The sequence below is a fragment of the Panthera uncia genome, chromosome A2 (genome assembly GCF_023721935.1).
Source record: "Panthera uncia isolate 11264 chromosome A2, Puncia_PCG_1.0, whole genome shotgun sequence".
Lineage (NCBI taxonomy): Eukaryota > Metazoa > Chordata > Mammalia > Carnivora > Felidae > Panthera > Panthera uncia.
Genome location: NC_064816.1, coordinates 137,800,155 through 137,872,243, shown reverse-complemented (window position 1 = coordinate 137,872,243; position 72,089 = coordinate 137,800,155). Strand labels below are relative to the sequence as shown.

The 72,089-nt window shown below is 37.5% G+C and overlaps 1 protein-coding gene across 1 annotated transcript; it reads left to right on the top strand.

The window, feature by feature from the left end:
- Positions 1-20,106: 20,106 nt before the first annotated feature.
- Positions 20,107-20,537, top strand: LOC125931015 (SRA stem-loop-interacting RNA-binding protein, mitochondrial-like). The gene has a single exon (XM_049643158.1). It carries the CDS (start codon positions 20,110-20,112, stop codon positions 20,470-20,472), a length of 363 nt encoding a protein of 120 aa, XP_049499115.1. The 5' UTR covers positions 20,107-20,109; the 3' UTR covers positions 20,473-20,537.
- The last annotated feature ends 51,552 nt before the right edge of the window (positions 20,538-72,089 follow it).

The following is a 72,089-nucleotide window of genomic DNA, read 5'->3' as shown; positions in this document are numbered from 1 at the left end:
TGCTGGTGATGTTTTCCCTTCCACTTGTACTTTGGAATGCATGGAAGACGCTGTTTCACCTAGTTAACTGTAAATGTGCATTAATTTGGGGGATTTTCTCGTGGTGATTCTGACTGTTATTACAAAGAGTTTTAGGGAGATACACAAACTACGGGGCCCCGTCACCATGTTCTTTGCAGATTTCCTCACTTTTTTCAGCTTTGTGTTCTCCCAACTTCTGTAGTCCCTTTTCTACGTTAAGCCAAAAGCCACCCAAAGCTGCCATTTTGCCCCTTGTTAATTAATCCTTCAACTGAGCATCACAAACTATCTTTCTGAGGTCATAGTCTGTTGTCTAAAAAAATAAACATTTTTATTGATTAAACATTTGTATTGATTACAAATACATTCCTTACAGATGCTTTCTTCTCACTAGCCTAAATCACTGTCTACTAGATGCCCAATAAGAATGACTTTGGATGATTACTGACACTGTGCATGTCCCTTTGGCATTTGTTAGTGTTATAAAAGAGGGCAAAAATTGGTCTGGATACCAGCATCTCAGGAAATTGCTGATACTATATTTCCCAGATGGACAAAATGGGAACTGGGGCATGACTTTCTTTAACCTAGCTCCAAAGTATTTGTTCTGATTAAAGTACACATAAGGAAGAAAAAACCCTCCTTTCCCAGAGCAACATTTCACAGTGGCCTGTTGGTTAAATTCCCATTACAAAACAGCATGAAAACCAAACACATAAAACACGATAGGGCAATAGGAGAACTTTATCTGGGTTAAGGACATAAATTGTTTTCCATAGTAGACTTGGCATTCTCTTCTTTTTCAAAGGGTTGAGTTTGCATGAAAGGATATAAAGTTTTAGCCCATTCCTCCTTGGGATTAGTCATAATTATTTGCAATGACAAGCCAAGCTTAGGCATAGTGTCTGAAACCATGAAGCAAAGGGAAACTAACTGGATGCCTGACCCTCATGAACACCAAGATCTAAACAAGCAAACTTACTGAAATACAAGTAATTTTTAAAAGAATTATCAGCATGTTATCTTTAATGCAAGAACCAAGTTACTAAAGTCATATTTATTCATTTAAAAGTAAATGACACATTTCTATATGCACCAGGAAAAAGTGGTCCATGCTGAATTCAAATCAAGTATTGCAAGCCTCATGTTTATAGATATTTCTTAATTAAAAATATTGCCAGGAACCACTCTTTGATCTAAAACCTGTCAGCCTTCATTGAATTACAATGTAATTTACTTCCTCCATCCCAAAACGACCAGTTTGTGTTGTAACATGATCTTCTAATAATGTGATCTAAAGTACCTGATCTAACAAAATTTGATTTTTATGATGAGCAGATATAAAAATAGTGAGGCAATATTTTTGCATTGAAAAAGACTTAAAATGCCTTTCAGCTGATGAACTTGCTTTAGGTATACCTACATTTCCAATGTCCCTGAATCCAAGCAGTTGATGGTAATGACAATCAAAGTCGCAAAGTACTTACTCACAATGATTTCATTATAAGGATCAAAACCATGGCAAAGTCTGTAATATCATGTGGTTTTGGACTCCATCTGAAACATGCATTTGATAAAGCTGTTTTAAAAGTCAGTATACCCAGAGTCACCTGGGTGGCACAGTTGGTTAAGCATTCTGACTGCTGATATCAGGTCAGGTCATGATCTCACAGTTCATGAATTCAAGCCCTGTATTGGGCTCTTCACTGGCAGAGAGGAGCCTACTTGCGATTCTCTGGCCTTCTCCTACTCTCTCTGCCCCTCTCCTGCTCTCTCTTTCTCAAAAAAAAAATTAACATTAAAAAAATTTTTTAAAAAGTCAATATGCCCAGATCCACATGTAGAATCATATCACTTCCTTCCTCTTCAACCTTCTTAAATGTTGTTATGTAAGGAATTTAACTTCTTAGGGTAACTTCCAAGGTATTCAGTTATTTGGCTTCATCCTGATTTTGAAGGTAAATAATTTTCTGGAAAGTTGGACAGCTGGGGAGTGGAGAAAGGAAACAAAGGATGCCAGATATTGAAATTGCTTTTTCCCTAAAATAGAATATGATCTTGTCAATGTTAAGTAGAGCATAGGGTAAGAAAGCCCAGCTGTCTGTAATTTTTTCTATTGAAAGCATAAAATGATTGAATACATTTTTCCTGAAAACTGATGAGAATCCAAATTATAAATGTACTGGGATACAGCAAAAATTTAATATTTCCAGATCTGAAAAATTCCTACTCTTCTTGTACAGAGTCATTGGCGGCTGATTGTCATCCCCACTGCACCCTGGGGACAAGGGTGGCATTCGGCGAGGGTAGTAAAGCCACTGTACGAGTATTTTGTATTCTTTGCCTAAAATAACAACAACAGCAATGGTCATAAGGAACTTAATCTAAATTTATGGGTTGAGTCTTTTTATGTTCCTACAAATTCCCAATCCCTTCTGAGAAGCTGCACCTACCCTGCTTCATCTCAGGATACGGCGTGTTCTTTGTAACCTATCCTCAGTCACACCATTTCCTTCTTCTGTGTTGGTTCATGCTGCTGCCTTCTCTTTTAACGTCCTTCTTTCTTTACTTCATAATTACATTTCACTTAAACTTCAAGGTTCCCTTAAAATGCTGCTTCTACGAAAAAGCCTTCTCGTGGTGGTATTTTGACTTTGCCTCTGTTCCTGCATTTACGCGATGCTTTCCTCGTACAGAGGTTAAAAGATTATGTGTCTGGGAGCTGACCGCGCTGTCATTTCTCTATCCTCACAGCTGCTGTCATACAGGTGCCTTTCTCTGGGCAGTTGATTAATTATATTTACAATGCTGGGACTTAATGGGCCAGCATATGCGGGGGCATTTTTCATTGCAATGGGATCCTTCTGGACAGGGATATTTCCCAACGATAAGACTGTGGAAATGCATTTCAGGGGATGCAGGATGGTAATCATGAGAAGAGGTTGTTTGTTTGTTTGTTTACCATCTTAAGGTATACAACTCAGTGATTTCTAGAATATTCACAATGTTGTGAAACCACCACGACTAGCTCATTTTAGACACCATCCAACACCCCCAAAAGAAACACTAAACCTCCCAATTCATTTTCACCTCATACCCTGGCAACCACTAATCTACTGTCTATGTCTGTGGATTTGTCTATTCTGGATATTTCATGTAAACTGAATCATGCAATGTATGATTTTTTTGTGTCTGGCTTCTTTCATTTAGATAATGTTATCAAGGCTCACCCATGCTGTAGTATGCATCAGTACTTTCTTTCCTTTTTATGGCTGAAAAATATTCCGTGGTACAGATGTACCACATTTTGGTGCAACAGCTGATGGACATCTAAATTGTTTTCACTTTTGGGCTACTGTGAATAGTGCTGCTATTAACAAGTTTCTGTGTGGCATATGTTTTCAGTTATCTTTGGTATATATCTAGGAGTAATACTGCTGGGTCATATGGTAATTTGCATTTAACTTAGTGAGGAACCCCCACGTTGTTTTCCACATTGCTGCCCATTTTGCATTTCCATCAGCGATGACTGAGAATTTTACTTTCTCCACATTCTCACCAACATTACCAACACTTGTTATTTTTTTCCCTTTCTCCTTCTCCTCCCCCTTCTTCTTTTCCTTCTTCTTCTTCTTCTTCTTCTTCTTCATAGCATCAATTCATGTGCTTATCAGCCATTACATATCTTTTTTGGAGAAATGTCTGTTTAAATCCTTTTTCCAATTTAAATCAGGTTATTTGTCTTTTTATTGTTATGCTGTAAGAATACTCTATATACTTGGGATTCTTGGCCCTTCCCAGATATATGATTTGAAAACATTTTCTCCTATCCATGGGTTGTTTTTTAATATCCTTGTGGTTGGGTTGCCTGGGTGGTTCAGTCGGTTAAGTGCTGGACTTCAGTTCAGGTGATGATCTCATGGTTCGTGGGTTTGAGCTCCATGTCGGGATCTGGGCTGACAGCTCAGAGCCTGGAGCCTGCTTCAGATTCTGTGTCTCCCTCTCTTTCTGCCCCTCCCCCACTCGTACTCTGTCTCTCTCTCTCAAAAGTAAACATTAAAAAAATATATATATTCTTGTGGTTTTGGTATCATGTTTAAGAAACCATTGCCTAATCCAAAGTCCCCCAAATTTATGTGTATGTTTCCTTCTAAGAGTTTTATAGATTTAGAGCTTGTATTTAGCCTTTCATCCACTTTGAGTTCACTTTTGCATATGATGTGAGGTAAGGGTACAGATTCATTATTTTGAGCATGGATATCTAATTGTCCCAGTGCCATTTGTTATAAAACCTCTTTCCCCATTAAATGGGGATAATTTGTATAAATTTTCTAATATCTAAATGGTCTGAAATCAATTAGGCCATGAATGTGCTTAGTGCCCTTATAAACAAGACCTAAGAGAGCTCTCTCCCTCTTTTCACCCTATGAGGACATAGTGAGAAGATGGCTATCTATGAACCAGGAAGCAGTCTCTCACCAGACACCTAATCTGTCATCACCTTGATCTTGGACTTTCCAGCCTTCAGAACTATGAGAAAGAAACTTCTGTTGTTTGTAAGCCAACCAGGCTATGGTATTCTCTTATAGCAGCCTGAATTGACTAAGACAACTACCTTCAGGCTACTATGATTTTAATGAGAAATCAGCTGTTAATTTTATTGGGGATCCCTGTATATGATGAGTTCCTTCTCTCTTCATATTTTCAAGACTTTATTCTTTGTCATTGGTTTATAGCAATTTGATTACGATGCGTGTGGATCTCTTTGAGTTCATTTTACTTGGAATTTGTTGAGCTTCTTAGATGTGTACGTTAATGTTTTTCATTAATTTGGGGAAGCTTTTGACCATAATTTCTTCAAATATGTCTACCTCTTTTTCTTTATTAATATTTGATACAGATTGACCTCAATTGCCCCTACTCTATATGCTTGACAGTGACTTTAATTGGATAAAGCCAAACACTCATACTCCAATCACAGAGAGTGGTTCGTATATAAACAGCCCAGTTTGGTAAAATAGACTAAGGAAGATGTTTTCTGGAAATGTGGCTTATGTGAGCTTCATATCTTTCTATACGAACTACTGGAAGAGATGTTTCTCTTCTGGATAGTATGCTTCCATGTTGCAGTGTTACCATGAGTAGCTTGATTAGAGTGCCCCTGGGGAGGGAATTGCTAAAAGGAAGATAGAAATATGCAATTGGAGCCCTGAACCTATTTGTTTTTTTAAGCCTCATTAAATTGAAATTCAGAAGGTTTGTATGTGGGTATGTGTCTGTCTGTGTGGTAGTTTGGAAGAAAATAGGCGAAAAAGTAAGGTTTTAGCCCAAAAGATGAATACTTGTGAAACTTTACTAAAAGTTTGTTTCTAAGCATTATGGAGACATCTATGATTTTCTGTGTGAGGAACAAATTCTTTTTTTATGACAAATGTCAAATTATATACTTCTGCAGTTAGAGATAAAGGAGACCTAAATTTCGGAGAGCTAACATCCTGAAAGTTTTAATATGCAATATAGTCTCTGTATAATCACAATGGAAGGTGTAATCGATTGAAGATTGTCAAAGTTAATTGTAAATATGAATGGTCCAGGATGCCACACTTCATGTCAAACTGAATCTGACTCTTTTTAAAAGGTAAGTTTGGCTTTTAGTTGGCTTGAAGTCTTCCCTAAAGCAGGACTTTCCAGTTGAGATCTTTTCATTGTGAACAGGAAGAGAGTGATGTGCTTGACACAGCCAGATGAAACACATCACATTGCACCTGACAGCCAAGAAATCTAAACTGACAAGAGCCTTTTAAAAGAGTCATATAAAAAGTGGACTTGGAACTAGGAGTGCAACCAATGGACACTGGTGTGGCCTTGGGCACAACAGGGGAAATTTTCCTTTTTAAAACATCTTCTTTCTCATGTGTCTACTTAAGGAACCAGGTTGTTGCTTTTTTTCCCCCTCTTATTTATAGCTTCTTAGAGAGCTTCAGGTATCCAAACTTGAAAGGCAGAGGCAATGAACTAAAAACATGCATAGAGTTATACAACCTATTATTTTGGCTTTACTTTCTATAATTAAAGATGAACCTAATTTTCCTTTGCCTCAATGACAGTAAAGAATGAAAGATACAATGTTATATACCACATATTTTTTAACTATACTTTAAAGATAAAGTTGATGATTTGCCTCCCCCTCTGTTTTTATCTTATTTTTCCTTCCCTTCCCCTATGTTCATCTATTTTATTTCTTAAATTCCACATATGAATGAAATCACATGATATTTATCTTTCTCTTACTGACTCATTTCGCTTAGCATAATTCATTCTAGTTCCACAGAGAAAAAACTGGAGGGGTGTCGGGTGGGTGGATGGACTAAATGAGTGATGAACATTAAGGAGGGCACTTGTTGGGATGAGCACTGGGTGTTACATGTAAGTGATAAATCACTAAATTCTACTCTGGAAATCATTATTATACTACATGTTAACCAACTTGGATTTAAATAAAATTAAAAACAAATGTTTTAAAAAAGATAAAGTTGATTCTCTCCTCTGCCTCAACGAGAACAAAACCAATCTCCCCATCCTTCCACATAATATTGACACTGTTACCTATTCAGCTGGGATGTTAGAAGAGTCACTTATTCCATTACCTAATCACTGAGCAAATTCTGTTGCTTGTGTATGTAAATATATTAAAATAAAGTTATTTATGTCCATCTCTGCCACTTCCTCAGTCCATATAAAGATCACTTCTTAACTAATATGCTAATTAATAGCTATATTCACTAAGTATTTTGAACTATCTGCTTCCCAGGGTATATCAAGAATGTATTTTCCACCCTATTTAAAGTTAGGCAGAGCCATGGGACTTTCTTTGGCCAATAAAATGTGAAATAATATGTGCTGTTTCCAGATGAAAACTTTAAAAGTCAATATTTAATTTTCCCTCTTCCCTTTCTATACCTTCACAATTAAAGAAGCTCAGAGATGGAGCTTTCCCTGTGCTTGTTCCAGAAAAAATGACATGGGCAGTCCCCTTATTGACCCTTAATGGCCATGTGACTCATTCTGGCCAATGAAATATGAGCAGAAATGGCACATCCCTTCTAGGCTGAGACCAGTGAGTCTTCTCTTACTCTCTCTGTTACTTCTTCAAGAATAATAATGAGCCATATATTAAGAAGTTGTTGCTATGATACTGTAGTGATCTCTATCTCCAAGCAGGAGACCTAATCTGCAATAGACTTTGTATGAGTAAGAGATAAACTGTATAATGATAAAACCTTCAACTTATCAGAATGATATAAAAATTCTAAATGTGAGAGGCACCTGGGTCGGTCAGTCAGTTAAGTGTCCAACTCTTGGTTTCAGTTCAGGTCATGATCTCATGATTTATGAATTGGATTCTCTGTCTCCCTCTCTCTCTGCCCCTCTCCCGCTTGCGTGTGCGCTCTCTCTCGCTCTCAAAATAAGTAAATAAATAAACTTTAAAAAAAATTCTAGAGTTGAATACATCTAGTAAAATCAAAATATATAAAGCTAATATTGATAAAACTTTAAAGAGAAGTTGCCAAATTCATGATCATGGTCGTGCCAAGAATCACCTTAAAAGCAACAGCACATATTAGTGAAGAAATTGAATATTTGAACAGAACAATCAGTAAGTTTAATTTAATAGACCTATACAGACCCCTGCATGGAACAATTAGAGAACCCATAGTCTTCTCAAGCATGCAGGAAGCACACATAAAAATTGAGCATGCACTTATTTATAAAGCAAGCCTTATGAAATCCCAGAGATTGGTATCATAGACGCTTGCAGAATATTGAAAATAGAGAAAACATTATTCAGTTGTGAGCTGGCTTAACCTAGAACCTTAAAACCAGGCAAGGATGATGTATGAAAGGTAAGCAGTATAGATCTCCACTTATTTGTAACCTCTTTAGCAAAATATGAAAACAACAAACTTAGGAACTTACACAAAACAAAATCAAGTATCATCACTGAGTGATATATTACAGGAATACAAAGGTGGTTATTTTAAAAAATACTATAAATGACATTCATCATGGTAACAGATAAAAGGCAAATAATCTGTTACCTCAAAAGGTATAGAAAAAGTATTTGATATATTTCAGCACCTATTCTTTTAAAAAATTTTTTTTAACATTTATTTACTTTTGAGAGATAGAGACAGAACACAATTGGGGGAGAGACAGAGAGAGAGACACACACACAGAATCCAAAGCAGGCTCCAAGCTCTGGGCTGTCAGCACAGAGCCTGATGCGGGGCTCCAACCCATGAACCGTGAGATCATGAGCTGAAGTTGGACGCCTAACCAAGGCGCCCCACAGCACCTATTCTTGATAAAAAAAATAATTAGTAATTTAGGAAGAAAAGGAATTTCTTTCCCCTGTTAAATTATCTACATTAAATTATTCTACAGTAGAAATACGTTTACTATTGAAAGTTTTCTCATTCAATCAGGAACAAGCAAAGATACCAACTATCACTGCATCTCCTCACTATTTTACTGGGCACATCAACAAACATAGCAATATAAGTTAAACACACAAACAAAAAAAGATATATGGTCGGTCAAGGAAAAAACAAGACTGTCAAAACTGTCCATTGTCACATATGATAAAATTCTTTTCGTTAAAACAAAATGTTCAGTTACAGAACATAATTAATATGAACAAGTTTGGCAAGTTGGCTGCATATACAATCAAAATAGAAAAATTAATTATATTGATACCTATTAGCAGCAATGACCAACCTTGTACTCTCAACCAAATCTTGGACTTGCTGCTCAGCATTTTGTTGATGAAACCAATCTGTTTTGCAGTCTTATATTAGATGATCTGTTGTTTCCCCAGTTCTGTCATCATGGCATATATAGAAATAATAATACTTGCTTAGCAACCTGGAGCAGGTGCACAAGGCTATTCCTGGCAGGAGGGAACAAGCCCAGAATCATCTGTGGCATACACTTTTTCATACTGACAAACCAACATAAAGCTTACAGAGTGCTTTCATAGGCATTTAATAGGCATTTTATCTAGCAGGTAGAAATAGACAGTCATCTCCAGTGAAGTTTCTATTTAATAGACCTGCGTAAATGCACATGTATACCTGTCATCCGATACACTCTCCTTGCAACACAGCTGACTTAGAGCTGATTGAAAAAAACTATAGTTAATTCCTATGATAATGCCTAACTGACTCAGAAAACCATTATTTGCTCCCCCAAAATCTTTATTTTTGCCATTTTATGAAGACAATGTTTGGACCAGGTACAGGAGTGCTCTCCAAATGACACGGGTTTCAAATGCTCTTTTCATCTTAAGCCCTATGAGAGTGCTAACTTCAATATTTGTCAACATTAGGCAGTTTCAGATAAAGTGGATAGTACTAAGATCTGCCAATTATTTTGGAAGCTTTGCAACAAAACTTATTTTTTAAAAACACAACCGAACAATTTCCTTTTCACACTAGTTTTTGTCTATGAGTTTATAAATTTGAACGTGCCTTAATGTAAAGAAGCACATGATCCATATTTTAATACCACTTTAGCCGTGACTCGAGGCCGACTGGATGGATAAAATATTCATGTGGAAACAATATACACACTCAGGATTGAAACTCCTGAGGTTTGTAAATCAGTTTCCTCCATTCTCCACATTTCTTACCATTCAAAGGATTTCAACCTATGTCAGAACTTTTTGTCATCTATTAGGAACTCAGTGGCTCTGGTTTGCTTGCTTCATTTATCTGCTTATTTTTGGTCTCCACTTATCATTATTTTTTAACAGTTGTCAGCATTAAATGTGATTTGCCACATCAGCCAACTTACACAGCAAATGCAAATCCTTTTGAATTTCACTTGCAATTTCTGGACTTCCCCAGTCATTTCAGCTTTGCTTTATCAGCATCATTTGATTTTCTGCCATTAGGGACAGTTCTCAGAGATTTTTATTGTTTTAAAGGAAATAGAAACTAAAACAGGCATGTTCAATTAGACATGGTTCTTCAGTGTCACACAACTAGGGCACTTCCGTTTCAACAGCACCATTCCAGATCACTACTAAGACTTTCCTACTGGGGATGGATAATACGAAATAATTGCGTTTTTGGTCCGATTATTTTTTGATCTAAATTTTGATCCAGTTTTGGAGCACAACATGAGAAGAGTCTACGTAGGCACACCCTTTAAGTTACCTGCATATTGTTCCATTACAGCATTTAACTTCATGTTTACCTTTTAGTTCACTATTGTTTGATTTTTATTCCTGACATTGACAATTCAGAAGACATTTCTCTATGAATGTCCTGACATTATATCATTATTTAGAAATACAGCTTTTTGTTTGGTCAGTATTTCCATTTTTAGCCATATCTTTAGATTCTTAATAAGATGTAATATTTAAAAAACTCTCTGAGCTTCAAAATCAAATTGTTTTATGCCCTTTGTCATAGATCATGGTTATATGTGTTGAGGCATAATTCCAAAGCTGGCTGAGGTATAAAACCACATACACGTGTGTGTGTGCGTGTGTGTGTGTGTGTGTGTGTACTTCCTTTAATATAAGCAGTAGCAAACACATTTAAAACTTTATTTAAAACCAAGGCAGAATATCCTAGCTAAATGTGAAGGAGTAAAGCTAAGATCATCAAATCTCTTAATTCAAAGGCCTAATAAAACTCACCTAATTAGAAACACAAACAAAAGAAATTAATTGGCAATGTCTTGATCATACACCCCTAAACCATACACTTCAAAAGTGTTAACCCGTGAAAAGCCACAATTGGGTCAAAAGGGTTAGACTACAGACACTCTCCCTTTGCCTACCTCTTGTCTCCCCTGATAGGTACATGTTACGCTTGAAGTTGTTATTAGAGAAGCACAGTCCTTTCTTGGAGAGACTGTCACAGACTTCCTTTACATCACTGGCCGGAAGTGGCAGCATGAAGTCTGGGGAAGGGGGGTGGACAGCAGCCCCGTGCTTGGCTTCGACATATCCTGAGCCTCTGTCTGGGACCAGGTGCATCACCTGAAGAATCAAATTGGGATTCTTTTAGCAAAGTGGGGGAGGTGCATTATCAGGTATGCAACTCTGCATCTATCATACCTCTTTTGTCCTAATTAAAGAAGACAACTACGGTGGTTTATCCCTTCCCTCTTTCTACTAGAGGAAGTCAGAATGGCTGCTGCAGGGAGACGGGAACACCGGGGAAATAACTAAGATTCAATTACAGAAACATAGAGCTTATGGTTCTTCATGGAACTGGGGGAATACCCCAAACAACATATATCTCTGTGGTGAGCTGAAAATTGAACCACCACTTCCCAAAGATATGTACATCCTAATCCTTGGACCCTGATATCTCAAAAAAAAGAAAAGGACCTTAGTAGGTATGATTAAGTTAAGAATGTTGAGATAGGAGATGATAATGTATTATTCAGGTGGGCTCTAAATGCCCTAAGTCCTAAATCTCTGTAAGACTGGAGCAGAGGGAGAATACACACACACACACACACACACACACACACACAGATGAAGAAGGCATTGTAACAACAGAGGCAGAGATGCGGGCATAAGCCAAGGAATACTGAAAGCCCCGAGAAGCTGAGGGAGGCACTGTGAACTTTCCCTCCACGTTCATGAAAGCACTCTGAAATGACTTAACAGGATTTACCCAGACACATGTAAGGTATAATGTGTTATATTAATAAAGAGGAATAAAATCATTATATAAATCATTTCCCATTTTCTATCATAGGAAATTTGCTTTCATTGTACTGAGAACATGCTTCTATATTATGAGATTTATGCTGATAGCAAGAAAAAAAGTTTAAAAAACAATTTTTTTGAATGCTTATTTATTTTTGAGAGAGAGAAAGAGCCAGAGCATGAGCAGGGGAGGGGCAGAGAGACAGGCAGAGACTCCAGGCTCCAGGCTCTGAGCTGTCAGCACAGAGCCGATGTGGGGCTTGAACTCTTGAGCTGTGAGCTGAAGTCAGACACTTAATTGACTGAGCCACCCAGGTTCCCCAAGAAAAAAAGTTTAAAAAAAAAAGGAAGAAAACTCTTAAAAAGACACTCTCTTAATTAAGCAGATGAACTTTTGGCTAATGTGATGGTTAACACAACTGAATAATGCCTTGTTGCCATGTGGGCAACATGGAGTGCCATGTTAGAGAAGGCTGAATTGTAACTACGAGTGGGTCTGCCCTGAGTTGATAAACATCTCCAAGTATCATATAAAGATACTAACTCTAACTGAATCCCATTCAGCAGCTACACTGTGTGATACAACTCTCAAAACTATGTAACAAACAAAACGAAAATTATTTTATAGTTTCTATTCTTTTCCATAAGAAAAAAATCTGTATTCTATGGACTTTTCTCTGCTTCCTCAATACGTATTCTTGTAACACATACATCTGTAAGAAGCTTAGTCTCAATAATTTGTATGTACTTGGAAGTTAGGAAATGGGTGAGAATGCCAGAGGACACTTGACAATAAGTTTTTTAAAAACGTTCAGTACCTATTCGGGGAGCCCTGAATAGCCCATCATATTTATTCAAGTATATGTATGTGACATATGTATTAAAATACAGTTGTTTTCCCCCTTGTCCGTCCCCCACCGGATGCCTGAAACCACAAATAGAACTAAACCCTACATAGGGGCACCTGGGGGGCTTAGCTGGTTAAGCGTCCAACTTCGGCTCAGGTCATGATCTCACGGTCCTTGAGTTCGAGCCCCGTGTCGGGCTCTGTGCTGACAGCTCAGAGCCTGGAGCCTGCTTCTGATTCTGTGTCTCCCTCTCTGTCTGCCCCTTCCCTGCTCTCATTGTGTGTCTGTCTCTCAAAAATAAACACTTAAAAAAGAAGAAGAAACCCTATATATACTTTGTTTTTCCTATACTCATATACCTATGAAAAAGTTTCAAAGTTAGGCACAGTAAGAGATTAACAACAATAACTAATAATAAGATAGAACAATTATAATAAAACTACACTGCAATAAAAGTAATGTGAATGTAGTCTTTCTCTCTCAAAATATCTAAATATCTTATTGTACCGTACACACCCTTCTTCTTGCGATGATGTGAGATGGTAACATGCCTAGGGCAGAGAGGAAGTGAGGTGAATGACGTAGGCACCGTGACTGACGTAGCATTAGGCTGTTAGGTTCGAAGAAGGACCATCTGCTTCTGGATCATGGTTGACCTTGCGTAGCTGAAACGACAGATAAAGGGGGACTACTATGTTGTCAAACTAGTGTATTTTGAAACAAGCAAACATCCTGTGTGCCTTGAATAATATTGTTGCTTTAGCGGACTACTTGCCTTTAAATATATCTGACATTTTTAGTCCTATGCACTCCCCAAAAATAAGGGATTTTATATTTATGGATAAATTTATAGAATCTTAGTTAGATATAAAGATAGAATAAAGTATTCGTATTCGGGGATCTTCAAAGTGAGCACCTATTTTCCCTAAAATTTGGAGGTTATATCACATTGCCAATTATATGTGAGCCAGTGAAGCAGTTTGGGTGTTTTTAATTATTATTCCTTGGGAATCTGTACTTAAAACTGTTCAGAGAAACGATTGCCTGACTGAAAGTCAGAAGACTTCAAGCGTAAAACTGCTGAAATGATCAAGAATTAATGGAATATTCTAAATGGGTTTGTGTGCTGGTCCAACCACAAGGGGACGCTGGAGGGCACTCAGCTCTCAGCAGAGGTGGAAGCAGACAGGGAGCAAGTGCAGGACAGAATTCACTGGGGGAACCGAGAGCAGGAAGGAAGTTATTTATACTCAGAATCAAAATGTTTACAAAGTACGTGAAGAACCTTACTAAATCTAGTGGGAAGGAATCAAAGGAGGAAAAATTAGAGGTGAGAGTGAAGAATCTAGTTTAAAGAGATACTGGTGATTCTGGCAGACTTAAAGCCCTTGAGTTGGAGGGAAGAACCAGATATGGTAGATATGCAAGTGTGATTTTTTTCTTCCAACCTTACTGAGATAATTGACATGCATTAGTGTGTAAGTTTAAGGTGCACAACATATTGATTTGATACACTTACATATTGCAACATGATTACCACTGTAGTGTTACTTATATATCACAATATGATTATCTCTATCACATAATTATCTTTTTTGTGGGGGGGGGGTAGTGAGAACACTTAAAATGTACTGTCAGCAATTTCCAGGTATACAATACAGTACTGTGACCTATGATCACAATGTTGTGCATGAGATCCCCAAAACTTATTTATCTTCTTACTAGAAGTTTGTACACTTTGACTAACATCTCCCTCATTCTTCCCTTGTCCCCCAACTCCTGGCATTCACCCTTCTACTCTGTTTCTATGAGTTTGGCTTTTTTTTAGATTCCACATATAAGTGATTCGTATACAGGAGGCATAGTCCTCTAATAGACTATATCAGAACTTCTCAGGGTGGGAGGAAAAGGAATAAAAGAATCCATATGCATTGATAAATAATACTGAATAAAATTTCATGTGAGAACAAGCTGAGTAAAGTTGATACGGAGAATATATTTGATATGCTCAGAAATAAAGGCACTAAATGAGATGAGTAATAGAGAGAATGTATATATGAAATAATTATGTTGAGCAATGCATCGTTGATATTGGCCTCTTAGCTATCTCTGAGCAAACTTTGCTGATATGTTTTTCAATGAATGTAAAGTGCACTGGGGTCCTCCACGAGATCTATATAAAGTCTCTCACGTTGCAGTGGACTTATTGTTATTAATTGTCCAAACAGGAATAGAGTTCATTTGAACTCCCATTTGCTAAGAATGAGACAGCCTATCTATTTTAAACTATATCATGATTGAGTGGTCATAGCTGAGAGAATGGATTAGGAACTACCTCAACGTGGAAAATAAAAAACTCATTATCTTAATTTTCTGTTAACAGGTCTTTTGAGTCCTTTTAATCACCACTAAGTTGATACAGTGGCAACAAAAGTTAATGGTGAACTAGGTGAGAATTCGGACTTTGTCAAGTGGCTAATAAAGTTATTCTTTCACAGAACTGGGTCCACAGATTTTTGGAGCTTGCGAGGACAGAGATGGTTTTTAATACTAGAGACTTAAAATGGAAGCATCTCCTTAGCTTTCCTGAAGACTGCCTTTTCTTTAGGTGAGCTCTGGTGCTTGAGTCTTTTGACTGGGTAATTTATTGTGTTTTCTGTTATGAGGATCATGCTGTGGCTCATCCAGTCTTTGAGCAAAGTCATTTATTTTGATGCCTCATCATGTCATAACAAAAACTACTGCAAATACTTTTACTTTTTAAACTCCAAGCTTATTCTTCATTTTACATGCAAATGACGTAAATATATTCCAGACTGAAAAGCCCAATTCTGTCTTTTTCTTTCTTCTCTTCTGCCTCATAGGAAATGGAGAAATATTTCATGGAACGAGACTAAAGTTTAAAATATGTGCTCTTTTTGATTAAACATTCTTCCTAGTTTGACTGGAATCTATGCTATTAATCTTAATAATTCAGTAAACTGAGAGATAAAGATGTGTTCTTAGTGTCATCCATACATTCTGTATCTGGTCCTACACGCTAAATGTGGTTTATATAACTCCCTGGGAGTGGCTCACAGAGAGTGATTATTCTTAAAAGATCACTCAGGTAAAGGAGATCAAGAGGGCTTAAGTAAAATCTCGAAGGATTTTCTTTAGAAGATGGACATTAGTGTTTACCTAAGGAAAATCAGAAAGATATATCCTAATATAAGCAATCTCACCGTCTTGTTTGGGCTAAGCTGAAGGTCAACTGTATAAACTTTGTGTATACAAAATATGTATTTCTTTTATGGAAGTCCTATATTGCATTTATGATCCTTGACCTATATCATCAGCACAACAGAAAGGCTTTACTGCAAATTAAAGAAAAAAAAAAGCATTTTGTTTAACCCCTGCCTTATCAATTGTAAAGTTGCTGGGTTGGTGAAGCTGGAGAAAGCAGGAGCATGTGCCCATACGTTGATACATAAAAATGTAGACTCCAAGGCCTAAAAGAGGTCTTTAGGTCATATTAATTTCAATGACCCTAGGTAGAGTGGGAGTTTCAATCTCTGAAGACTATCAGAAAGATGGTGAATACTCTTTCCCTGATCTGGATGGAGCCTACACAGGCTTGTAGAGGGGTCTTCTCAGACTTATCCCATCAGTGCTGGTTCTCAAGGATCTCCATTAACTGTTCCCACTTTTTACCTGTGTACCCTTTGTCTCTCTAGACTGTCAGGCAGGCCACATCAGTGTCATTCCCTGGTACTCTGCTCATTTCTGCCCCTCTAATCTTTAATAATATTCTTCATACTTTGAATGAATTTTCCCTTTTCTATCCCACTAAAGAAATCATAATGGTATTGTATTCACCTAAAAACTGGAGTTAGCGCAGCTAGAAAAATTAACAAAATGGGCCACAAATAAAGCAGAGTTCTGGCAGCACTTACATTCACTTAAGGTCGAGCTCATGACACCATGGTATCTTCCGAACTAAAAACTGTTTTCTTCTGTTATTTTGATTTTTTTAAAAAATATAACCTATATTACCATGTTAGGATGTTTTCTTAGTACTTCATTGGCACATATGCAAAGGTTATTTAACAAAATGTGTTTTAAAACTCATTCAGCTATAAAAAATGGGATCATTACCAGTGATAGCATCTATTAAAATTTCATCTCCGTGACTGAAAGGAGATCATTAAACGTCAACAATGATCTATGATTTTGAAACATACCTGTATTATTTTTCAAATTGTACTCTTAAAGTCCCTCAGTGAAGAAAACAAGAGCAATGCTTAGTTTTTCACATTATTATCATTGCAGTCCTAACATCCTTATGTCATAGAATGTATGCAATTTTAGAATATAGGAAACTATAGAAAATAAAAGTCATCTATATTATTATAAAATGTAAGAAAAAGTGTTACAATTTGGGTGTGTACCTCTCAGGAAAAATGTATAGAAATTAAGTTAAATATGTGTTTCTAGGAATTATTTATATTTTATCAAATTTTATAATATGGTGTTAATATATACAAGCTGCTTCTTCAGCTTAATAATTGATGACTCCCCTTACATAATGATACACATACATTTATAACTTAAATGACTTCCTAGTATTTTGTTGAATGAATATATCATAATTAATTAAATGTGTCCCCCATGTAGGACTATTTAGTTTGGTTTTATTTTAAGTAAGTTGCAAGGGGCATGTTTATAGCTTCATTTTTGTGATATTTACTTCTGTATGATATATTTCCACATGTAGAATTGCCTGATAAATAAGTTTTAGTTTTTTGCTGTATTTTCTCAAAAATATTTCCCACAAAGTGCTTTAATGTATACTCCTAATAGAAGTCTATCAGCATTCATTTCTCACACATTAATACTCCTCTGCCTATTAGGATGTTTTATGATCAGCTTATACATATTGTCATTTCAGCATATAATCAATACAAAATTTGAGATACTTTGAAGTCCTTTTTCTTAATCTTTGAGTCAGTGTGTATTTTTTACATCTACCATGTTTCAATTCAGGCACTGAATTTTAATTGGATACTTGATTCATGTTTAGATTCAATTAAATTTACAATTAAAATATATTCACATACTCAAGTTGTTCGAAACATATTGAGAAGTTTCCCAATAACTGAACTGAGTATCAATTAAAAAAATTTAATTTAAATTAAATCAAATTAGAATTCAGTCACACCAGCCACATTTCAAGTGCTCAAGAGCGACATTTGGTCCATGACTACAGGACTACCCAGCACAGGTCTAAGGTCATTAGTACAATCAACGTGACCCACACGGTCTAGCCTCTCCCGTAAATCCTGTGACCTTGTTTCTACCGTTCCCACCCTCCAGCTTTCCCACTCTTCATGGAACACAGCAGGCATCTCGGGAACTTCGTGGTAGCTATTCTTTCTGCCAAAATGCTCTTTCCTCAAATATCCTACTGAGTTGCTATTACTACTTTACATCTTTGCTGACACATCCCCTCATCAGTGAGAGTTTTCATGACCACGGCTGCTCCCTTCTCACTTCTCTATGATCCTTATCTGGGTTGTTTTTCCCCTAATACTAATTTCCTCTGGTTATTGCCTGTCTCCCCACAGTGGAATTATAAGCACCGTGAATGCCGGGCATATGCTCACTGCATCCTCAGTGCCTGGCACAGAGCAGATGTTCAAATATTTGTTTAATATGATGAAAGATCATTTATAACTCCTAATTATTAATAGGTCTTGTGTGCATGTCTGTGTGTGTGTGTGTGTGTGTGCACATGTGTGTGCTCCTGCACACTACTGCTACTTTTCTCCCTCTCTTCCTTTTCTTTTTCCTTTACTTTTCATTATGATCATGCATCTTAAGAAGCACTTTCCCTTACCATATTTCTTACCATGTCCCCTATTAGCTCTCCTACAAAACCTTAAGGTTTATTGATGGGCAAGTGGGTGAGAAATACTTTCACTTCAAGTATGGGTTATGTCAGCCTCAGACATTCACATAAATATGCTTAGGAATTAAGAGCTCTTGGCAAGAGCTGTTCAGAGCAAGGATTACAAAACAGTATGGCCCACAGGTACGTTCCACCATATAAATGAGGATACGTAATTTATGACAATTAATTATCCCTCATGTCTTCTGTTACACAAAAATCAGTTATTCCCAAAATAGAGTTTATCTCTGATTCTGGAATAGATAGTAATTACAACCTCATGCATATATGTATTTTAGCACTGTTTGCATAATGAATACTTGGCTCTGAAGAGATCATATAAACTTAGAAAATTATATCAATAGTATTAAAATAAGGACAAATCACCAATAGCTCTATCAGTCATTTGTCAATCAAAAAAACTTAGATCATGTTTATAAATATTTAGTATAAACACTAGTAATTTAATATAATGCAAATTTTTAATTATAATAAAATCATAATTACAAAAAAGCTATCACCATTTTCAGAAAGCTCTTTTCTGTTTTGCTGTATCTTTTACAATCTTCTTTCTGATGTGTTTCCATGGATAATGCAGAAATTAATAAACTAGTTTTAATGAATGAAACACATTTTAAAAATGTTTATCATCCTAAGACAAGTTTATGTATGTCAATACCTTTTGTGATATTGCATAATTACTGTCCTAGGGGACAGTCTTCTCATTTGTCCATTTGCTTAATAGAATCTTCAGTGAGTGCCCCAACTTCTCACTAGGGTAATGTCTTCCTATGGCTACCACTGCCTTTGTTATTTCAGGATGAGTTTCTTTAATGCTTTCTAATTAAATCTCTATTTGAAGACTCTCAAGGGAGTCAGGTCGTAAAGCTGCTCATTTGTAGTGAAATGGAGCATATGGAATGTGTGATGTTGGTCTCAGTATCCCTGGAAGCTCACTCTTTGCCATGGTTTGAATTCAAGATCCAGCTAAACTCCATTTTAGCAGAGCTCGCCAATAACCAGATTAAACAAAAAATTAGAATTGCATAGGGATTGGTTCCTTGCATTACGTTTCTTGGCATCACCCAGTTGGTTTCTAACGTGTCCTTCCCACACTTCCCTGCCTGGTAAGCTTCTTTTATAGTAAGATGCAGGGCAATTTACATTTCTTCTGGAAAACTTTTCTCCAATTTTCACCAGCAGTTAAGTTTCTCACTCTGAGACATTACTGCCCTTTGCTCATAGCTCTACGTGTCACACTTCAGACACTTGTTATAACCTACTTATTATCTGTTTCCACCACCTATAGACCTATGAATCCTCCCCCACCACTCTTACTCCCTTCTTCCTTGTCAGTCACCGAGTACTAGCACTCCATCTCTGGTACATGTGGTAGATAGAATAACGTTCCCCTGAAGATGCCTGCACCATAACCTTACGATTTGCATACACACCGTGTAACTCTTCGTGCTTCTCATTCTTCACGTGTAAAGTGGGGGTTATCCAAGCACTTAAGAGAATTTTGGGGAGAACACAGTGAATGACATATATACATCAGCTCCTGCATCAAAAATGCAATGATTCTGGAGGTCCTTAATCTAAAGATGGCGGCTTCAGCGGTGAGGGGCGCTATGGCGCTGCGTACTAGTGCTAGCCGGCCGGTGGCTTTCGTCAGAAAAATTCCCTGGACCGCAGCCTCGAGTGAGCTGAGAGAACACTTTGCACAGTTTGGCCATATACGAAAGTGCATCATACCTTTTGACAAAGAGACTGGGTTTCACAGAGGTATGGGTTGGATTCAGTTTTCTTCAGAAGAAGAACTTCAGAATGCACTACAGCAAGAAAATCATATCATTGATGGAGTAAAGCTCCACATTCAAGCTCAAAGACCAAAAATTTTGCAAGGGGATCAAACATCTGATGAGGAAAAAGATTTTTGAGACTGTTACTACCTATTAAATAAAGTAAACAAAATTGAAAAAAAAAAAAAAAAAAAAAAAAAAAAAAGCAATGATTCTGAATAGTTCTTCACCCGCATTGTCTCATTTGAGAAGTGCAAAACTCCATGAGGTAAGTCTTAACATTATTCCCAATCGCAGATAAGGTCACTGAGGTTTAGAGAAGCTAAGTAATTGTGTGAAGTGAGGATCAGAGCTTAGAATCTCAGCAATCTAGCTCCAGGATGTGTTGGTTTACATTACTTATTTGGATGACATATTATTCTTAATTCAGAAATGATTTTATTTTTAAAATTTGAGATTGATTTTCCAAATCGAAGTGCTAAACCTTTATATATCTAACAAACTGAGATCTCTTAAAGAACGATTGGGGGTTGGAGCACTTGGATGGCTCAGTCAGTGAAGCTTCTGACTTCAGCTCAGGTCATGATCTCTCTGCCGTCAGCACAGAGCCTGCTTTGGATCCTCTGTCTTCCCTCTCTCTCTGTCCCTCCCCTGCTCAGGCTCACTATCTAAAAAATAACTAAACATTAAAAGAAGAAGAAGACGAAGACGAAGACGAAGACGAAGAAGAAGAAGAAGAAGAGGTGATGGGATTTGGAGGAAAGGCAAGGACAATGTAAAGTTCCCAGTGTAACAATGACTGAGCTGTTCACACTTAAGAGTTAGATTCGGAGCAAAAACATTCTCTGAAGTATGGACTCAAAGTGACATATTATAAGGGTGAGTCTGATGTTCACCCTTGGGCCTTGGATTTGTAGCATGAAAGAATCATGCATACTGAGAAGTCATAGCTTATGTAGTAAGTAAATTTTCCAAGAACCAGGTAATGTATTTCTTTTAAAGAAAGGAGTTGACTTTTAAGTAAGAAGTTGGACTCAAATAAAATTATTCCAAGGGGGGGGGGGGAGAGGAGTTGGCCTAAGTACCTTGGGTGTATTATTTCTCAGAATTTGCATTTGTTCTTAATGAACACATTTTACTGTGTTTATAAACTTTCATTTGGACACAAATAAAAATGTTCTAAACTTACAATTTATGCAAAATATTCTAAACTTATAACTCATGAAGGTGAAAGTGAGACTCAGCAGGTATCTCTCTTTCACTGATCTCTTTCTTCTCTCTCATCTCCCAGGGGAAAAACTATTCTGACTTATGATGTTCACACTTTTACTACAAAGGTTGATAATACATTTTTTTCAGATTTTAAAATTTAATATATAAGGTACTACCATAGTCTGAATTGTGCCTCCCTGCACCCCCATTCATATGTTGAAACTCTAATCCCTAGTGTTATGGTATTTACAGGTGGGATCTTTAGGAGGTAATTAAGTTTAGATGAGTTCAAGAGGGTGGGGCTTGATGAGGGAAGGAAAGGCAAGCTGACAGGCCAAAACCTGCCCCCCCACCCCCCCCCACCCCCCGCACCCCAGGTGGGAGATGTGTGATATTCCTCTGGCACTCCTGACTGCCCGAGAACAAAGGAAAGGGGGAAAACAAATGGTTAACTGATAGAGATCGCAATCCTAAAGGACCTAAAAGTCTCCATCACCCCTCCATAGTGATGTGGGAAACACAGGCAGAAGGAAATGTTAGATAGAACTAAATTTCCTTATAACCTGCAGCCCATTGACAAATACTTGAGGCTGGCAGAGTCAAAGGTTTCTCCAGGAACTCCCTGCTGTCTTAATGTTAATGCTTTCCTAGAGGGAAAAACAACCTTAGCTTGACAATAGCTAGGCCTCCAGTATCTTGGGAGTCCTTTTTAGCATATGAAAATCTCACTGGAAACTTCCCCTGGACTTCTCCCCGCCCCCAACTCCATAGTATATAACCAGTCTCTCCTCCGGGTCCTGGGGCAGCTCTTCCTGCCCCTCTGTCCCTGTGCTTCAATAAAATCACCTTTTTGCACCGAAGACATCTTCAAGAATTCTTTCTTGGCCATCAGCTCTGGACCCCACGAACACCACTGTCACCCCCCCAAAAAACCTCTTCGTGGCTCACCATGGGATTAGTGCTCTTAAAAAGAGACCCCTGAGAGTTTGCTTCCACTCTTTCTTTCTCCACCCTGTGAGGATACAATGAGAAGGTGCTGTTGGAAAGTCGGGAGGAAGGTACTCACCAAGAACCGAATTTGCCAGCAGCTCCATCCTGGACTTCCCAGCCTCCAGAATTGTGTGTTGTTTAAGCCACTGTCTGTTGTTTAAGCCACTCAGTCTATGGTGTGTTGTTAGGACACCCCAGGCCGACTAAGACAGGCACCAGAATGTAGTCTTCTGCAAGTTGCCTGAAAGACTGCTTCTTGGAGAGATTAATCCATGATGGTATTCTTTACTCTTGTTCATTCACTTTTCCTTGTGATGCAGTACTGCATTAGAGACTATATTGTAATTCATTTATCTATTTTTACTTTGATGGTCATTTACATGGCTTCTACTATTTTCACATAAAAACCCATGCTGTTTTGAACAATCTTATGCATCTTTTTGTGGACAAATGACAATGTCATTGGTGCACAGTTGGTGGTGGAATTTCTATATTGTAGTGTATGTATGTGTCCATCTTTACTAATTTTTGCCAAATCGTACTATAGAGTTAAAAGTTCTTCGCATCTATGGCAACAGTTGGCGGTGCCACGTTTTAAAAATTGCCCATCTATTAAATGTGAGATGGTTTTTTTTTTTTACCGTGATTTGCATTTAATTTTCACTAACATAGCTGCTAAATATTTCATATGTTTTTAGCCATTTAGACTTCTGCATCCTTGAATTTCCTGCCGGTATATTTGCCTGATTTTCAATTCAATTACTTGTCATTGTCTTAATGATTGAACGAAGGGACTGAATTCTTTACGTTAAAAATATCCCCAGGGGCATCTGGGCGGCTCAGTCAGTTAAGCATGGACTCTTGATCTCAGCTCACATCATTATCTCACAGTCATGAGGCAGAGCCCCAGTAAGTCAGGCTCTGGGCTGGGTGTGGACCCTACTTGAGATTCTCCCTCTCCCTTTCCCTTCCTGCTTGCACAGGCGCATGCACGCAGGTGCTCTCTCTCTCCAAAAAAAAAAAAAAAAATCTCTAGTCAATATTAACTGATTAAATCTCCACAGGAAGAACTTTTGCTAATCAATCAGTGGTATTTAGCCTCCTACTTAAAAACCTGAGTCTCCAGGCTAGTTTTTTTTTTTTTTTTTTTTTTTTTTTTTTTAAAGCTTAATGTTTCTCACATATTAGGGGAAAATGTATTTACCAGTAAGAGAAAAATTGTTATTTTACAACACACGTGAAAAACATCAAAGAGAATTTGGCACCATAACTTTGATAAACTCTAGAGTTTCAGTCCACCAAGCTTTCAGGAAAAATACTGAATCCAGTCACTGTCGAAGTGATACATGAACAGTACTGAGACTACTTTAATGTGTTTGCATATAGACACTACTAAAGCTCATCACCCCTGAAACTTCCCTTTGTATGAACAGAGATTAATATAAGTGAAAAAAAAAACAAGATTACTAGCACCAAAGCAAAATAGAACACAAATGTTTCTAATTAAAGAACCAACAATTCTTATTTTACTAACACACAGCCTGTTTTTCTTTTGTGAGAGCAGTGTATGAACGGTAGCCTGTTCAAGTGTTTAAAACATGAGTGAGGGGCCAACGTTTCCAATTTTGCTTCTGTCATCTGTCTTTTAAAACCAGAGCATCCATCAGTGCAGAGTCTGAAAGGAATAATGCCAATAAAATGAGGGGATCCTCCCTCCCCACCCTTTATTTTTCCCCTGTGGCTGGTTGTAACACAAGTTTCTCTTTGGGCTCTGTGGAATTGCTGACATAAAAATACAGGGAGTTCCTAGCAGCAGGGGCAGGTCAACGAGGCACCTACCTCCCGCTCTTCCCATCTTGTATTGGTGGCCACCCCTTGGCTCATTCACCACTGGGTTCTCCTCCACAAGGGCCCTGGGGTGTTTCTAAGCTACATTTATTATTCATCAAATACTAGGGTTCACAGTCCCTGACTGGAATGAAATCAATCTACATGTATCTTCCTTTTACATTTTGCAAAGAGGTTTGATTTTATCCTTTAAAAACATGTAGGTTTTGTAATAATAATTTACATGATTCAAAATTCACAAGGTACAAGGAAAATGCTGCCTCTCACTTCTGTGTCATCCCTCTTCCTCAGGCAACCAGTATTAATGGTTTTACATGTAACTGTAGCCCTATTTTTATTTCTTATCGTATATATAATCTTTTCATTTTTTTAAATTTATTTTGAGGGAGAAAGTGATAAAGAGAGAGCACACAAGCGTGGGAGGGCCAAAGAGAGAGGGAGAGAGAGAATCTTCAAGCAAGCACCATGCTGTCAGCGCAGAGCCCCACATGGGGCTCGATCACATGAACTGTGAGATCATGACCTGAGCCAAAATCAAGAGTTGGACACTCATCTGACTGAGGCACCCAGAGACCCCGAATCTCTTCATTTTTAGAGACATTAGCGTGATATTCACATGGATATGTATTGCGGTGGGCAGAATAATGGCCCCCAAAGATGTTCATCCCTAATCCTTGGAACCTGTGACTATGTTCTTAACATGGAAAAAGGGACGTTACAGATGTGATTACAGGTATGTACCTAGAGATGGAGCTATTATTTGGATTATCCGGACGGGTACAATATGATCACTTGAACACTTTAAAGCAGAGAACCTTTCCCAGTTGTGGTCAGAGAGAGGCATGCCCACAGAGGAAGATTCAGAGTGGTGTGAGGTTGCTGCTTTTCAAGAGCAAGGAAGGGAACCATGAGCCAAGGAACACAGGTGACCTCTGGAAGTCGGCAAATGCAAGGCAACAGATTCTCTCTTGGGCCTCCAGCAAAGAATACAAGGAAAACAGCCTGAGTTACCCAGGGAGGACCCAGCCCTCTGTATGACCTATAGAAATGTGAGATCATGTATTTGTTTTGTTTTAAGACTCTAGGTTTATATTCATTTGTTATTGTAATGCCTGAAGTTCCAAAACCTCCCACAAAAGACCACCAGAGTCGTAAGTCAAAGCCAAGCGGCAAGGGTCGTTTATTGCAGGTTCGAACCTGGTCCTCTGCGCACTCGTCGCCGGTGACACAAGAGGCCACGATTAGGGTTGGTATAGCGTTTTTATAGACAGAGACAAATAGCACAGGGGAGGTTTTTACTTGTGGCGAGAGGAAGAAAGGGGGAAGGGGGTAGGTGAGGAATGTGCTAAGCAAGCAGGTTTACAGAAGCGAGAAATGCCGGTTAGTTTGTATACAATCACTCATTCCATTACATATCAGACTACATTTAGGAAGTTTTACAGCCCATTCTACAGCGGGTTACAATCAGGAAAGGTCTCACAATGCTCATAGCAAACAGCAAGCAAAACAGGCTTCTCAGCAATTGTATTTTTTATCAAACATCCATAATAAGCAGAAAAGAGAACCTAGCTTTAAACTAAGGCGGGGCTGTCATTTGGATTCAAAGCTGTTCCTTTCAGTTATGGCAGCGGGAACAGAAAGCTACCATAACACATTTACCTTGTGGGTTTTTTTTCCATTTCGAAAAACTAAATTCATTCCATATCAGTACATAAAGAACTCACTCAGCTTAAAGTTTTCCCCCCACAGGTGCATAATATCCCATCATATCATTAAACCACCATCACAGGTACTGAAGGCCAGTCAAGTCTCTTCTGCTATTCCAAATAGGACAGCAGTGGTATATCCTTGTGTAAGTCCCTATTCTTACACATATCAGTTATTAGAGAGAGCAAAACTTAAGAAATGGAATTAACCATTCAATGGGAATGCACATTTTTCTACTTTGATTAATATTTCCAAGTTAGACTCCTTAAAGTTTGTTTCAATTTACATTCTATGTCCTGTTTCTACATACCTTTACTATTACAGTATGTTACTGAATATTTATATTGATCTACTTGATAGCAGATAAACAGAAACCTAGTTTAAATGCACTTATCTCTTGGGGTGAGGTGGGATGAGAATCTTTTCATACGTTTAAAAGTTATTTTTATCTCCTGTTCTATGAAGCTCCCCCTTCTTCTTCCTTCCTCCCTTCTTCCCTCCCTCCCTCCCTTCTTCCCTCCCTCCCTTCCTTTTTCCCTCCCTCCCTCCCCCCCTTCCTTCCTTCTAACCTTTCTTCTTTCTGTTTGCCTGGTTTTTTTTTCCTGCAAGGTTGATGGATGTTTTCTTATTGACATATCAATGCTTTATATCTCCTAAAGAAACAAATTCTTTTTCTTTTGGCTTTGCTTTTGGAAGTTTTATCAATGCAGGCTTTTGTTTGTTTTTTTAATGTATGTCCTCAGGGGTGCCTGGGTGGCTCTGTTGGTTAAGTGTCTGATTCTTGATCTCAACTCAGGTCATGATCTCACTGTTTGGGAGTCTGAGCCCCGTCCTGGGCTACACACTGTCAGTGTGCTTGGGATTTTCTCTCTCTCTCTTTCTGTCTCTCTCTGGCCTTCCACCCATGTTCTCTCTCTCAATAAATAAACTTAATTTTTTTTAAATGTATGTCATCAAATTTATGAATAGGTCATTTAATTTTCTTAGATTTGTGGTTTTATTTCATATTTGTTCAAAAATCTTCAGCAATATAACTGCTTTACACCTCCATGGATTATTTAGTATTTTTATGATTTCAAAATTGACATCTTTCACTTATTTTTTTATGATGCATGTGATGAAAAAACTTTACTTTTACTTTCTTCCAGAAGGCTATCGAGTTGCTCTAACACCACTTATTGAATACTACACGTTGGCTTTTAATATGATTTTTAAAAGTCAATTTCCTTTAAATCAAAGTTTTCAGGTTTAAAAATAGACATATTGCCTACACCTAAAAGATTTTAGCCTCAATTTACATTAATTGCATTAATATTTATTAAGCTCTTATAAAGGACTAATATATGTTCTGTATTTTTATGACTGGATAGATAATTTCACATATCTTGGAAAGAGATACAGTAGACCCCAACTGGGTTGGCTGTTCAGCTAACACCAATTTACAAAGTGCCCATATCTGTCCTACAGCTCTTTCTTTGAGAAATGGTTCCTATTCTCCCTGTTCTAGTTCTGGTCTGATTGTACTGACCATCATGGTATCTTACCACTCTAGACACACATTTAAAAATATAATTTGTCTTGGCCTAGTCACTGAAAGTAATTCATCATCCAGGTAAGCTATTCCTGAGCTCACTCCCAGATGGCCTGAGCTATCATGGCAATGAAAGCCAGGTATGTAAACTCCAGAACCCAAGTTTCTCTTCCCTGTCACTTCTTTCCAGTATATTATTAGAACAAAGTGGGGGGAGAAACTTTCTTCCATAATTCCATTCCTTCCCTTCCCTTTCATTAATTGAGCTTGATGATTCATCCATAAAACCTTGATCAACCATCACAAGGAGACTTTAGCTTTTAGAGCACAAAACCTTAATCATGCAGTTCTAGGAGGTAGAAAGATTTCCTCCCATCCTGGATAAGAGTAGGCATTATTTTGTTACTTCCTGATAATGACACTTCCAGGAATGGGCATAAAAGCTTCTTTCTAAAGTAAAAAAACACAAAATATAAGATGAATTATTAGCATTTCAAAAGCTGGCCACACCCATTTGTTTAAAGGGTTTTTTCTCTCCCTGAAAACTAGGCCAATTTATCAACTTTGCATCTTAGGGACCTAATACAAGTACAGAGAAGATACTTGGTAAATGTTTGTTTAATAAGTAAATAGATGCATAAACAGCCCCTAGTTGGAACTATTTCCTCTGGGAGAAGCTAGCAGAGACGACTCACTGCCTTTTGCTTAAGTAATTTTTCGTACCATTCTTTGCTATTAGCAGTACACCCTGGGAGATTTCAACTCCATGGCTCTTCCTATTGATGATTCACTGCCTTCTTTTTGTTGTGTCCTCCCTCCATTGCTCAGGACAATTGGGCCATGCTGTCCAAGCCATCCTGGGCTACTTTAATTAGAAGCCACAATTGCCAGGAAGAAACATGAGCTTAGCATCTTCTGGTTTCCCAGAACATTATTCAAGAAAATGACTTTTCTCATCTCTCTTAGAACTCTCCGTTTGCCCAGAAATGTTGATTTTCTTCCTGGATAGAGTAATATAACTGGGTCCCAACCCTTTGGCCCCACCTACTGCTCAGTGGTAAAGGCAATAGTTCCTGAACTTATTTATACCCATGAGGCACTGAACAGTGATAAGAACTCTAGCCAGAAGTCCTGCATGTATCCTATGTAAGTGTACGTGGCCTGGAGTACTGCTTTCAGCATTATTTGAGAATGGGGACACTGGAGGGATGAGAGTTGTATTCCTTCTCTAAAGCAGAAGATTTTAGTTATCCACACAGCTTATTCAAAAGTCCTGTTACAAACTCTGGCTGGAACCTGAGCTATGCATTTTGGAAAACCTCTCATACGATTCTGATTGACATGCTAATTCTTACTGTTGAGTGCTTATCACAATGAGTCAAAAAGTTGACTTTAAGGGTTAGCTTTGCCACCCATAAGTTTTCTATCCACAGACAAGTTCCTTAACCATCATGATCCTCACTAATAAGCCAGAGAAAATACTGCCTCTTTCCCAAATGTTTCTGAAGATTAAGTGATAGAATGCATCTATAGTGCATAGCACATGGGAATTCAAGAAATAAAAATATTATTATGTAACTAAGTGATCTGACTCTATTCCCAAGGAGAAGATGAAAGATGTATCTGTTCATTATGGTAGTGAACAGGAATAAACATCTTTTAGAGAAAGGTAGATCTGATGCTACTTTAAAAATGTTTTATTCTGGAAAACCTCATTTGGTCAAAGGATGGTCTTAGAGTGAAATCCAATAAAATACAGGCTAAGTCCATGGAAAGAGCTATCACAGAACCCAATGAAATTCAATTTAACTCTTTACCTAAGCTTATAAATAAGTGCTGAAGTTGCCTTTCTCCATTTAAAGTGCTTTCAGCTAAGACAAACCACTCAAATCCTTTTATTTTCCTTTAGTCGCCCTTAAATGAACACCTTAGTTATTTCTGACATCTCTAATCCTACCTAGAGTCCTCCATACATTCTATAGCTGGTATTTATTTTCTCCAGAGTCTAATAGTTCCTGTCTTTCTATAAGATAAATTCCGAAGCCTCTTCCAGATTTCTTTCTCTTGTTTTAAGTCAGAGAATTTACTTCAAAACTCATCATGTTTCCAAGCAGTAGACCCAAGCCCCTTCATTCATAAAAGGGACATAAAGCTGGAAGAAAACTTGCCTCACTATTTTCTAACTAAAAGATGATAAAGCAACAATTATGGAATCCATACCTGGTGATTAATTGGAAAATCCTGGGCTCCAACATGGAGGGCTGCAACAGAGGAAACATTGTAGGAGTGATAACTTCAGGGGGATTCCGACTTAAAAATATTAATGTCATAAGCCAAGGAACTGAATGTTCTCCATGCCATTCCTGCCGCTCAGAGCAGAATCAAGTTGGTCAGGTATGGCATTCACACACCAGAGCTACAGCTTAGAAAGATAAATTTTTCTTCCACTAACAGATGCCTGCATCAAATCTTTCTTTTCTTTTTGAAGAATCATGACTTAAAAGAAGGGTAATAGTATATCAATTAATTGGTGATGATAAATTAGAAACATCAATAAAGTGGCACATATATAGCTGTTGAAGATTATAATTTAAATATGCTCTTTGAGCACTGGTAGATAGGAGACCGATACTTCTATGAATAGAAAGTTCTAACTTAATGTGGCCACCTTGTTATAGATTAAATGATACATATAACAATATGGTGCACAGTTGACAGAGAGAAACAATGGGAATATACATTTCCCTTAGTCACTTTTGGTTAAAGATTTCAATAATTCTGTAATAATGAGAAATTCAATCTATACTATAATAGTTCTAATTTTATTATGTGCATGTGGGTGTATAGTAATTCTTTACCACATTCCATAGTACAGATAGTCCCAATTAAATTTCCTTGGTGCTTTAAAAAGTTTCACCCCAAAATAACTTCCTCAAGTATTAGTTTGTATTTTAAAAATTGCACTAATATACATTTTAATTTAAAAATAACTCAAATTGTTACCTTGAATGCACAAATTATATGTTGTCTTCAACAGCACCATTTTTTAAACTTTTAATTTTTGTGTTCCTCCTTTTTTTTAACCAAAAATTAAATCAAAGTAATACATCACATGAATATTGCTTAAAATTTTAAATTTATTCAGTCTTTTAATAATTATTTGAGTTCCTACTATGAGTCAGTGATTTTTCTAAGCATTGATGAATTCAATAATAAACAAAACAAAAACATAAAAAAAACCTTATCCTGATGAAGCCTATGTTCTAGTTGTGGCTCAGATGATGCAGTTATAAGATCTATGAGAAAAATAAAATGAAAGGGTTAGAGAAGGGTTGTAGAACACGGGAGGTTTGGGGGGGAATACAGTAACAGATACCAAATTTAATTATGTCTTTCTTAAAAGATCAAGCCCACAAGTACACTTGTTTCAGATTTCCCTCTTGATAAACCAATTCTGTGTATTTTGTTGTAATTTGATTTCATATACCATTTCTCAAAAGTGTCTGTAATATAGATGATGACTTAGTATTGGCTTCTAATGAATTTAACTTCTGATTGTTTCTGAATCCTATCTATCTTCCCATCTTTTCATTAAGATACCTAAACCAAAGGAGAAAATGCATCTTACAGTTAATGGGTTTCTTTAATCTCTTTAATTCACAATATAACTGTCTAGAATGCACCAGACATTAGGCTAAGGCATTAGGTCATAAAAAACCTCCTGCATGGCTGGGAATACATACTGGGTTGCAATGCAGTATGATGAGAACCATAATAGAGAGAAGCATGAAGTCCCATCAAAGTAGAAAGTAGAAAGGAAGGAGTGACTCATTAACAGAAGTAACCAGAGAAACAGATAATGTTTTAGAGAAAGGGGGAAATCTAAACTCTCTGGAATGATGAATAGTCAGGACACTCTAATACATGCTGTGTACAAAGGCATAGAGCTGTTAATTTGGTGGAGGCATCAGGAAAATTCCAATAGTTCTACTTGAATTTGAAATGAAGAGTTTCTGAATGTCATGAGTTTGTTGGGAGGGGAGTTGAGTGATAAAGAGCAAATATCTTGAAAACTTCAAGATTTCTAGGCCTTGACTCCAGTAGCATCTGCCTTGCTTATATCCACTGCCCTGTCCATTGAAAGGGTGCTAGTTTTCAGCACAATTTCTATGTTGCAGGGCCCTTTTGTCCCTGAAGCCTGCTTTGCCAGGGTACAGCAGGTCAGAAAGGCTGGGGAATTACTGCTTCCTGAGTTCACTGCTTATCCAATGCTCTCAGTAGGTGGTGTTAAAATACTTTTACTCCCTTGCCTGTATAGTGGGACAACCCCGAGAAGAGTGTTCTACACTGGCTCTTAGAGTTCCTGCAGCTAGGATAGGGTCCAGTTCCTCGTAGCCAAATCCTCAGGATGGGATGCCAGCACTAATGATAGTAAGTGGCCATCCTGTAGCATCACAGTTATTAAGATACTCACCCATGCTGAGCTGTGCTGGGTACAGGTTGAAGTGATGCATTGCTTATACAGTATTTCTAGTATTTGAGAAATACTGGGGTTTTAAAATACTGGCAATTTTAAGAAGTGTGAAATACGTGGTTGTTAAGTGTCATTGAAACAAACAAACAAACAAAAAATAGCAGACTAAGGTCAGTCAACTCCCAATCCAAGGCATAGTGGGAAAGTAGGTCTTTGGGCACCCTTTAAAGAGATTCTTATCTTTACAACCGGAGAGAAGAATGGGTTGAAACCTAAATTTCAGATAGTTTTATGACATTAGTAGATTTTCAAACAAGTCTGAATTCAGAGTCCTTGTTAGTCTTCTCTGCTCAATTTAGGGCCCTGAGACTTGGGATGGGAACACTAGATGGGTGTGGTTCAGAATGCTGTCTCATGTTTATATACCAAGAAACATTTTATGCTCTGTGGTAGAAGCATTTCCATCCCTGGAACTCTAGTCTGGTGAAAACTAAAGTCGTGGAAGAGGAAAGCACAAACTTCCCAAAGGAGTCAGTAGGAAGAATGATGAGATTTCCTCTTATGCCTACCCTTTGACTCCAAACCCACGTCTTCTAATCACAGTTGGTTCAAAGTATATTCTCATCTTGACTGATCATGTATAATCCCAAAGCTAGCATCTCAACTCTACTTTTAAGGGGACACTCCAGTGTTCTGCTGGATGGGAGTTTCCTGGATATAGGGTAGCATTGGTGGATTCTCTGGTCATGTGCCCACTGTTGTATCCTGCCTCCAAAATGAAATGGGTTCATTAATCTACGACTACATTATGTAAGATCAAATGTCACTAATTAGCCCTGGGGTAGCAGTGACAGTTGAAGCACTGATGGCAGAGAAGATAAACTCATTGGACCACTTCAGATCCAATTCTGACCCATGTTAAATTCAATCTGTCCCATCAGTGATGTTTGAAATTGGTGGTCACTCATTATTCCTGGAAGAAAAAGGGTGGGGGGGAGAAAAAGACTTACAAAGGAACTGTAGTCAGATAAGATACACCTGCACCTACAGTTTCTCCTGAGGAATTGATGTTTATCATCTTCCTTCTCTACCAACCATCATTTTCCTCCAGTCCTCAGATCTTTATCTCTGAGGAGTCTGAGGCTTTGATTAGCATTCTGTTGGTAAGGTGTTGCTGCAGTTGGCCAGCCATGGTTATCACCACTTATAAAAGCACCAAGATCCTCTGAAGGAATCAATCCCTGAGTTCTATTCTCCACACTGCCTCCATTACATAGCAGCAAGTCTACCTCCTCATGGAAATCAGGGTCAACCACTGGTGGCAGTAATTCTGTTCCTTCTCTTCTGGTCTGCTGGCATGATAAGCTCACAATAATAGAAATCATATGCTCTCTTTAAGGTGAATTTGCATATCTCTGCCCTTTTTCATTGTGGTATGATTTTATAGTTTAACTATGAGAGGATAATTTTACTTCCTTTATTTCCAACCATTTGAGACACGCCCTGCAGATCACAGTTCAGTTTCACTGGAGATAATATGTGAGCTGGCAAGAAATAATTCTGGAGAAGGAATTAGAGACCAATTTGTGAAGGAGTTTAGAGTTCACACAGTAGGCAACTGGATGCCATGGAAATATTTTCAGACGATTCAGAGACAGGTCCAGGTATGTGATTCTGAAAGCTAATTGCAGTGGTTTGGTGGGCAGACACTAGAGGAAGGACTCAAAGAGGATCTCAGTGGTCCAGTTGAAGGGCAATGTGATTGGATAAAAGGGGATGGGGCAGATTTGAGAAATATATTCCAGGAAAAATGTTTAACTTTGGTAGCTAATTGTGTGTGAGGGCTAAGAAAGTAAGGAGAGCCCCAATGGAATCAGGCTTCCTCTTGGGGGTTAGGTGTTGTCTTATCTCTCAGCTTCTACTGCTTGTCACCCAGTAAGCACCACAAGACTCAGAGAAGTCCCAGGACTCCTCTGAGAAATGAGCCATTTGGCTTTATAAAACAGGATATGGAAGAATGTTAAAGCAAATATTGGTTGAGGTACCAAGATACAATAGAGAGACGTCCAAAAAAGGTACCAGAGTCATACATTTCTAAGGCTTTAGCTAAAATTAAAAAAAAAAAAGTTTCATGGTTTTTGCATACATTCCCCATATCTTAGGTATAAAAACTCCAGAGACTGGTGGGAAAGAACATTTCTGAGAATGATTTTTAAAATGTGTTTTAGCCCCTACCCCTAACCCCTTGTCACTACCCCTAAAGAGGGAAATATGTTGTATGTGGTAAGTTCCAGCTCCTCATCTCAAGACTGTGGACAGGCAAATTTGATAGATGTCTCCTGAAGGTGGAGGTGGTGGTACACTTGATAGACTGTTGTCTTATTCCCATTACATGTGGAGATGACAGATACACTCACTAACTCTAAACAGCAGGACAAAGGAGAAATTGCTGAGTTAGGAAGGAGTCATCAGTCTACTCCCAGGATTTGTCAGAGCAAAGGGTTTGAGTGTTTCCTGTGAGCATGAAAGAGAGCAGTCTGAGGCTGCCTTGAAACAGGCTCTTCCATTTAAGGGGCTTGTGAGACTTTGGTGTTTGGATGAAAGAAGGCAGTTGGTTGGAATTAAGTGTATGAATTAAGTATATGAATTCATCGAAGCAATGGAAATGAGTGAAATCATTCATTAAAAGTCTGCAAATTGGGGCAGCTGGGTGGCTCAGTCAGTTAGGTGTCTGACTTTGGCTCAGGTCATGATCTCACGGTCCGTGGGTTCAAGCCCTGTGTCGGCCTCTGTGCTGACAGCTCAGAGCCTGGAGCCTGCTTCAGATTCTGTGTCTCCTTCTCTCTCTGCCCCTCCCTCTCTTGCATTCTGTCTCTCTCTCTCTCTCAAAAATAAATAAACATTAAAAACAAAATTTAAAGAAAGAGTCTGCAAATAAAATATTGGGTGCACTGACAATGAAGTGATGAGACAAGACTTAGACGAGGTTAGGAGGACAACAAAAAACTCTCCCTAAGGGGGTAGATTAACACTCCCACAACTGCTTGTGGTTACTGCCCTACTTTATTTTCTCTGCACAAACATACCTGGAAAGAGTTGGCCATAGTTGCTACTCCTATTTATTTATCTATTAATCTCTCCTCAACCCACTCTGATCAGACTTTCCTCTACACCACTCCACTGAGAATCTACTGATGAAGGCCATTACTGTCTGTGCGAATGAAGACCACCAGTATTATGGGTGTTGACAAATGCAATGGTTATTTCTCTGTCCTTCCTTATTTGAATTTTGACTGTCCTTCAACACAGCTGGCTACTTTTTTCTTCTCTTGGCCTTGGTGACCCCACACTCTTCTGATTTCTCCTACCTCACTGCCTGTTCTTTCTCAGTCTTCTTTATGGGACCTCCTTCCTTTACTCGAAATAGGAATGTAGGAATGTACCCAGGATTTGATCTTGTCCACTTTCCAGTTATGGTTACTCTTTATCCTTAGATAATATTGCCTAGTACCTTGGGTTTGGAGTGTCATTTATGTGCTGATGATTCTAAGTTGTATCTACAATATAGTTAACGAATTACTAACTTGATAGAGCTAGATGGATGGCTAATAGGCATCTCAAACTTGTCATATCCCAAACAGAATTTGTTTCTACTCTGTGTGCCACCCACTCTTCCCTGCCTTAGTTAACATCCAGCCAATAGCCACTCAATTCCTCAAGCCATGTCCAGGAGTAATTTTGATTTCATTCTTTCCTGTTTTATGTCATCCGATAGATCATTAAGGGGATCTTAACAGCCTTTTATTTCTGAAATATATCCTAAATTCCTTTACTACCCACCATCCCAAGTTCTATCCTCCGTGTGCAAAAAACCCACAATATCTTGCACAGATGACTTCCATAGCCTTATACATATTTTTACAGTTTCCACAAATGATTCTCCATAAGGCACTTACTTCCCCATCACTCACTGCACACATGGCTTATGGATCATCACATCACATAGACCTTTTCTGACCACTCAGTCAGGAGTGGTCATGCAGTTTTATTTCTCTGTGTAGCCATTGCATTTTCTTGTTTATTGTTGGTATTTTTTCTTTTGATTTTTTATTCTCTCCACTCAGTGTAACCTATTAAAAAAAAACAAAACAGTGATATTGTGTCCCCGTGTCTAAAACAATGTCTAAAGTACAGTAAATACCCAATAAATATATGTTGAGTAAATGAAAGAATGGATGAATGGCAGAAATAAAAGGCAATTTGTATAGGATTGGTGGCTATGTCAGAAATATTTGAAATGTTAATATTTCAAGACTTTATACTTGAAATGGAGAAGAAGAATAATAAAGTGGAAATTTAAGAAAGAGACAAGCTAGGTAAAGCTTTGCTTGTTGGTTTTTAAGAATAGGGAGAAAAAAAGCCTGAATCCATGTGAATTTTATAGGGAAGGAACCAATGAAGCAAGAGTTTAAGATAATAGAAGGATATAGGATGAGGAATGATCCTAAACAATCAGGAAATACCGGATCAGAGCTGCTGATTTTTACTGAAGGATTAGCCTCAGAAAAGGGAAAACATCGAAGATCCTGCCTTCTTCCCTATTTCCTTCCTTCCATTTCCCTCTCTCAACCTTTCTTTCCTTCCTCCCTTTTTTATTTCTTTCATTTCTCCTGCTATAATTCCTGTTTTAGTACTACTATAGTATCAGGCGCTGTGAAATAGATAGAAGATTTAATTCGAATAAAAACAGAAAGCAAGATCTGACAATAGACTAGAAGGAAGAGAAATTGCCTTTGTGCCAGGGAAATTAGTAGCAGCATCCCTAATGGGTTTATTATAGCTACTCTATTAGTCACAAATAAAGGAAATGGACTCTGGTTGATTTAAACAGAAAATGAGAGGGTTAGAATTGTGGGGGGGGGGGGGGGGGTCTCACAGAGCCTACAAGAAGGCCAGATACAGGTTATGGCAAGAGCCAAGCAAGACAGAGCCAAGACAACCCGGGTATCACCTGTCATCAACTTCTGCTTCTGCAACTGGCACCACTCTGCTTATCCTTTTGTTGCTGGGCTGCAGTACTTGTGACTCCTGTCACCACAGCCCTGGGCTCTGCACCCTACTGCAGGGACCATCAGAAATCCTTCACTCCCTCAGGAATCAAACGGGGTCACGCTCAGGTCACATAGGACTCAAAGGGGAAAAGAATCTTAAGCCTTTCTTGCTTCTGTATGGGGGAGTGGATCTGCCTCTTTTCTTTGGATTTCCACACAGATGATTATGGACCCTGGTCATCCCAAAAGTCAAATACTCCTTAGAAGCAGTTCTAGAAGAGGGACCTTGTATGGTGTGAGGGCAGAAGTGACTCTGGCTTCCTGGGCTCTTGTTCATAGCTTTTCCTGAATCACTATGTGACTTTGTATAAATTATCCTTACTCTCCAGGCCATTGTTCAGCTCTCTATAAAATGTGGGTGCTGTTTCCACATGTTTGCTAGCCCTTTCCAGTGCTAAGATTTTGAGATAGCTTCTTAAAGCTGAAGAAATACATCAGTAAAACAAGTCATACTCAAGTTTGCAGCATTTTATCACTAAGACCCTTCTTGGCAGGCCCTTGGGGGTTAAGTAGCATAGAACAGAATATCTTTATTGGGTATTATAAAGGCAGAAGAATACAAATGAGAAATGGTAAAGGTCAGGCAGATATACACCTATCAGATGAACTGAAGTGGGACTCAGAGACACAAGGTGCCAACACTGTGGTTACATTTATTCTCCCGAAGAAGGAGGCGAAAAAATGCCGGGGGAACCAGATTTCCTTCTTACGTAGTTCAATACAAACAGGAAAAATAACACAATATAACAGGCAGGATATGTCAAGCCAACACAAAACTCAGCTGGAGGTAACAGGCTAAATACAATTCAGGTTTCTGTTCCACAGAGATGTCTCAGAGCCTGAAGTTCAGCTAAGACGCGCACAGACTACAAATGATTCAAGACTCATCCTTGTGACATGATCATCAAAGGCCACAGAGGAAAGCATCAAGAACACTGAAAGTTCAAGTTGCCCCGTATGTTTTTCATAAAGGGAAGTAGAAGACAGTGCACTAGAATTATCTTTAGGTCTTTGGTGGTTTAATACACTGGAGAAGTAAATTAAGTCAAACCTGAAAGGCAAAAGAAGACACCTCAACATTGTATTTGTTCATAGTACCCAAGAATGTGATCACTCATTCTGGCTGACAGACAAGGTAGGTAAATTCAAACTGCAACTTTGAATTTATCTGAGATCTTATTGATATTTTCCAACATAACAGATGCTGATATCTAAGGGGAGAATCTCTTTCTCCTTACAGCAATTATTTGGAGTAAGGTACTCAGTTTAAGAATTGATGAAATGTAAAAGAGACAACCAGTTAGTGATGTACCAGGAGATGATCTTTTAGAAAAGCAGCTACAACCTCAGTTTTCTTAAAAAAATACTTATTTGATTTATAGCTTGACAAGAATGCTTTCCTTTAGATGAAGAGTAAGAAAAATCTGAATAAATTCAGAAAGATGGGTATTTCCGGTAGGCATTTTCTTGGCCTCTATCTTTTCTTTCTTTTCATAATTGGGGAGTTTTTACTCATGAATACTTTCTGCAAAACCAAATTCTAACAGCAAGCAAGAAAGTGTTTGTTTGTTTTGTTTTATAAAACAGTATTCTATGATTGCACTAAGGCAACCAAGGCTTTGGGAAATATTCTGTTATTCAAGAGAACAGAGAGAGTAAAAATAAAGTGATAAATGCTTTCATGGCCCATGGACCTTCCTGTTAGGGATTCAAACTTGAACACAACCACATGCATCCTTCAATCATCACAGTCTAGTGGAAGAGAGCGATGAGTTTCCAAAAATCATGCAGGAGCACTGTGAAGGAGTTTCCCTAGGGAAGGTGCCAGGATACTACCATGGGAGGGGGACCCACCAAAGAGGAAGTAGTCAACATGATCTTCCTAGAGGAGGTTACTCCTCTAGGGGAGTTTGACTTTCACATTGCAATGCAAAAAGAGACTAATATTTCCCATTTCATTATCTGTATTCAGGCAGCAGCAGCTCATACAGTTCTGGTCCCTGCCTATCTTCCCAGTCATGTAGCTTGCGACTGCTCGCTCATAGCCTACACCCTAGTCTCTCCTAACCCAGCACACACCCTCACATCTCTTTACTTTTGCATATACCAGGCTCCTAACCTTGAATTCATCCCACCCTCCATTGACCTGTGTCCCTCCTAGGGCTATAAGCACCCCAGGACCAAAATCGGCTACATCATTAGCTCACCTTGCAGTATGATGTACACCACAGGTGTACTTGTGGAAGACCAGGAAAGATGAAAAGGGCAGTGTGGACAGTGGGTAAAACCAGGAGCTCTGGAGGCATACTGGTGAGTTTTGATTCTTATATCTTCCACTAACTCTCTGGATAATATTGAGCAAGTTATATAACCTCTTTGTGACTCAATTTCTGAATTTAAGATAGGATTTGCATGAGGATTAAATGAGATAATACATGTAAGTCTCTTAGAACAATGTCTGAAAGATGCCAACCATAACTGTTAGGTATTTATAACTAAAAAGTTCTTGGATGGATATTTGTGGCAGAGACAGTATTTATTCTCAAATATTGCATTTGCTTTTTAAATTTCCCACTACCTTTACAGTTAGACAGGGACATACAATGAATTCTAAGAAACAGGCTATCATGAAAGAGCTAGTAGTGGATTCTCCAAGCTCTCTGTTCTCTTGCCACAGAGACCACAAGGCATGTGTTAAAACAGAAGAGCCTTGGGACTCAAGCAGCCTGAATGAATGCTGTGTTTTCTAACAGTTGAGACTTTAGGGTTATTGTGACTGCAGCATAAAGCCACCTATCCTGACTAATTCAGGATCACCCTAAAGTCATGCTGAAGAGATGATGGCCCAATTTATAGACTTACACTTCCTTTGATAAAAAAAAGTGAATAGGTGCAAATAGCATAAGCAGCATTGCTACAAAGGCTGAAGATATAAAATAGGAGATTGTGGGGCGCCTGGGTGGCCCAGTCGGTTGAGCGTCCGACTTCAGCTCAGGTCGTGATCTCACAGTTCGTGAGTTCGAGCCCCGCGTCAGGCTCTGGGCTGATGGCTCAGAGCCTGGAGCCTGCTTCCGATTCTGTGTCTCCCTCTCTCTTTGCCCCTCCCCCATTCATGCTCTGTCTCTCTCTGTCTCAAAAATAAATAAACATTAAAATAAATAAATAAATAAATAAAATAGGAGATTATAAAAAGAGGCTGTCATAGGGATGGAGAAAGAGGAAAGAGAGAAAAGAATGTTGACTATTCAATCTTGGTTTAGGTGTGGATGGGATCAGTAATACATTTTTTAAGATAAAAAAAAACAACTTAAATAATAATCGCAGTGATATCACATGCTTTTATTTGGGATGTGTTTTGTTTTGTTTTTTCCTATCAGTAAGACTAAAAAAATCTTTTTCTAAAAGAATTTAGAAAAATGAAATCTGACTTTCACTATTAGATTAAATTAGTAAAAAGACATAAAACAAATAATTGCATTTATTTTTAAAAATATTTTCTTAATGTTTATTTTATTTTTGAGAGAGAGAGAGCAGGGAAGGGCAGAGAAAGAGGGAGACAAAGAATCCCAAGCAGGCTCTGCACTGGCAGCAGAGAGCCCGATGCAGGGCTTGAACTCATGATCATAACCTGAGCCGAAGTCAGACACCTAATCTACTAGGCCACCCAGGCAGGCATCCCAATAACTGCATTTCTTAAACCTTATTCTGGAAATGGGTAGATTTTTGTGAACATAGGTGGGAGTGGGCCACATATTCCTTTGAAAATATCATTTAAAAAATATGGACTTTTCCTATAGGGAAAAATGAAGGTGCCCAAATAAACACACAGTTTCCAGGGCTCTTGGACCTAGAGTGACAAAACCTTTGGTTGTGGGTTTCTCTTTCAGATCCTGATTTGAACTATCCAGAAATATCTTGAGAGAAATTCCTTAACAATTTTAATGTATCAGCTGGGCTACCGTTAATAACAGTATGAGCTTCATGGGGAGCGTAGACACCATGAACACTTAAATTAGTATGGGGCACCTGGGTGGCTTAGTGGGTTGGGCGTCTGACTTCGGCTCAGGTCACGATCTTAAGGGAGTTTGAGCCCCGCGTCAGGCTCTGTGCTGACAGCTCAGAGCCTGGAGCCTGCTTCAGATTCTGTGTCTCCCTCTCTCTTTGCCCCTTCCCGATCACACTCTGTCTCTGTCTCTCTCAAAAATCAATAAACACTAAAAAAAATTTTTTTTATTTGTATAAATGTTGTGGAGGGCAAATAGTCGATATTCCTCAGATTGAAAAATGGTACTGTCTTTGAGGCAGCAGGTCTATGGATAGGAAGTATCTCTACAGATACACTTGCAAAATTATGCCACGATATATGTTCAAGGATCTTCATTATAGTTTTGTTTTTTATAGCAAAAATACCGGGAAATAATGACCGTTGACCAGACACTGGCTAAATTCGTTATAGCACATTCACAGAATATTACTCTGCAGCCACTAAATAAAATGAGATTATTGATATGTCTGTAGTGACATGAGAAGATGATCCATTTAGTTCAATAAAGAAACATAACTGTATATATTAAATGGTCTTGTTAGACAATTTTTTATAAGAATGTGTGTGTGTTATATGTGTGTGTGTGTGTGTGTGTGTGTGTGTGAGACTGTTCTGAAAGAATATGTAGGAAACCATTAAAAGTAGTTACCTTTGATGAGATATATGTCCATACATGACACAGAGGAACATTTAATAAATATGTTTGCATTTATTTATTTATTTATTTACTTAGAGTGAACAAGTAGGTGAGAGGGGCAGACAGAGAAAGAGAGAGAGAAAATCTTAAGCAGGCTTTCCACTCAGTGCCTCAGTGTGTAACCTAACTCGGGGCTCAATCCCATGACCCTGGGATCCTGACCTGAGCCAAAATCAAGAGTTGGACACTCTACCTACAAACCAACCCAGGTGCCCCAATATATTTGCATTTATGCACTATTTACTGAGCTCACAATTCCTCCTTGCTCAACACATTTTTCAATGCTTTGGAAATATAAAAGAATGTGGAAGACAGTTATTACCACTGACTTTTAATTATGCTGTCAATAAGAAAAACAGATATTTGAAATAGTTAGAGAAAATGTAAAAGACAATACACGAGCAAGTACAACTTAAAATGCTAAAAATACTGAATACTAAGTGCTAAACAATGTGTTATTAGACTTGGGAGAAACTGTTTTATCAAACAAAATACTCTCACCTTAGGCAAATGTGTGTGTGTGTGTGTGTGTGTGTGTGTACTTTGAAAAGAACAAACAAACATGTGAATTATACAATTCACATAGGAAGAACTCAGGAAAGCACAACTAGTAATTCCAAAGGGCTGAACACACACATACACAGATACACACACACACACACACACACACACACACACACTCACCCCTTATGAGGATATTACAAACTTCTTTCCCATAATTTTGGTTATTGAGTGTAGAACACACACTGAAGATACAACTTGTTTACAAAGCATCAAATAAGAAAAGAGCACATTCAATTCATATACTGTGTGGTATTTCTCTAGTTGTTTCTAGATGTGTACCATAAGTTCTTACATGACTTCGACGTCTCAGATACCAGCAGCTATATTTGGCAATGTTGGCAGCTTTATTAAGATAGCTGTTAGTGATGCTAAGAAAGTACACTCATTTTCAACTGAGCCTGACAACATTTGATACACAGCCCATGTTGACAACTGCACCAGCTGGATCATTCTGAATTCTTACAGCAGACAAGTCTGTCAAAAAAAAGTCAGCTGGTCTGTGTGTGTACCTACACAATCACAGGCATGACTGATATTTTTTTCAGTGATGCTAGGTTCATATCTCTCTGGGAGTTAATCCTGATATTTATAGTGGACTTAAAAAGAAATGCTGGTCAAAACATCCTAAAATTCAGTAATATTTCTATGAAGAAATGTGCAGGCAGTTAAATTATTAGAAAATCTACAATAAAGAGCTATTTTAAGTAAGAGCATTTTGGTTCAAAAACCACTCACTTTTATAAGTTGACTAACTGTGATAAATGTGGTACTTGTTTTGTGTTGTTCTAAAATGATTCCAAAATTTCCTTAGTAAATAAAGTAGCATTGATGAGGTCTGTGGGTTGGAAGTTACAGGCACAGAATTGAGAAAATACAGTGGCAGCAGTTTGGGACCAGGATTAGCCTCAAATTTTCCCTGCTATTGACAGAAGATGGGGATACTGGAAAGATCCAGACATAGGTTCACGTTTGCATATTGAGAGTAGTATTGGCTATGATCGAACAGTACCGCCTCCATAAAATTCTTCTCCATGGGTTCGTTTGCTGGACTAATTTGAGTATCAATTTGTCTGGGAGGTGAGGACAGAATAAAGGGTACTTTTTCTTACATGTGAGTGATTTTTTGGACTGCTTACCTGTGATTGAGTTGACACCTTTCTGTATTTCATCACTTGCCCAGAAAGTCTGAGAGAGAACCTGGGACAGTTGAGCCATATGCATTAGGAGTGCCTTAATTACACATGAATCAAGCCAATCTTACCTCTCCCTTCTAAATTCTAAAAATCTCTCATTTAATAGTATTCATTTCTTCCATTTGCCTTAGAAAGTAAAGAAATACAATGTAGGTTATTAATTTAGATGATGTAGAATATCTCAGAGTTTCCAAAATTTTATTGCTTATTTAGGAAAATGACTACTATACTTACCTGAAACAGCTGTGACAAAAAAAAAAGGATTTAAAACAAAACAAAACAAAATATTATGCTACGCTATTTAAAATGCTCTGATTCCAAATGATAGTCCTTTCGTAGGATAAAGGGGGAAGATCTTCAGAAGGTACACAGATAAGCAAATCAGTGAACCTCAGACTGCCTGTGGTTCAAGCAGAAGCATGCATTGTCACTTCACAGAAAAGACAACTCTTTGTTCCTGCACCTGGAGACATCTATTAATAGGAGTCACCTAGACGTTGGTTATACATAATTTAAAAATAGGAATACAAATTACTGGGCTAGGGAGGTCTCCCACAGAAATCAGCAGGTGATACAAGAGAAGAAGAGTTTTCTTAAATACAAATTCTTAGTGCCTATCCAGTGGAGAGTAAAATTGACATGATTCAAGGATTAATTAAGCCATTCCCAAAGTTCTTTTGTAGTTGCTAAACACAGAGAAAAATCTGCAGAATCAGACGAACGCTCTGAGAAATAGAATTGTCTCATGCTAACTCATCTCCCTCACTTAACATCCAGCAGCCTCCTTGCAGCTGCCAAACATGTACTCTGAATAACAGATTCTATTCTAAGTAAAGGATTGTGTTTTCCCTAAGTAGCTCAAAATATATTAGCGATATTTAAAAAAAAATATTGGATTTCTCAAATTTAATACATATGGGTACCCTCAGCTTTTGAGTGGGGTGAGAATATCAATAAGATTCTGGAGCTTGTTCTAAGTTTCATTGAGGTCTGCATTCAGATATTACCCACAGGTACTGACAGATACTACAGTGTAAGCCTTTTGTATAGCCTCATGAGGGAATGAAATCTCACCGTAAGCTAAGCTAAGAGCAAGATGCCTCAGAATTCAAAAAAGTATCAAGAGGCAGGTATGGTATTGATTCCATGATATAGTATGAAATCAGACAATAATAACGATATCAATAGTAACAACAATCAAATGTATTTATTATACATTTTTATAATTTTATATGTATCATCTCACTTATCCTGATAACACCCTTAGGAATTATATGATATTGTATTTATTATTATCATCATTATTATTTCATCTACTTCACAAGTAAGGAAACTGTGACTTTACACACATTAAGAAAATTGCCTAGAGCCACTTTGCATTTAAATGGCAGTGCCCAGGCTCTCAACAACTGTGCTGCCCTGAGCTATCCACCTGCTCAAGGGAACTTTTCAAAGAGGCAACAGACACCAAGAACCTGACTGACATCCCGTAGTAGGGTCTATTGCAGAGAGACTAAGCCAAGAGCTATCAATAGTAAAAATTCTCTGATGATGGGAGCAATTGCTATTATGAAACCTGCAAAAAGCATCACTGAGAGATGATGCTAGTTACAAAGCCCCTAGACATTTGCTACTCAAAGTGTAGTCTCTAGACCAGCAATACTAATGCTTGTTATAAGTGTGGAATCTCAGGGCTCAGCCCATTCCTGCTGAATCTGCATTATAACAGATCTTCTGAATCTGCATAAGATCTCCAGATAATTCATATACAAAGTAAAGCTTGAGAAGCACTGCCAACCTATCACCCATAAAGTACTGTGGGGTGCCACCTGAAATAGAATGTTACAGCTTTACTTCCAATTTAACAACATGAACTGGGGGAACGAATTGGCTATACGGGGATTTATTATTTATAGAAAGGTAATTACATTAGTATTAAGACTCGACATTCAATTTAGGGACACATCAGACAGCACTACTCTCTATGATAGGAATTTATAAGACTGCTTGTGTACTGCCTGTGTGGAATTAGCTGCCAATCCCTGAGGTTCAATTCTGTCTACTGAAAATCTTGTCTGAGGGAGCTGATACCCTCGTGCTGCTTTAAGATGTTAGAGGTAAGATAAAGATGCCTCTCTATGTGTCATCATGAAGCAGCATCCTAAAATGTCATCGATGAAAAATAATCTACTAACTTGGAAATTGTAGGTTGACATGTGGGACGGATAATGCTATAATAACAAATGCAAACGGAAAGCTGATAGTCCCCATGGAGTCTAGAAAAGTGATAGCTAGTAAGAATCAGTCATTGTTTCTATAGCACCATCCAGAAGAGAAGGTGTCATCACCAATCGCCAGAAATATTCCCTCCATTGGACAACTATATCTATTTAGAACAGACAATGTCTTACCAAGCCTCTAGGGCTTAATGAATGGCTGCTTAAAGCAACTTTACTACCTATGTTCCGATCCCAAATTCAGCTAGCCAACTTTTCTTCTTTTAATTCACCTTCTCAGGTCAGTTTCCCAACATAAGATGTATTTACCAGATGGTATGTAAATCCAGTCTTTGTTAATAAATTATCGAAACGGCTTTCTGTTGCAAATCTCTTTGGGCAAATTTAGGTGGTGTTAATCTCTTTCAGGCTGACCTAAAGATTTGGGAATTGCTAAAATAAGACACTAGACCTTGGATGAGGAGTGGCTGTGATCAAGTTTCAACATTATAAAAGAGCTGACCTAAAATAATCAACATTAACTGTTTAACCAATTCAACTATTTTTTGGCTAGTAATAGCGTAGAACTGAATTGCTAATTACTGCACTTGATTGTGCCATCTTTAGGAAAGAAAATATGATGCGCATACTCCAGGTAAAACTGCACTTCCTCTGCTTCCACCCTGCCCTTGGCCACAGTGGGGAGGGAGGTGGGTGCTCCAGATGTCGTCGTGGGGGAAGTCATTTTCCCTACTGTTTCTATGGTGCAATATGGTAATCTTTGTGCTCTGGGATTGAAAAGAGTCAACACAATTACTGGTTCTCCAGATGAGACTTATCCCCACCACTGACCTCCATACTACCATTAGAAGGGTGGAAAGGGATGGCCTGCTTTCCACCTCACAACAGTCCCACTGAGCTGTGGAGGTGGAGTAGACATCCTCTCTGCCGTTGTCCTGGTTTGCCTGGGACCTAGGAGTTTCCTCGGACTTGGGATTTTCAGTGTTAAAACCAGGAAAGTCCCATGCAAACTTGGAAGAGTTGACCAACTCTTGACCATCTCACTGCCACTTTTCGACCATTCTCTATTCTTCATACAGGCTACCGGCTTTCTCATGTCATCCTGGAATATTACTGGTAACCCCTTCTTGATACAGTTAACTATACCAGTGATTATCAAACTATCGAACTATCAAACTGGCCCTGGGGAAGGGCCAGTCTTTTTTTTTTTTTTTCCTTCCCGATCTATTTCAGGTCAATAAATACAATAAAAATTAAATTACAGACAATGAAATAAAATGGGCATAAAACATAAGTTCAATTTTTTATTATTATTAGATTTAATGGATATTTAAAACAAGGCTATCACTTTGCTAAGAAAGTGTGTAAATGGCTACCCTCAATTTCTGCTCTTACCTCACTATGGATGAGTAACAAGTTATGGACCACGTTAGGAGGAACACTTTTGTCACATAACCTCAGATTGTTCTTCCTCGTCCTTTAAAGACTTTACCCACTGGTTCACTGTTATTTTCTCCAAAATTGCTTCTGTCATGATTCTTGGTGATTTTAATATCCATTTGGGTGATTTCTCCCAATAACCTGGACTCTCAGATATTTGACCTTTAATAATCCTGTTCTTGATCTTCGTGAGACTTCCAAGTCTGTGGACGTACTCTAAAACTTGTCATTACCAATCTGATTATCCCATTCTCTGACTACTGGGAAAGTCTAGGCAAACCAGGATGAGTTGATTATCTTACCTCACTGCCACATTTGCCTCATCTACAGTGAGGTAAGAGCAGAAACTGGAAGTAACCATTTACTTACATGCTTTTTTTTTTTTTTTTTTTTAGCAAATCGATATGTTTGTTTTTCATATTCATTAAATCTAATAATAATAATAAATTGAATTTATGTTTTATGCTCTTTTTCAGGTCACTCACTCCCTTTACTACCTTTACAAAAACAAATTTTTCGACCCCACTGAGATCTTCAATCCATTAATTCCACCACATTTGAAATTTTCGTTACATTTTATTTTTACTATGAAATATAGAGAATCAAGTTCTCAATTCTGAAAATAAAACTTGAATTTTTTTTTAATTTTTTTTTTAACGTTTATTTATTTTTGGGACAGAGAGAGAAAGAGCATGAACGGGGGAGGGGCAGAGAGAGAGGGAGCCACAGAATCAGAAGCAGGCTCCAGGCTCTGAGCCATCAGCCCAGAGCCCGATGCGGGGCTCAAACTCACGGACCGTGAGATCGTGACCTGAGCCGAAGTCGGATGCTTAACGGACTGAGCCACCCAGGCACCCCAAAACTTGAATTTTTAAAACAAAATCTACTATCAGTTTTGAGATGATTCTATCGTTACAAAAGTGAAACTTTCTGCCTGTGACACACTCTATTCTCCACTTATTTCAGTTTTACAAATTCTTGATATACTACATATGTGCTTAGTTATTTTGATTGGCTGACTTTATCCACTAGAGTGTGACATCAGTGAAGGCAAGTATTTTTGTGTTTTGTTCACTGTTGTATATACAGCACCTAAAATTATGTGTCTGACACAAAATAATCCTTTAATAATATTTAATCTTTACATTCATTCACCCATTTGCCTAAACAAATTTATATGCAAAGAATTCTAACAGAAGTCTGTTTTTAAAAACAGAATCTGCTTTTAAAGACTTCATATATTTGGCTGACAACTGTTTAAGCAAACAATTATAATGCAAAGTGTAATATGAAATAGGTTTATACACAGTGATTTATGGGGACGCTGAGCAAATGTATACAATTCAGTCTGGGGCTAGAGTAGCTTTGAGGAAGTCATGCTGCTTACTCCAGAGGGGGTGATCAGAGCTATTCAAGGGAAGGGAGAGATGACTGAGGGTGTGTTCTAGGAAAGTTCAAAGTACAGAGGCAGAAACATTAGGGAGCCTGACTGGGTGTTTATGGGCTATGAAATGTGAATTAGGGAGAGGCAGAAATGAGGATTGGAGGACATTGGTGCAAGTTTAAGAAACCTAGACTTTTTTCCTTCTCTTTTATGTTTGTTACAGGAAATCACTGAGGAGTTTTACATATGGAAGTGAAATATACAGATTCATACCTTAGTAAAGGATGAAACTGAGCATGTTGTAGCCTAGGGAATACACGATAACAAGTTTGAAATTGGGCATGATTTATAGCAATAGAGAAGATAGAATAGATTTGAATGTTCTTGGTATTTAGGAAGCATTAACGAGAGCACTGACAGATGCCCAGATTTGGGAAAAAAGGGTAAAGAGTGAAGTTAATGATAACCATTAGCTAAAAGCAATCAGTCCTGTGACCAGGTCAAATTAAAAATTAACCAAAAAGCAGCTTTCCTGTATAGAAACAAAAGCCTTTCCAAATGAGAAGAAAGTACAAAACACCTAGGAAGAACCTAGCAGGAAATTTGCAGGATATATGTAAACACAATTTCAATTTGTATTAAGACATGAAAGAGGGGCCCCTGGGTGGTTCAGTCAGTTAAGTGTCTAACTCTTGATTTCAGCTCAGATCATGATCTCATGGTTTGTGGGATCGAGCCCCCAATCAGGCTCCGGGCTGACAGCATGGAGCCTGCTTGGGATTCTCTCTCTCCCTCCCTCTGCCCCTCCCCAACCCAAGCGTACATGTGCACGTGCTTGCACGCATGCTCTCCCTCTCTCTCTTAAAGTAAATAAATAAACATTAAAAAAAGACACAAAAAAACTTTAATAACCAGTGATGCCTTGTGCTTGCATAGAAATAGTGACATTAATTCATTGTAAATTCAAATATAAATTAAATATATCTAAATCAATTACTATTATGATTCTCATCTCTTTCCCCCCCTTCCTCATTCTACTTCTTGATTTTAATCTTAAAGGAAAAACTTGATAAAATTTATGTGTATAAATTAATGTGTAAGCATAAGAAGAAAAAGTCAAAGAAGATTTTTTAATGGTAGAGAACTATTCTTGTTAAGTATATACTAAGCTATGCTAATTAAACCATGAAATAATAGCTTAGGGGTTGACAAATCAATGGAATAGAAAAGAGGACAAAAATAGAACCATGTGTATGGGATATTTAGTACATGATAAATATAGGTTTTCAAAACCCAGTGATGGAAAAACACATTATTCAATAAATTGGATTAAGGTAACCAGTTATATTTTGAGGAAAAAGAACTGGGCTCTTACTTTCCTGAACAAAACAAATTCCAAATGATTCACTGTCAACAAAATTTAAAAACTAAACAATAGGTGTGCCCGGGTGGCTCAGTCGGTTGAGTGTCCGACTTCAGCTCAGGTCATGATCTCGCGGTCCGTGAGTTCGAGCCCCGCATCAGGCTCTGGGCTGATGCCTCAGAGCCTGGAGCCTGTTTTGGATTCTGTGTCTCCCTCTCTCTCTGCCCCTCCCCCGTTCATGCTCTGTCTCTCTCTGTCTCAAAAATAAATAAATGTTTAAAAAAATTTTTTTAAATTAAAAAATTAAAAAAAATAAAAACTAAACAATAAACTCTGAAAAATGTAGTACGTATGGCAAAATTTCCTTAATCTATAAATAAGTATTAATGATTTATTTTTTTTTAAAAAAAGCAACTGCATAAAATGGTCAAAAGATTTGAACAGTCAGTTCTCTCTCTTTGCTTTACACACACTTATATAAATGACTAATAATATACATAATAGCTTATCTCAATTATAATATGCCAATTAAAACAAAATTTAGCTGTTTTTTTTGCCAACTAGACTAGCAAATATCGTAAACATTTATAAAATTCCATGTTATTGAAAGCACGACGAAATTTGTACTATCATCCCCCTTTGCCAGAAGTTTACAGATGCTTTATACTGATTTTTGCAGGTAAAGTGCAAAATTTCAAACTATAAAATATATATGTCATTTGGAATTTAGTCTGTGATAAGATTTACTCACACAAGTGCTCCTTAAATGTTCACCACAATAAAAAAGGGTACTGAATTGCGTGCATAGATGGGCTACATACTTCCAGTGCAACACTATGGAGCTATTAATGAAGAGTGAGTTACAGCTATGAGTTTTGTTATAGGAAGATTATGCATAATCATATATATACATACATATATATATATACATACATATATACATATATATATATACATATATATGTATGTATATATATATATATACACACTTATTTTATTTATTTTTGAGAGAGAGAGTACAAGCAGGGAAGGGACAGAGAGAGAGGGGGACAGAGGATTCAAAGCAGGCTCTGCGCTCATAGCAGTGAGCCAGAAGTGGGACTCAAACTCATGAACCATGAGATCATGACCTGTGACAAAGTGAGATGCTTAACTGACTGAGCAACCCAGATGTCCCATGCATAATTATATTTTTAAGAGAAAGAAACAAGTTAGGATCAGTATATGTCATCTGATTACGTTAAAACATATGCACATGCCTTTTTTATTTGCATATGCATGCGAATATGTGCTGGAAAAATACACCCCAACTTGCTAACAATAGTTACAGCTAAGGAAAGAAACGAAGACAGCCATGAGTAGAGGAAGGAGATTTTCATTTTTTGTTTTGAACACTTCAAGATCTTCTGCAATGTTCTATAATGGCCACATATTACTTTTAAATAAAGACTACCTTGTGGTGAATTAAATGCTGCAATGTTTCACAGTTACTGGATTTACTAGCAATATCAAATTTGGAATAAAATTAGACACATTCCCTCCCCAGTAAAGAATATGTTTCAGTAGACAACTGAGCAGACATGTTGAGCAGGCATAGATAAACAGGACCGAGTAAGACAAATATTAACATGGCCTATCCATATGATTGCACAAATATTACCCCCCCCCCCGCCTCCCCCCCCCCCCCCCCCCCCCCGGCCATATGACTGACCTGCAGACAAAAAAACTTGTGTCAGGAATTTTTCTGAAGGCGGTGTTAAGTGATTAACATAACCTGATGTTGAATATTTACAGAAAAATCCTTTTACATTCTTGCTCTGGTTTCTTGTTCACCAGGCAAACTTCTTACAAGTCTGCCTCCCAAGTACTTCTGCTTGTGTTGTAAATTAATAAATTGATATTCTCATTTATACTTCAGGCTCTGTGAACTTGATTAATGTGAGTCTCAACCTCAGCAATTGACCCACTTTTGGAATGCTGACAAAATCAAATTTCTGAGCATGTGGAACCAATCTTAGGCCCTAGACTCTGGTATCATCTCTCCAAGTCAAGTGCTAACTTTGGAAACCTTACATTGAAATAAAACAGACTTCTGCTGAAAATAGTTCTTCTAACTAAAATGTTCCATTTCTATCAAATTTTACCCATTATTAAAAGCTTGATCCAAATCTTACCTCCTACATAAAAACTTTCATCATTATAACAGGTAACTTGCTTCTTCTAAATGTTTGTAGAACTTGTTTCTCTCATACTCATTGGGCATTTATCACACATTAATTGCACTTTTGTTCATTGACACTGATTATATCCTGCACAAAACTGAGCTACTGGTATATTTTCTATTATCAATGTTACCTGGCATAATCCCTTACACTCAATGTTTCAAATTTGGAATATATTTGTTGATTCCAACTTTCTCAACTGCCCTCTTCTGCTTCAGTGTCTCCTTCTCTGAATTTATTTCCTAGATCACCATTTAAACAAATGCCTTATTATGTTTCTTAAATTTTATTTTATATTATTAATTTGCATTGTGACTATCTCTTCTTTAGCTCACACATTTGTTGGTGTTGGCAAACATTTATTAGTACACGTGAAAGAAATGCTTACTGAATGAATCTACATGTGTACACTCCTTAACCTAACCCTAATGCATTGTGCTGTTAATAAAGTAGATTCCCTCTATATGCGTATTAAATAAATACATACCCATACGGAATTGTAGGAGCTCCTAACAGGAGTTCTATGAATTAAAATGATTCAGGAATTGTTTTAGACAATTATTTTTACATTTACCTTGAAGACAAACAGAAAAATGCAAGCCTTATTTAGAGTTAGGTTCACTTTAAAGAGTGGTACCAAGTAGATGATAAGTTAGCAAAGAGGCCTTCACCCACCAGCTATGCAATAATTGCTTTACTTTTGTGCTCTCTTTCTGCTTCCAGAGCGAAGCAAAATGTTCTGAGTTGATATATTATTTTCATATGTTTGAAAGGCTGCATTAGCTTTTGTTAATTAACTTAATTGCTGTGACTCAAGCAACCCTGGCTTGCCTGAAACATTAGTCAAGTCTGGAATAAAGCAGGGGATGCCTTATGGAAATAATACCTCCTGTAGACTCTGTCTGGTGTTCTCACTTTATTAGTATTTGGTCACCTTGCTTTATGGAGTTTAGCTATCAATGACTACATATTATACAGGTTACAAAAGTAGAAAAGTGATGCACTGAACCTGAATAAATAAATAAAACATTTTTATGGCAAGTGTAGATTAGTTATTTCCAAAATTCCATTTAGGAAATTAGTTCTCATATTCATTGCAACTTACCTGGAGGGTATTAATTATCAGAGCTAGAATGAATCTATAAAAGTTACATTTCCTGTTTATATTTGCATATATGATCTCGGCATCTATCTATCCCTCATTTGGGCTATAAAGTCAATTTGTGTCTCCAGAAAGATTCTTCTATTTCTCAAGTTCAAAAATTGGGTACTGTCTTATCTTATTCTTCGGCATTTCTGTCATCATTTTTTTTTCTTTTTAAGGACTTTCCAAACCATTCAGAAATAGTGGCCAAACTTTGAACAATCTATCCTGATACTGCTGTAGCAACTTGTCCTCCCACAAGTCAACATGACAAACAGTTGAGAGGCAGATGGCCATCTGATCTTCCTCAGAGAGGAAGGTTAAGGTGAATGAATTTCACAATATGTGGGATACCAATGTAGTGGTGTCCCCCTTGCCTCCCTAATGGCAGCCTGTTACATAAGGCTTTGGGGAAGACAGAAGTGGCTGAAAGAAAAAGGGGGGTAGTGAAGTAAGAGGAGAAAACTATGATAAATAGACAATGGATTCTGGAGCAGTGTATACCATTCAAAGTGGAATTACTGACCCCAAACAAGAGTGCAAACACATTTTCACTCCTCCTCTCTTCTGTATCTACACAGATGTCAGAATGGTGAACTTTACCTAAGGTAGTCTCAGGGAGAGGGAGAAATGAATAAGAAGTGAATAGTAAGGGAAAGGAAATCTGCAAAATAAGAAAGGAAATCTGCAAAAATATCTCTGATTTTTTTGGCTTTGGAGAAAGCAGCTAATTTGAAAGCCACAGAGTTATTAAAAGGATGGAAGATTTGTCCAAAATTTGATTTTGTCAAAGATTTTGGGTTTGGCTGAGTAGGAAAGATTTTCTCATGAAAAAAATTTACAGTCCAAGTTATAAAGGGAAGTAGAAAGTCATAAGTTGTTTCTGGTTTTAGGGCTACCACCTAAGAATGGGTGTGACACCACATCGAAGAGTTTGTTATTCACATCTTACATATTTACTAACATATATGAGCATCTGGGATGATTTGAAGATTCCTGGCTTCTAGGATTTAAAAAGAAATCTCTTCCACATAAACCCACACCGGTAGGCAAGGCTGTGTACACAGACCATGCCCTGGGCCTCCACTGTTACATCCTTTCTTCACCTACCGGATGTTCTTAAATGTTCTGTAATTCCCACCCTCTCCACTCCCTCCGTCCGACCAACAGATTTGATCCAGACCTAACAATCTGTTTATCTCACCTCGGGCCAGGGCGGTAGTGGTCTCAGGCTTGCAGGCTGTGTGCTGGGTCCATTATAGCTTAGCTGAGTGTGAGCCATTGAGCATTGGTACAAGAAACTCAAACACATCCATTTTCTTTCTACATGTCCCTGTGTAAGCATTGGCAGATAGCATAAGTTAATGATTCTAATCCTGCCAAATGAATGAAAGACTACCTGTAAATAAATATTTGAAACTCAGAATGGGTGCCTCAAGTTGTACCAAATAATTTGACTTAGCCTCCCCAGTGAAAGGAATACAGTAGGCCAGTGGCTTGGTTTCATCACAAAGTCAGTATTGATACCTTACAGTTCTTTTTAACTTTTCTCTCTTCTGTTTCTTACTTCCAATCTGTCTCCATGTCCCATAAATTCTACCTTCTAAATACTTATATTTATTCATACCTTTAGAATTCTACCACTAGAGATTCATTTCAAATCCTCATCGTTTCTTACATGATTTACTATATTCATCTACCAGAGTATTTTGTTTACTATCCAATCTTTGTTTACCATCAGTCTCTGACACTTCTCAATAAGCTTTGTGAGAGAGAGGAAAGGGGGGACTGGGAGCCATGGGCAGAAAGAGAATGAATGTTTGTTTTGTTCTTTACTTACCTCCATCATGTGCTACATTGTTCGACATGCAGTAAGTAAGCAAAACATATATTTGAAGAAGAAGCATATGACTGACTGAATGAATGAAGGGTTGCATGCATCACGGAAAAAATGTGTTCAGCTTACCATCCCGTAAGCTATAGACATAACGACCCCTCAGAATGTAAATCTAAACATTTCACTTCCATCTTTGATTTTTATTTTTTACTCTTTGCCTTAAATATGAAGCCTACCTGATGTGGGATTTAAGAACGTCTTTTATGCCAATTTTTACCATTCTTTCACATACCTGGTGTACAGCTCACCCTCAACCATTTGACTGCCCTTCTCTGAAAACACTATTTTGTTTCTCATTTCTGTATCTTCAAGCACAATATTCTTTTTGTTCAGATTCATCCACAGCAATCTTTAGACACTTACTTCAAGAAGGAAGTTGAACACACTGTTTATCTCAGGCCTACTAAGTCTACTGTGATTTTTGGTTCAATATTGCCCAGCCATTTTGGAAGGTGAGCCCCTCCAAGGTAAGGATAGAGTCTTTGTGTGCCCAGGGTTTTATACACTTCCCTGCTTTTAACTGTCATCTAATATATATTTAGTGAATGGGGGGGAAATGAATGAACTATGACACGCACAACAAAAGGTGCACTGGTGCATTCAGGCACTTGGACAAGGTTCAGTTTGGGGTGGACATCCATCATTGGATGGAAGGTATTCTCTTTTCTTTCTGGTACCCAGTTATTTAAGTAAGGAAGCTGAGAGCTAAGACTTAAGGAAGTTGAAACTTAGTATTTGAACCTTGATTTAGATTGGTAAATAAAAATTATAGGTTTCTCCAAAGTTTGGGATAATGTGGTCACATTTTTTCCCTCAGAAAATAGTATTTACTGCACTCCCTTGTATGTATTTGATTTTTGCATATATTATTCAAAAGTTCTGACAGTTTTAGATGCATATTCAAATTACAAAATAATAATCTGGCTCTACAAGGGTGTAGAACATTTTGACAATTGTAGTGTTTTCTCCTTACAATTATATGAAATTTGATCAGTTAATTAACTTCTCAGACCCTCAGTTTCCTTGAATGTGAACCAGTAATAATAACATCTAATTCACAAAGTCAGTGATGATGATGGTGGTGGTGGTGGTGGAGATGATGATGTTAATGTCAATTATTTAACAATTACCATGTGCAAGTTTCTATGATAAGCACTTTTGTGACCTATTTAATTCCCAAAACACCTGAATGAAATATTGTCTTCCTTATGTGAGTATAAAAAGATGATTGCCTCAGATTTTATAGTAAGCAAGTGATGGGATTAGTATACAGGTGAGTCAGGTTCCAAAGTTATGTCCTTAACTACTACATTATAGCAAAACTTCAATGACAAAACCTTCCATGCACAATATACCTAATTTCTAGGTAATTGTGCATATTGGGAAGAAAGTATTGATTTTTAAATAGAAGTCCCTCCTGAGAAGCTAATAAATATGATTCATGAATGGATTGTATAACTGCTTTTATCTCTTCTCCTTGAAGAGGGTTATTATACTGATTTCTTTCTTAATTTACTATGGGGAATTAATATTCTATTATTTATTCAGTTCAGATACCACATTAATGTAATACCATAAAAATAAATTGAAGTATTCTGAGTAGAAAGCAAGTAATTAACATTACTTCAGCTGTGTTCCACAGAGTGAAGGAGTGTTTCATGACTTAAAAGCTCGTTTGGTTTTTAAACATATTCATCTTCTGAAATGTAGTCGTATTATTAACAACTTTCTCTGCTTTTGTTATTTCTTGAAGCACTTTTAAACTGGTTATTTTTCTACCCATGATAAGGGAAATAGTTATGTAATGTTATTCAAGAATAGGCCTAATATCTCCTTAAGATCTCCCTGAGGTACAAACTTTATCATTTGCAATTTCTTTCAGTTGGATTACTGTTTGTGAATCATCAGCATTAGCATCATCATCATCATCATCATCATCCATCTACCTTGTAATGGGTTTTCATTTTTTTGAAATTGTGTGGATTCCAATTTAGTAGTTGACCCCATATTCCTGAACAAGGAGCTGTGGATAAAACATGCTGCTTCATAATGCAGAATAATGCCTACTCTGTATTTTCTTGAGTCTAAGAGATGGTGTGGGGAAGGAAGTGAAGGGACTAAATGAGAAAGGAAAAGGAGAAGAAGGAAAAGGTAGGAGGAAGTTCTAAACTATGTCAGAAATGCTAATTCCAAACACACGGACATTCTCTACTTTACTATACAACCTAAATCTTGTCCACTTTTTATTAAAGGTAAAGTCTACTGAGTATTTCATTTTGCTGTTTTGCGATTAGTGTGTCAATCAAACCAAATGAAACTGAGAAATAATGAAAACTGTATTCATAATTCCACTTAAGAACAAAAACATTAAAATTATAGTGAATCTTACTATCTCTCCACAATCACATCGGAGCTAATTACACCTGTATATCAGTCAGGATAGGCTAGATAACAAACTATCTCCCAAACCATAGTCATGCAAAATAGCAACAGTTTATTTCTCAACTCATGGTAAAAGTCCATATAGGCAGACACTCAGGGGCGGAGCCACCATTTTGAACTTCAATACCTCCATGCTAGTAAGAAAAGTGAGATTTCCGGGGAGTCTCACACTAACAACTAAACGCGTTACCTGAGTAGAAATATGACTTCCAACTAACATATTATTGGCTGGAATAAATCACCTGGTTCCCAGTAACCCAAAGGCATGAGAAAGTGTAGAGCTACCATGTGCTTAGAAGGCACAGGAACCAGAAATACTGGTGAACAGCAATAATGACCACTTTATCCTGATGTTACTGTTTATCTTTTTAATGCATACATGCATGTGTATTTATCCCCTTTTCCAAATATATTATATGGTTTATAAATTATTAACACTTTATAGAAATTATACTTTACTATTATTCTTCCTGAGACTTGTTTTTCTTTTTGATAATATTTATATTTATGGCATTATCCAAAATGATACATGTCAATTTGTTCATTTTGGTTGCTGCAAATTATTTCATTGTCTAAATCACATTTTTATTTGTCCAGTTTTCTATTGATGGATACTTCGGATATTTCCTTTTTCCTTGGTCCTTCGCTGCATGCATATAAAGTTAGAATCACCTCGTTAAATTCTACAAAACAAACTATCAGCATTTTTTAAATGTTTATTTATTTTTGAGAGAGACAGACAGAGAGAGAGAGAGAAAGCTTGAATGGGAGAGGGACAGAGAGAGAGGAAGACACAGAATCTGAAGCAGGTTCCAGGCTCTGAGCTGTCAGCACAGAGCCCGACACCGGGCTCAAACTCAGGAACCGTGAAATCATGACCTGAGCTGAAGTCAGATGTTTAACTAAATGAGCCACCCAGGTGCCCCAACTTCCAGCATTTTTATTGTAATTCAACTGAATTTATAGATTTATTTGGATGAAATAAGTTTCTTAACAATAATGAATTTACTTATCAATAAAAGTAGACATATCTGCTTTTACTTAAAACTTTTTGGAGAATGTGTCTTTTGATTTTACTTAAAAATTTCCTTACACAATAAATATCTTTAAATATCTTTTATTTAATGGTCTTAAATATCTTTTGCTATAATTATTCTCAAGTATATTCTATATGTTATTGCCAGTATTATTTATATTCTGCTTCTGGTTACATTTTCTAATGCTTTGTTATAGATATACAAGAATGATCTTATTTTTTTATATTAACCATATATCCAGGGAGATTGTTGACACGCTTATCAGCTCAAGTAATTCATTTGTAGAGACTTGAATTTCCTACAAAGGTAATCTTACAGGTTTTCAACATGGCATTTCCTTTCTACATTTCTCTCTTTAACACAGTTGTTTTTCTTGTCACACTACATTGCCAAAACCACAAGTACAATATCAGATAGAAGTAATGATAATGGACATTTTAATATTTCTCTAGAATTTTTACTTCTATTGTTTAACCCTTAAATACGATATTTGTTAATAGTTTTTTACAGATATTATATTCCTTATCAGCTTTAGGAAGTTTTTTCTATTTCAAATGCTTTAAGGTTTTTGTTTGTTTTTTATTTTATTTTATTTTATTTTATTTTATTTTATTTTATAATTTGTAGTTTGGGTGCTAAGCTGTTATTAAAACTGTAAGCCTTTAACCTAAATTAAGAATTCTCGGGGAAAACTTTCATTTTTACTCCAAGACTTCATCTCAAAAGATAAAAGTCTCTCTATACTGAATAGCAAATTAAAAAAATCATTTGTCTTTTATTAGAATATGTTACCTTTTAAAAAAAAAAACATATGTAGCATGGGAATGTAAGCTGGTGCAGCCACTCTGGAAAACAGTATGGAGGTTCCTCAAAAAACTAAAAGCAGAACTACCCTACGATCCAGCAATTGCACTACTAGGCATTTAACCAAGGGATACAGGTGTGCTGTTTCGAAGGGACTCATGCACCTCCATGTTTATAGCAGCACTATTGACAATAGCCAAAGTATGGAAAGAGCCCAAATGTCCATCGACGGATGAATGGATAAAGAAGATGCGGTATATATATACAATGGAGTATTACTCGGCAATCAAAAAGAATGAAATCTTGCCATTGGCAACTACGTGGATGAAACTGGAGGGTATTATGCTAAGTGAAATTAGTAAGAGAAAGACAAAAATCATATGACTTCACTCATATGAAGACTTTAATACACAGATGAACATAAGGGAAGGGAAGCAAAAATTATATAAAACCAGGGAGGGGGACAAAACAGAAGAGACTCATAAATATGGAGAACAAACTGAGGGTTACTGGAGGGGTGTGTGAGGGGGAATGGGCTAAATGGGTAAAGGGCATCAAGGAATCCACTCCTGAAATTATTATTGCACTACATGCTAACTAATTTGGATGTAAATTAAAAAAAAAATGAAAAATAAAATTTAGAAAAATTTTAATAAATAAATAAATAAATAAATAAATAAAACCTATGTAGCAAACCGTACATTTACACCTTGCTAAGAAATCACAGAGGTCTAGAAACTTAAAGATGAAAGGGAAGACTTTCATTCCAGAAGCCTCATTGTTTCTCATTTTTTCCTATCCTTTTTTCCTGGCTTTATTGATGTATAACTGACAAATGAAAATTGTATATGTTTAAGGTATACAATGTGATATTTTGATATACACATGCATTGTGAAGTGATTACTACAGTCAAGTTAATTAACATATCCATCACCTCACATAATTAGCATTTGTGTGTGTGGTGGGAAAACTTAAGATCTACTCTCTTAGCAAATTTGAACTATACAATATAGTATTATCAACTATAGTCACCATACTATCCATTAGATTTCTAGAACATATTTATCCTGCACAACTATAACTTGTCTCCTTTGACCAACATCCCTTCCATTCCTTCCACTTCCATAAGCAGATTTTTAAAACTGTTTATTTCTAGTTTACCCTTTTATTGAGATAGTAACCATTTGACAATACAGGCTTTCTGTGTACAACTCATCCCACTTTCTAAATTGAATTAGCCCCAAACTTGTCTCCTGTCTCTTAATTCACGTTAAAACCAAAGCTCCTTTTTACTGAGATTGGCAAGTAATCAACTGAAATATCATTCCCACTTTGTCATGCTTACTTTCTGCTTGCCTTCCATTTTTTCATTTATCTTTATATAGCTATTGCTTTCTTCTGAGCTCTGACATACCTTTAAAAGGCGAATGATATGTTACATTCATAATTTTTCCATGTTTCACAATGGAGTTTAAAAAATGATAGTAAGGTAGTCAATTATTTTTATAAAATAGTCTTTACATAACTTGGATGAGATCAATCATAGTACCAGATAATTTGATTTGGGGATTGATAAGAGAAATGTAGAAGCAAGGGGAGAGAAAGAAAGATATGAGTCAGTTCCTATGCTTTCCATTTCTTGGTATTCATCTATTCACCCATTCCTTCATTCATCATTCAGCAAAACTGAAGCTTGGCCATCAAGTGAGAATTTTTAATAAGAATTCTTAGATGAACTGATACCTGATTTTAAAAAAACTGTAGGAGTTAATTAGAAAACTCAATGGAAGAAAACAAGGGCAACAAAGAAAATTATAAATAAAAAAAAAGCATCTTAGAAGTCTGGAGATTTCAAGGCTAACATCTATATAATTATTTTATTTACCTCACAAAACATATCTTCAGTATTTTTAATTTATTGTTTCACTTTATTTCAATTTCAGTAATCATTTATGTTGCTTACCTTATAATACCACTTTAAAAGCTACTGAATATGTCTCCTTCTCATTTCAGATTTACTACCTCAGAGATTTAGTAGGACTGTTTTTTTTTTTTTAAGTATCCTTATTTTTTTGTTCCCAACTACAATTAACAGATTTTTGTCAGTTCACTTCTTCAAAAAGTATTTTTTTCATTAAAATTTTTTAGCGTTTATTTATCTTTGAGAGACAGAGTATGAGCAGGGGAGGGGCAGAGAGAGAGGGAGACACAGAATCTGGAGCAGGCCCCAGGCTCCGAGCTGTCAGCACAGAGCCCGATGTGGGGATCGAACCGGACCACGAGATCATGACCTGAGCCACAGTCAGACACACAACTGACTGAGTCACCCAGGCGCCCCATACTTCTTAAAAGTATTAAAGGATCAATATAGGTTTTAGAACAAGCACTTGCCTTTCAATTCTCTGACTGAATTTACAATTTGGTTACCTCTATTTGTATGGTTTCTGATATACCTAGATGGATATGTTTTCCTCAATGTAAACGTATCGTCAGCCATCCTCACATCAGTCGTACACATGCATGCAGGCTTATATTATGCTAATTTTATCAGGAACTACGTTTGTTCTTCATTTGGTAATAATGTGTCCACCCAAACTAGGGATTTGTTGCAACTCTCAAATGCGAAGCAAATTGGCAGGCTCAGTAAAGGCTTCAAGATTTTGTACTGAATTCATGTCTCAGGGGTTGTACTCTACTTTTGGGCTCCATCTATATAGTAAGGCCCTAAATAATTATTCAAAGAATGTTCCAAGTTTGTTTGGCTTAATCATTATACCAACAGTGTGCAGGAGTTTGGAAAGCAATTTAAAGGTGACAGAAAATGTATTTTCATATTAAAATATTAAAGCCTAAATATTAGTATAAGGCAAACCACAGGAATTACGTTAACAGAGAATGAAGGAAACTTATAAAATTATAATGAAGGGCATAGGAGATGATCTGAATAAATGCAGGGACACATCATGCTCTTGGATGGTATAAACTGATTTTATAAAGATGTCTGTTTTCATAAAATTAATTTGTAAATTTTTCACTGAGATTGTTTTGTGAAATTTGATAAACCTATTATAAAATATACATGGAAGAATAAAGGTACATGAACAACTAACTAAAAATTTAGCAGGAGTGCTTACTAGATGTTGATGCGGAATGGATTCACGGACTCTCCCGGAATTCCCACCTAACACTGACACAAGAAGACACTAGATTCAACACACTTTAAGATGAACTGTATGGACACCTAAGATAAAACTATGAAGTTAAGAAAAGAGAATGTAAAAGAACTTATTTGGGACTCTCACATCTTCTTTCTATTCTCACCCCCTTCTCATTTTGATTCCAATCCTCTTTCTCTTTCTTCTCCTTTAGCCACTGATTTAAAAAGAGAGGTAAAACATTTGCTAAATCCAGTTGCAAAATGTCAAACTTGCTGCATTTTTGATGGGTCAAACACAGGTATTAAGGTGATCCTGGAGTCAGAAGGAATATATAAATGCCTATGTATTTTGTTTCGTCTTAAAATCTAGAATTTGATTTTTTCTTCTAATTATTACATGCAGTTTACATTATACAACTAGGCTAATTGTCTAAAATGAAGTGAAACTAAACCAACCTATTCCCATGAGTTTGAGTACAAATTAAGTGACTCAATCAGGAGAAGAATGAACCAAGTGCCAATATATAAATGATCTTGTGTTTTTTCTGACAGAAGAACACGGTCTCAAGTTGTTTTTCCAGTAGGAGAAAGCTCCTCTTGTTCCCTAAGAGCTGTAGCAGGCTGCAGTCAGAGGGCGTGAACAGAGTGAAGTTAAACTTGTCCTCAAATGAATAAACTTGTGGCCTTGGCCTCATTAGTTGTGTGGAGTGCTCTGAGTTAACAAGTTGTAGCCTAAACAATTCATAATTGTATTCACATACTACAAATACCCTGAGCATCTTTGTGCATAAGGAAATAAATAGTCCTCATCTTTCATGGCTCAATGTCATGTCTAGGAAGGTGCTTACAACTATTCTTTGTGTGGAAGAAAGTCATGGGCTACTGGTCCAAATACCAACCTGCTTTCAGTGTCTTTCTCCCCCTTCAGGACCTTAGCCTTAGTCTACTCGTCTCCTATACCTTTTGGTTACAGAGAGAGCTCAGGCTATTGACTGTCAAAATATCAGACTCCAACTGAAGTATTTTCCTCATGGTGCAGCTTAAAGCAGTGATGAGTGATGATGGCAGCTTTCCGCTGCAACGGCAACGCAACCCAAGCCAGTACTGAAGCTGCAGTCCGCCGGGAACTGCTCGGCGGGCACTTGTGGAGGGATCACAGCCTTCAGTCCTCTGCTGGCGATTGTGCAGGCAGTGCTTCAAGCTCAGCTGTTTAAACCACGTTTTGCATCCTTTGTATACTTCATCAGGCATGGAAGAGAGACTAAGTGCGGAAGAAGCAGTTCTGCCAAGAAATCCTAGGGCTCTGCCTAAGTCATCTAACCTATCTGGGTCTCAGATCCTGTAACTATAAAATTAAAGTGTTGGGCTAAGGGGCGCTCTGGTGGCTCAGTCGGTTAAGCCTATGTCTTCGGCTCAGGCCATGATCTCGCGGTTCGTGGGTTTGAGCCCAGCGTGGGGCTCTGTGCTGACAGCTCGGAGCCTGGAGCCTGTTTCGGATTCTGTCTACCTCTCTCTCTCTCTCTCTGCCCCTCCCTCGCTTGTGCTCTCTCTCCCTCTCTCAAAAATCAATAAATAAACTTAAAGAAAAAAATAAAGAAAGCATTGGGCTAAGTGACCTTGAGGTTGCCTTTAAACTCTGAGATTTATGATTTCAAATTCAGGGGAAAATCCCACCAATATCCTTATAAAAGCCAATTTTGCTCAAGATCTCTGTCGAGATCCCAGTCAGAGTTTAGACTGGGGGTGGGGGGTGGGGGAGGGTAAGAAAAGAAAAAAAAAACTTTAAGGAAGAACCTACTGCAGTGGTTGCTAAGGAAACCGACTGCATAGTGATTCAGGTTATTAATCAGTAATATCTTCCCGAGTAGTTAGCCATGGTGGCAGAAATACCACCGTTAGAGCAAAATTCCTTCTGATGGGATTGCATATATAGTGGTTTGTGATTAAAATGTAAATCTCCATAGAAGTACTAATCTATTGTTAGCTATTAACAATTGATTACAACAATTTTCAAGTGTTGGGACAAACCAGCTACATCTTGAAGTGAACAAATGAAGGAGGGAAGATCTAGAACATGGTAAATCTGACTGGTGAAGAAACGATCAGATGCAGCTTTGCAGGGAGAACTGTCAGACAGGGGGCAGTTTACATGGATCTTAGGGAATCTAAAGGAAAGAAGCACCATGATGAGGAAAGATGGATGGTAAACTCGAAGTAGGAGGGTGCTGAGGTGTATTTGACACTGGGGCCCAGAATCAATATGCCCCATAAATGGGGTAAGCAGATAGAAAGCATAACAAAGTTCATTGTCTAAAACCCAGAATATTTTTTTATTCTAATTCAAGGTCTTACAGAGCATGCTCTAGATATATTCCAATCCTTAATATTAAGTTATTAAGATAAAATCAAGGCAAGTTTCTTGGTGTAAGAATAAGGCTATATTTCAATGTTTATTTCATAAAGAAACCATCAGAGCTTAATATCAACATGCCTAAAGGAGATTTACTTCTAATTTTTGAATCAGAGAATATAAATGGAAAGTTTTAAGTAGCCGTGCCCACCAGACATTAAGGCCAAGTGGTTTTTTAAATCTGGTTTTACTTTTTTCCATTAAAGCATTCTTGTGGAAACTACAGCGCATACACAGGTAGCTCAAGCTCAAGTTTGGGTTCATGTTTCCTGGAACTAATATGCTATGGAGATTGGAAGGTTTTATTCTCAAAAAGTTTTTGGAGTATTTCAGTAAGTTCTTTAATTTTCTTTGCATAAATAAACTAAATGGAATTTCTTCAAATGAAGCGTTATACCAAAAAATAAAGGGACCCAATACAAGTTAACACTTATTTCATATCTGTATCACCTTAACCAATCATAGAGTGTTCTATGGTCTAATCAATTTAGAACGTACAAATCCAGGCTTACCATTAACAGCTTGGCTGGAAATCACTAAGTGCTCTATAGAATATGTAAGCTGGGAAGTGACAGTTTCCAAGTTATATAAAGACCCCCTGGTATCCAATGATGGGAATAAAACATCAAGTTTATGCATTTGGAATGCAGTGTAAACATGACAGAAAATTATAAGGTTGCTCCAGAACTTTTGTCTGCTTCCTGTTTTCAACGACTCCAAATCTTGGTTCCCTCCCAAGATTATTTCCCTGGGTTTCAGGCTTGCTTATCTCAACGTCTCCATGAGACTCTAAAAGACATTTTAAATAAGGCAGTTCTTGCTCTGCTTGGTCCCATTATCCGCAAATTCTAGTCACCAGTGTAGTTATATTACATCAGTCTTCTGAAAACACAGTTCAAATTCCAGTTACCACAGCACATTAACTCTAAGTAACTGCATAAAAATACAGCCTTTACCGCTACGTTGTTAGTTCCCAAATTGCTACATAAATAACAGATACGTTTTATCATCAGTGATCAATCATGTCCTTTCTCTCAAAGTCTGCTGGTGACTGGGTGCTGCGTTTTTGTTATTCAGTTAATTCAGTGTATCTGCACAGACGGCAAAGCATGTAGTTGTGTTATCTCCTTGTCTCCCAGTAATAAATCCACCTTATATTTTACAAAACGGGACAATCAAGAGAGGATATTGGCTAACAAAGAAGAGAGTGCAGCAATGAAACAAAAAGTGATAGCTGATAACATCAGAAGTGAAATTAGAACAGAACGAACATGAAGTTATAGAAGAAAGAGCTGATCTTGTGAATGTTAACATTATCCCCTTTTGAGACACTCTAGATATGCAGCCAGAGGAGCTTACTGAAGGCAAATGTACTGACATAAATGAGGAAAGTGGTTGTAATGGGAAAGGTGAACATGTCCCAGAGGAAATGATGCCAGCGAAGAAAGTCACATTAAAAAGCTTCCAGAAATTTCACAACATTGGAAGCTCAAAGGATCCAAACTTGGAAAGATTTATGACGATTTTCCAAGTCACAGAAAGATGCTTGCTCCATATTGTAAGCTATATGAGAAGGAAAAAGCAAGCACTGTTCAAAGTGTCTTTTCCATAGGAAATAAACATCTTAATTTTCAGTGTTTCTAATGTTTTAAATTATAGTATCTTGAATATTATTTTTGCTTTTTCATTTCCCTATATGTTTATAGAGTAAGAGAGTTTTTAAATGCTTACATGGTCAGTTTGCAGTCCCACATTACCACAGGAAGAGAGGACACTGTATATAACAGTTCCAAAATGGAACTCCTGGGTTTCTCTGGAAAACTTGCTCTACCTGCAGTGATTTCCATCTTAGCTCATGACAACCGCGTCCTTCCCTGCTTCTTAGATCCAGAGCCACGGAGCCATTCTTGACTCCTCTCTTCTTTTCATACTTCAAATCCAACATGTCAGCAATTCCTGTCGGCTTTACCAGCAAAATGCATACAGAATCAGATCTCTCTTCATTTCCTCTACTGCTACCACCTTGATCCTGTCGCCATCATCTCCATCCCTCACATTAATTTTTCTAAGAATCTCAACTGAGCTCACAAGTTGCACTCTTGCTACTTGCCTCCAGAGTCTCTTCTCAAACCAGCAGCCAAAGTGACTTAGATGAAACAGAAATCAGATCCTGTGAGTTTTCCTAAGAACCAACCAGTGGCTTTCCAGTTCACTCAGAGTAAAAATCAAAGTCTGTCTAAAGACCTGTAAGGTCTGAAATAATGTGCACCCCTCCCCCACCCCAGACTTTACCCCTGCCGTGTTTCTTCTCTGATCACCTTCTTCTTGCTGCCCTGCACCAGTCACACTAGCCTCTAAGTTGTCTCTGAAACAGGGTCTTGCCTTAGGACTTCACACCCATTGTTATTTCTATCTATAATATGATCCCCCCGGAGATTTCCCTCATCACCTTCAAATTGTCGCTAAAATGACATTTTCTCAGTAAAGCTGCCCTAACTACCCTAATTAAAACTGTAAATCTCCACCCTTGCCTAATTCTAATTTACATTCCCCCCCCCAAAGCATCTATCACCTTCTAACATACTGTAAATATCCCTTTTATTACTGGCCTTCCCTTCCATTTTCCCCAATAGAATGGAAGCTCCACAAAGGCAGAGATTTTTGTTATTTTCACTCATGTATTCCCAAATCCTTAAACGTGGCAGGCACATACTTGGCACTCAATAAACATTTGCTGAGTAAATAAATGTAATGAATGATGCACAAAAATATAAGGTGTCTCTATACTGTTAAGAGGAAAGAAAGAAAGAAAGAAAGAAAGAAAGAAAGAAAGAAAGGGAGGGAGGGGACAGCAGGATAGATATGCATTCCAAGAACTTTTTCTTCATAACCCAACTCAAGAGGTGTCAAGAGAAATGTTGCTTAGGGCTTTGAAAGTAGAGACTCCAAGGCAGGCAGGTGGGGACAAGTGGTTCAACAGCAGAAGACTGATAATCAAGAGATACAGTTCTCTCAGATCATCCCAAGAGAAGAAGAGTCTTCCCAAGGAGCTAAGGATACGGACTATGTGCTTACTGAAGGTGCAGAGAACGAGGGAGAGCACATCACAACAGTCCATATTTGAGACAACAGTGCTGAAAGAAGGGAGATATCATGAGTAATTTTAAGCAGCCACAATTAGCAGAAAACTTCAGAGGAGAAATGTTAAAATAGGAGTTTTCAGTTTTCTTGTCAAGTATATGTTGCACCTTTGAGAAAATCTACATTAAAAATCTGCATTATTCTTCACAAATTGTGTAGGATTCTGGAGGAGTCAGTAACTCTTGTTTTATTAATGCAAAACTGTAAAGTTCTAGGCCAGGAAGGGAGTTGGATAGTGCCTTAATTTTGTTTATCACCACAGAATCACAAACTATACCTGTATGCAGAGATTCCCTCACTCCTTCCTGATCAGTATTTTCTCAATAGTATCCTCTATGAAATAGGCAAACCAGACATTTATCCTAAGAGAAATGAAGAGGGAGTTAATTATTGACTTAAGAAAAATGTCAGACAAAAAATGATATTTTACATTGGATGGAAGATAAATACCATGATCTGTTTTATTTAAAATTTAATTTTATCATCCACTTACTTGGAATCCCTGGTTTTCCTTGAGAACATTATTAACCATCATTAAATAAGCAAGTCTCTCAACCTGTGGAGCACAATGTATATATAATTGTCCATGTGAGAAGCAGCTCAATTACAAATCAGCAGCCAAGTGTAGAGGATCAGCTGCGAGACTTCCAGTTTGGAGTTGAAACCACTGCTAGTTTTCTGTTCATGATGTCATGATTTATATGGATGTCACTCTAGGTCAGAAGGTATACCATGGTAGCATATTTTTCTTCTTCTTTTCTTTTTTCTAAAAACGTAGGTGATACACAATGTTACATTAGTTTCAGATGAGTAACACAGTGACTCGACAACTCTATACATTATGCTGTGCTCACCAGAAGCCAAGGGTTGTCATCATACAACCCTATTACAATACCACTGACTGTATTTCCTATGCAGTAGCTTTCATCCCCATGATTTATTTATTCCAGAACTGAAAGCCTGTGCTTCATACTTCCCTTCACCCATTTTGCCCATGCCCCCACCTGTCTCCCCTGTGACAAGCACCAGTTTGTTCTCTATATTTATGGGTCTGCTTTACTGCTTATTTCTCTGAGGTGCCCAGTAGGATAACCTGAAACAGAATCATGAGCACCCTACATGTCTGATTCTATAAACACATCATGCAAAGTTGGTAGTTATCTATCCAGATGTTTCAAGTTGATCCAACAACTGAAAAAAAAAAAAAAAACACCACCACGAGACATTTAATTTTTAATTTTGTTTTCACTTTGGGGATATATTTCATTATACCTGAAACCCCAAAAAAGTACAAAGAATTTTTCAGAACACCGTTCCAGTTGGAATGTTTGGAAAGAGTTCCAAATGACACACTGATATAATCTTTACAAATGTATTCATATATTTATGCCTTATTTGATGTTCTCAGTGAAGGTCTGTATATGTGTGTGCCTGTGTACATTCACAAAATACATCAATTATCTCACTCATTATTTGTTTATTCAACTAATTTGTATAAAGTGCCAATCCTAGTAGATGGATGTGAGGACAACAAGAACCATCCATCCATGCAGGAATCCAGATTATGGAGAAGATGGTTGGGGGATTCCCAAGGACACGGGAGATCAGATAAACTGAGGATTTTCACTAAGCAGAGAAGGACTAAATCCAAGTGACTCCAATGCCTTACAAAGCCTCCAGAGGAGGAAGCAGTTTTAGAAACCGTTTTTGTTATGAAGTTCCCTAAGGAGGATTCTAGCATCCCACCCTCTTCCCACGAGTCTGGCATTGCCCTGTGTCCAGCCACCCCTGGTGAAGGCTGTCTTTCTCCACCACCAGCAGAGAGTAAGCTGCAGATTCTTTATCCTTCTACCTCCTCCCTGGTCCATATTTCTGCTCTTATGTTTTCTTCTGGGGTAAAAAGGGTAAGAAGGGGAAGAAATAATAATGATACATTAAAGAAGCCACAAAATTTCTACCTTGGATCTGGATTCTATCTTAATTGATCCTTGGGGTAAAACTCTCTGCCATGGAAAGGACATAAAGAACCATATTCATGACTTTTAAATTCATGTCCAAGAAAATATAGCACTTAAATATTCTTAGTCTATGGTAATTTTCATCTCCATACATAATTTAAAAGGCATCATCCTTCAAACATAATTTAAAAAGCAACGGGAGATGGTGAAAAGGTAGGACTTTTGCAGTATGAAAGACCTGGGTTTAAATCCCCACTGTTCTGTCTCCTGTCTGTGATACTCTGGCAGATTCCTGAGCTGCTATAGTTATGTTTCTTTGTCTGTGTGAAAGAACTAATGAATCTTGAATATAGAAGAAAGAGGGGTGGAGTTTAAATACACAATGACGTTTCAATGATTATTTGTTCCTTCCTATTGAACAGATACGAACATGCTCTTTAATTTTCACATTCTTTGAGGAATGAGAGATAACATTTATTGGAAACTTACTATGTTTCAGGCACTGGGTTAAGTGCTTTCATAATCCATTAATTACATTAATTACATCACATTAACCCATTTAATTCTTATAATAACTTTATGAAATAGGAACTATTGTTATCTTTTTTTAATATATAGTCAAAGTAACTGAGTAATGTAGAGTTGTATTAATGTACCTGAAGTTGAAACTCAGACAACTGGAGTCTGACTGTCCCATCTCATCTATGCCATCATCCGCTAGACTACAGATCTCTTCACCAAAGCACCAAACATTTCTTTCAAATCAGTGTTACATGAAGTTTTAGGGAAAGATTTCTATCTAAAATAGTGAAGCACTTCATTAAAATAGTCCTATCCTGCACACTGTTTAAATGAACTATTATCGATGAATTATAGCAAAAGGTTAATTCAAGTAATAAATGAAAACCTCAAGTTCAGATGACAACACTAAAACTGAGCCGGCTGATTGCCAGACTACCAAATGTCACTAAACTCTTTACCAATGATCTACTCTTTTCTTATTCCCTGCATCTCTGGATTAGATATGCTTAATTACTGAAGTTAGTCTCAGTATTTCCAAATTGTTTAGATATAGACAAAGCCTCACTATTGTCTAGTGAGGGATTTTGTCTAGAAAGGTGCTATACATATATCTATATCATTAAGACTTAAAAATACTCATATCTTCTTTTAGGTAGAAAGACACATTTCTCAAAATAAGAAATTTAAGGACATTAAAGAAAATCAAGAAAGATGAAGATTCTAATACATCAGGTGTTTAGCAATGGAGGACTGATAATTATTTACTCCAAGTAGTAACCATCCACCTTCCTATAGTTGGAGAGATGTGATAGATGTGTGTGCATGTGTGCATGTATGATTGTTGGAGGTGAAGTGCATTGGCCATGTAACTCTTTAAGCCAAGTCAGATCTGGTGATTCTCACAAGGCTTCTCCAGCCATTGTCCTGAACAAATTTCTGACAATTCTGATGGTTGATTATATTTCTGTCCAGTAAGCTGTTAGAGGTGAGGGATATTACTCTCTCTGTATTCCTTATCATCTTCACTCTGAGGCTTTCCTTTATATGTCTGGCACCATCATTGTACTTTGGCCCTTCAATCATCACCTCCATGTTCACATTCAAAGCTCTTACTGAAGGGTTCCAAAATGTCATGAAGATAAGATACATGAATGTATGGAGGAAATGGAGAACCCTCAGTTCTATTTGTGTTTCACCTTAATCTTGCAGTAAGAAGAGAATAAC

What these genes read in the sequence shown, in the direction of transcription:
- LOC125931015 (XM_049643158.1), top strand. Translation starts at nt 20,110, where the DNA reads ATGATTCTGGAGGTCCTTAATCTAAAGATGGCGGCTTCAGCGGTGAGG.